This window comes from Ovis canadensis, chromosome 14 (assembly GCF_042477335.2).
Source record: "Ovis canadensis isolate MfBH-ARS-UI-01 breed Bighorn chromosome 14, ARS-UI_OviCan_v2, whole genome shotgun sequence".
NCBI classification, from domain to species: domain Eukaryota; kingdom Metazoa; phylum Chordata; class Mammalia; order Artiodactyla; family Bovidae; genus Ovis; species Ovis canadensis.
This window is the reverse complement of record NC_091258.1, coordinates 26,187,554-26,258,200: the sequence shown is the minus strand read 5'-3', so window position 1 is coordinate 26,258,200 and position 70,647 is coordinate 26,187,554. Positions and strand designations below refer to the sequence as shown.

General features: G+C 49.2%; 1 protein-coding gene across 1 annotated transcript; it reads left to right on the top strand.

Moving 5' to 3' along the window:
- Nucleotides 1–22,953: 22,953 nt before the first annotated feature.
- ZCCHC14 (zinc finger CCHC-type containing 14) lies at nucleotides 22,954–68,857 on the top strand. The gene is made up of 13 exons (XM_069552609.1): nucleotides 22,954–23,569; nucleotides 39,728–39,851; nucleotides 46,556–46,629; nucleotides 56,075–56,146; nucleotides 59,025–59,134; nucleotides 59,868–59,962; nucleotides 60,044–60,098; nucleotides 61,050–61,329; nucleotides 62,658–62,749; nucleotides 63,063–63,190; nucleotides 64,037–64,177; nucleotides 64,267–65,739; nucleotides 66,760–68,857. Exons 1-13 carry the CDS (start codon nucleotides 23,015–23,017, stop codon nucleotides 66,813–66,815), a joined length of 3,255 nt encoding a protein of 1,084 aa, XP_069408710.1. The 5' UTR covers nucleotides 22,954–23,014; the 3' UTR covers nucleotides 66,816–68,857.
- Nucleotides 68,858–70,647: the final 1,790 nt, after the last annotated feature.

The window sequence follows — 70,647 nt, the reverse complement described above, 5'->3', positions numbered from 1 at the left end:
GGCCCTCACAGGAAAATTTAAATTCTCCTTTCAGAGCGTGCCAAGATGTCAGATGACTACTGAATCAAATTGCTCCATCCAAATCCACCTCGGCCACACTCCATGTGTGGTAAGAAACTGGCCCGTAATTTGTAAAAAGTTCCACGTAGAAGCCTTGACTTGGTCCCAATTTTATTGGCCCAGGTCCAGTGAGGATAACACTCACGGCCACTGCTCCTGGGTGCCAGCCGCTTGTCAGGTTTCAGTATCCGTGGTCCCTGAGCCACAGAGCAGCCTGGCCAACGCGGCACACAGATAAGAGAACCAGGGGGCAGAGGGAATAAATGGCATGTCCAAGGCCAAAGTGGGAAAGACAGAAGCCGGGTTCCAAAGCCCTGGGCTTTCCCAGCTGTCCCCTCTGATGCTGCTAACTATTCATGAACCCAGATGACACGAAGAATGTTTTAGCCTGATCATCCCAGGATAAAGGCAGGGCACACCCTGTCTCCACGCTAGTGATATGCAGTGCTGTGTGAGTGTCAAGGGAATGACCAGGATGAGGAGGCTGTTGCTGAGACATCTACTTCTCCCTTATCTGTGGCAGTGGAGCAGTGATAGGTGAGACAGCAAGTCTGGGGAAGCTCCAGCCTCATTACAGTCAGCCCCTGGGACCTCCTCTCTCCTCAGCTTCCCAGGGATGCTATTGAGCAACCCAGGCAAACCCAACACCTTCCAGTCCTGGTGTGGTGCTCAGAACTAGCTAAGGGGTGGACAAGAAGGAAGAAAGCACTACAAGCTGAGGAATGCATTTCCTGCAGAAGAAGAGGTAATTAACCTGGCAGACTTGACGCTCGCACAATGTGGGACTGAGCTATGCAGTTATCTGAAGCTAGATTGTATCTTCCCAGCTATAAAATTAGTGATTATGGGGCACCAACACTCTCAAAAGCGGCCTCTAATGGAGTACAATGGCCACTGTGATTATGACGGTAAAAGGGCAATAGCAGCTCTGTAATAACATAAGCCCCTCCCTCTCCAGCCTCGCCACCGCGTGTAAAGCAGCAGGGTGCTCCAGTGGAGAGAGATTTCAGGTCCGACAGATCTGTGTTAGAAACCTGGCATAAGGCATATCGGATGCGACCTCCTGCAAGTTATATGACCACTGTGAGCCTCAGTGGCCTCGTTTGCAAACAGAATCCTGATATTACTCTGGCTTCCACACTCTGTTCCACAGCCATGGGCTTCAGGAGAGGCTGGCTCCAGCCTCAGAAGGTGCATCCTTATTGGTCAACAATGACTCTACGACTAAAGATGACTCTATTCTTCTCGTCTGAAGTTAGTTTAAGCATGGGCACGTGCTACAACCTGAACTAAGGGGCTTCAGTCAAAGTTGTTTTGTTTTGTTTTTCTTCACCCTTAAAATTGTTATACATGGAAAAATCATCTTTCTTCTTCTTCTGGATGCTAAATGTGATTCCTGGAGCAGTTGCAGCCACTTGTGAGCATGAGGAGAGCCAGACTAAGGTCAGGGCTGACATTCTGAGGAGGGCAGAATGTACAGACATAAGGGTGAGTCTTCAATGGTACACTTGGGCCAATACACTCACCAACTCTAGAGTCTTCACACCTCAGGACTTTCTGACAGTGAATTTCTTTTTTTTCTTAAGCCTTTTTCAGTTGGATTTTCTGGTATACATAGTCAAGAGCATCCTATCTATTGCAGAGTCATGCTGAGGATTAAATATATATGGTGCCCACTATCATGCTTGGAAGCTTGTGTTGCCTTGTGATGTGATGATATAAGAAGCAAGTGTAACAAACCTCCGTGATTCCAAGGGCTGTCTTCATTCCTGTGTGTACATGATGTTCCCCAGCTAGAGACAGAACCTTCCTGAGAGACAGCGCCTTGGAGTCTGTGCTCTGCTCCAACGTCTGCTTCACAAGCGCTCTGCTACCAATCCGGGGTAAACAGTGAGAGCTGCCTACTGTATCAGGCCACTATGGCCCCAATAATGCTGAGAAAGACATCATCATAAATAGAAATCAATGCTGATTAAAGGTTACAAACATTCAGTTACAAGATGAATAAGTTCTGGGGATCTAATGTACAGTGTTCACCACTAGAGTTAATACCATATTGTGCCCCTGAAATTTGCTAAGAGAGTAGATTGTAAGTGTTCTCACCACAGACAAAAAAAGGTAACTATAAGACATTGATGAAACAAATTGAAGATAATAAAAACAAATGGAAAAATATACAGTACTCATGGATAGGAAGAATTAATACTGTTAAAATGACGATACTCCCCAAAACAATCTCTAGATTCAATGCAATCTCTATCCAGTTACCAACAGCATTCTTCACAGAACTACCGCAAAAAATTCTGAAACCTGTATGGAAACACATAAGACCCCAATAGGCAAAACAATCTTGAGAAAGAAGAGCGAAGCTGGAGGTGTCGCATTCCCTGACTTTAGACTACACAAAGCTACGGTAACCAAAACAGTATGAGACTGGCACAAAACCAGACACAGAGATTAATGGAATAGAGGGCTCAGAAATGAACCCACACACTTACGGTCAATTAATCTATGACAAAGGAGGCAAGAATATACAATGGGGAAAAGACAACCTCTTCAATAAATGGTGTTGGGAAAACTAGATGGCCACAAAATAATCAAATTGAACTATTTTCCCAAACTTCATACAAAAATAAACAAAATAAAGACTTCAAAGTAAGACTTGAAACCATTAAACTCCTAGAATAAAATATAGGCAATACACTCCTTGACAGAGGTCTTAGCAGTATTTTTGGAGGATCTGTCTCTTTAAGCAAGGGAAAAACAGATGATACTATATCAAACTAAAAAGCTTTCGTAACTATCAACAAAAGGAAAAGGCAGTCTACTGAATGGGAGAAGATATTTCCAAACAAGATATCTGATAAGAGGTTAATATCCAAAATACACAAAGCACTCATACAACTCAATATAAAAAAAATAATCCAGTTGAAAAATGAGCAGAGGATCCGAATAGACATTTTTCCAGAGAGACATACAGATGGCCAATAGGTACATGAAAAGATGCTCAAGATCTTGAGTCATCAGGGAAATGCAAATCTAAACCACAATGCAGTATCACTTCACACCCGTCAGAGTGGCGACATCGAAAAGACAATAACATGTATTGGAAAGGATGTAGAAAAAGGGAACCCTCGCACACTGTTGGTGGGAATGTAAATTGATGCACCACTATGGAAACAACACAGAGCTTCCTTTAAAAATGAAAAAATAGAATTACCATATGATCCAGCAATCCTACTCCTGGGTATTTTTCTGAAGAACACAAAAACACAAATTTGAAAATATACATGCACCCTTAAGTCCATACAGCCAAGACACTAAAGCACCTAACTCTTCATTGATGGATGAATGAACAAATAAAATATGATATACATCAGTTCAGCTCAGCTCAGTCGCTCAGTCATGTCCAACTCTTTGCGGCCCCATGAATCACAGCACTCCAGGCCTCCCTGTCCATCACCGACTCCTGGAGTTCACTCAGACTCACGTCCATCGAGTCCGTGACGCCATCCAGCCATCTCATTCTCTGTCGTCCCCTTCTCCTCCTGCCCCCAATCCCTCCCAGCATCAGAGTCTTTTCCAATGAGTCAACTCTTCGCATGAGGTGGCCAAAGTACTGCAGTTTCAGCTTTAGCATCATTCCTTCCAAAGAAATCCCAGGGCTGATTTCCTTCAGAATGGACTGGTTGGATCTCCTTGCAGTCCAAGGCACTCTCAAGGTCTTCTCCAACACCACAGTTCAAACGCACCAATTCTTTGGTGCTCAGTTTTCTTTATAGTCCAACTCTCACATCCATACATGACCACTGGAAAAACCATAGCCTTGACTAGAGGGACCTTTGTTGGCAAAGTAATGTCTCTGCTATTCAATATGCTATCTAGGTTGGTCATAACTTTTCTTCCAAGGAGTAAGCGTCTTTTAATTTCATGGCTTCAGTCACCATCTGCAGTGATTTTGGAGCCCCAAAAAATAAAGTCTGACAGTGTTTCCACTGTTACCCCATCTATTTCCCATGAAGTGATGGGACCAGATGCCATGATCTTCGTTTTCTGAATGTTGAGCTTTAAGCCAACTTTTTCACTCTCCTCTTTCACTTTCATCAAGAGGTGTTTTAGTTCCTCTTCACTTTCTGCCATAAGGGTGGTATCATCTGCATATCTGAGGTTATTGATATTTCTCCCAGCAATCTTGATTCCAGCTTGTGCTTCTTCCAGCCCAGCATTTCTCATGATGTACTCTGCATATAAGTTAAATAAGCAGGGTGACAATATACAGCCTTGATGTACTCCTTTTCCTATTTGGAACCAGTCTGTTGTTCCATGTTCAGTTCTGTTGCTTCCTGACCTGCATATAGATTTCTCAAGAGGCAGGTCAGGTGGTCTGGTATTTTCATCTCTTTCAGAATTTTCCACAGTTTATTGTAATCCACACAGTCAAAGGCTTTGGCATAGTCAATAAAGCAGAAATAGATGTTTTTCTGGAACTCTCTTGCTTTTTCCATGATCCAGCGGATGTTGGCAATTTGATCTCTAGTTCCTCTGCCTTTTCTAAAACCAGCTTGGACATCTGGAAGTTCACGGTTCACATATTACTGAAGCCTGGCTTGGAGAATTTTGAGCATTACTTCAGTAGCATGTGAGATGAATGCAATTGTGCAGTAGTTTGAGCATTCTTTGGCATTGCCTTTCTTTGGGATTGAAATGAAAACTGACCTTTTCCCATCCTGTGGCCACTGCTGAGTTTTCCAAATTTGCTGGCATATTGAGTGCAGCACTTTCACAGCATCGTCTTTCAGGATTTGAAAGAGCTCAACTGGAATTCCATCACCTCCACAAGCTTTGTTCATAGTGATTTTTTCTAAGGCCCACTTGACTTCACATTCCAGGATGTCTGGCTCTAGATGAGTGATCACACCATCGTGATTATCTGGGTCATGAAGATCTTTTTTGTACAGTTCTTCTGTGTTTTCTTGCCACCTCTTCTTAATATCTTCTGCTTCTGTTAGGTCCAGACCATTTCTGTCCTTTATCAAGCCCATCTTTACATGAAATGTTCTCTTGGTATCTCTAATTTTCTTGAAGAGATCTCTAGTCTTTCCTATTCTGTTGTTTTCCTCTATTTCTTTGCATTGATCACTGAGGAAGGCTTTCTTCTCTCTTCTTGCTATTCTTTGGAACTCTGCATTCAGATGCTTATATCTTTCCTTTTCTCCTTTGCTTTTCACTTCTCTTCTTTTCACAGCTATTTGTAAGGCCTCCCCAGACAGCCATTTTGCTTTTTTGCATTTCTTTTCCATGGGGATGGTCTTGATCCCTGTCTCCTGTACAATGTCACAAACCTCAGTCCATAGTTCATCAGGCATTCTATCCATCAGATCTGGTCCTTTAAATCTATTTCTCACTTCCACTGTATCATCATAAGGGATTTGATTTAGGTCATACTTGAATGGTCGAGTGGTTTTCCCTACTTTCTTCAACTGAAGTTTGAATTTGGCCATAAGGAGTTCATGATCTGAGCCACAGTCAGCTCCTGGTCTTGTTTTTGTTGACTGTATAGAGCTTCTCCACCTTTGGCTGCAAAGAATATAATCAATCTGATTTCAGTGTTGACCATCTGGTGATGTCCATGTGTAGAGTCTTCTCTTGTGTTGTTGGAAGAGGTATTTAGCTATGACCAGTGCATTTTCTTAGCAAAACTCTATTAGTCTTTGCCCTGCTGCATTCTGTATTCCAAGGCCAAATTTGCCTGTTACTCCAGGTGTTTATTGACTTCCTACTTTTGCATTCCAGTCCCCTATAATGAAAAGGACATCTTTTTGGGGTGTTAGTTCTAAAAGGTCTTGTAGGTCTTCATAGAACCATTCAACTTCAGCTTCTTCAGCATTACTTGTTGGGGCATAGACTTGGATTACTGTGATACTGAATGGTTTGCCTTGGAAATGAACAGAGATCATTTTGTTGTTTTTGAGACTGCATCCAAGTACTGCATATACATATTCAAGGACCATTACTCAGCCATAATAAAGAATGAAATCTTGCCACTTGTGACAATACTGATGGACCTGGAGGGCAGCATGCTAAGTGAAATAAGTCAGGCTATCAAAGACAAATATCATATGATTTCACTTATATGTAGAATCTAAAAACTAAAACAAACGAACAAGCATAACAAAACAGAAATAGACAGTTGCCAGAGGGAATGGGGGTGGGAGGAATGAGTGAAATAGGTGAAAAGAGTCGAGGGGAGGGGCAGACTTCCAGTTACAAAATACATACATCATGGGGATAAAATGTAGAGCATGGGGAATACAGCCAATAATATTGTAGTAACTTTGTATGGTGGCTGAGGATAACTAGACTTATCCTGGGGGGCCATTTTGTTACATATAAAAGTATCAAATCACCATATTGTGCCCCTGGAACAAACATAGTGTTGTAGGTCAATTATACTTCAACTAATAAAAAAAGAAGGTAACCTATGTGAATTGATGGAAATGTTAATTAGCTGTTAATTGGTAATCACAATTAAGTGTATAAAGTCATCAGGTTGCATACCTGAAACATATTCAATTTTATTTGCTAATTATACCTCAATAAAGGTAGAGGAAACTGACACATGCTACCACATGGATGAACCTTGTGAATATCATGCTACCTTAAAGCGGTCAGTGGCAAAGGCTGCATTTTGTACAATTGTGTCTCTATGCAACATCCAGAAGGGGAAAATCCATAGAGATGGAAAGCAGATCAGTGGTTGCCAGGGCTGAGGCTGTTCTGGATGACTGAGGAGGGGCCATAACAGGTACAAGGTTTCTTTTGGGGTGATTAGAACTTCTAAACTTGTAGTGACGGTTGATGCATGTTGTACTCTTTTAATTCACTAAAAATATTGAATTGTATCTACTTCCACTTTATTGACTATGCCAAAGCCTTTGACTGTGTGGATCACAACAAACTGTGGAAAATTCTTAAACAGATGGGAATACCAGACCACCTGACCTGCCTCCTGAGAAATCTGTATGCAGGTCAAGAAGCAACAGTTAGTACTGGACTTGGAACAGACTGGTTCCAAATTGGGAAAGGAGTATGTCAAGGGTGTATATTGTCACCCTGTTTATTTAACTTATATGCAGGGTACATCATGAGAAATGCTGGACTGGATGAAGCACAAGCTGGAATCAAGATTGCCAGGAAAAATATCAATAACCTCAGATATGTAGATGACACAATACTTAATGGCAGAAAGCAAAGATGAACTAAAGAGCCTCTTGAAAGTGAAAGAGGAGGGTGAAAAAGTTGGCTTCAAACTCAACATTCAGAAAACGAAGATCATGGCATCTGGTCCCATCACTTCATGGGAAATAGATGGGGAAACAGTGGAAAGAGTGTCAGACTTTATTCTGGGGGCTTCAAAATCACTGCAGATGGTGACTGCGGCCATGAAATTAAAAGACACTTGCTTCTTGAGAGAAAAGCTATGACCAACCTAGATAGCATATTCAAAAGCAGAGACATTACTTCACCAACAAAGGTCCCTCTAGTCAAGGCTATGGTTTTTCCAGTGGTCATGTATGGATGTGAGTGTTGGACTGTGAAGAAAGGTGAGTGCCAAAGAATTGATGCTTTTGAACTGTGGTGTTGGAGAAGACTCTTGAGAGTCCCTTGGACTGCATGGAGATCCAACCAGTCCATTCGAAAGGAGATCAGCCCTGGGTGTTCTTTGGAAGGACTGATGCTAAAGCTGAAACTGCAGTACTTTGGCCACCTCATGTGAAGAGTTGACTCATTGGAAAAGACTTTGATGCTGGGAGGGATTGGGGGCAGGAGGAGAAGTGGACAACAGGATGAGATGGCTGGATGGCATCACTGACTCAATGGACATGAGTTTGAGTAAGCTCTGGGAGTTGGTGATGGACAGGGAGGCCTGGCAGGCTGCAGTCCAAGGTGTTACAAAGAGTCAGACACGACTGAGTGACTGAACTGAACTGAACACTGCTGGCTTCTTCCCTTCCTCCCTTTTTCCTGCATTTGGTGCAGGAGGTGATGTCTGGAGCTGTGACAGCCATACTGATACCATTAGGAAGGACCAAATCACAAACCACACAAATGCTGTCCCTGACATCAATGAGTATCATTGCTGAGGTGGCACCACCAACTTACTCATCTCTGGATTTCTTGTCCCATGAAAAAAAAACCCTAAATGTTCAACATCACCATTCTTTGCAACCAAAGGTATTTCTCATTAAAACCCAGCATCAGTTAGAAGGGTCTAGGATGCCTACTAAGTGGGCCTTCACATTCAATGAGAAAGTCACAGGCAGCATTTCAATCCAAATTTCATCAATTATTCAGTCAACAAACACGTATTGATTACGTTACATTTACTAGACACTGCAAGCAAGCAGAGCTGCCCTTGGGAGTTGCTAATTAGCAGGTTACATGGGTAAATTCATACCTGATGTCAGAACCACAGATGAATAGTGACTAGCACATATTATTGCAAACTGTTATCACATAGGTAATACAAAGAAATTTGGTCAAATGTAATTGATCAAAAACCTGAAGAGGTTGTAAATTACATCAATTATTTTCTGTACCAGCAATTACTCCCCTATTCAAGTGATGAGTGAGTTGGCTAGGTGATCCTTGGTGGCCCTTAAGGGGATTATTTTCCTATTTTCCTCATCTACTAGTTAAGAACTTAACCTGCCTAACAGCTAAATGCTCTTCCAGCTCAAGTCTTTCTCATCCTGGGATTGAGGCTATGCTATAAAGGAATATCAACAATATTTTGGAAAACATTCCACTTTTCAAGCACTTGGGTAGAACCATAACTATACATAACAAATCATAATTGGTAGACAAATATCCTAATTGGAGAAATTAGCCCAGTACCATGATCTTTACAGAAGAAAAAGATTTTGCTTGGGAGAAGTGTCACAAAAACTTATTTGGGAATTCAGAACGACCATCTCAAAATATTTAATTAGCGCCTATAAGGCGTCTGTCTAGAGCTGGAAACACAAGGCGGAAGAAAAGTACCAGACCCAGGCCCTGCTCTCAGGGAACTGGAATTCCATTAAGCCACTGGCACATATTTTGACAGTATTAACCTCCATCTGGGACATGCCAGCATGGTCTTGCCATAAACTATCCAGGTATGGTTATGATGGTTCCATCTAGAAGTTCTTGAGGAATACTATCCCTGTAGGAAAGAAAATAAGCCCATCACCAAGAATCACACATGTGACATATGGGCCAGTGGTTACAAATGTGAGCCACACGATTCCCTCTTCACAACACCTTAAGCTGAAGCCAAACACATATTAACATACAAGCATATATCCTACATATATATTGTTAAAATGCAGGGCAAAGGCCTCTGCTTGGGGAGGAAATTCTCAAAGTGATTAGGGTCACAGAGTGAGCAGGAAGTGGAGTCTGTCCTTCCTGGCGTCTGCGTGGGCAAGCGGCCACCCTGAGCCTCAGTCTCTTCTTCTGTCCAAAGAGGGCTGAGTGAGATGATGGTGCAGAGCACCTAGCTTCCAGCAGGTTAACATAGGTGCTAGCTCCAGGCTCACCTAGCGCCAGTGACCCTCCTTGCCCACAGAGCCATCATCCTGACCTGGGCTTGATTTTCAGCCTTTCCGGAGGGCACAGGGCAGTAGGATTTGGGGTCAGGAAGCATTTTTTCTTGTGTGAGCTCTGCCAGCATCTGTTCTCCTTCCCCGAGGCCTGATCGCCTCCTTGCCAGGTGAGGAGAACGATCTATTGATTTCAAAGCATGTCATAGGGTTAAATGAGGCATGAAGGTGCTTTGTCCCCTGGCATTTCTGCCCTTCCTGCTCTTGGTGCCAAAACCCTTAGCTCGGTCAGGCTTGGCAGAGGCACGGGGAGCTGCCAGTCTTGAGGCCCTGCTCTGTCACTTGCTGTCTGTCCTCCGGCAAGTGACATCCTGTGCCGTGCCCCATGCACCAAGCCAGCTCCCACAGTGCCAACAACCATGATGACGATATAGGGCTGTTCTTGTTCTCTGACGTGGGACTGGCTCAAGCCAAAGTTAGGGCGGTGAGCCCTGAGGCTCGGGAACCTATGGGGTGTCAACTGCTGGTTCAGAGCCCAGGTGAGATGGGCCAGTTTCCTTGCCCTGATCCCGAGTGCACTGCATTTCCAGTGCTTAGGATTTTGTAGAGCCCTGCGTACATCAGGACCCGGGGATGGAGATGCTCCTGGAAACGGTGGCAGCGCTATTTCTCCAGCATCTGCTAAGTGCCCGCAGTATCTCATTTGACTCTCCTGCCATCTTTCCAAGTGGCTATCTTTATCTCCATTTCTAGGGGAGTGAGGCCCTGGGAGGAGGCGGAACTGCAAGCTGGGGGTGAGGGAGCTAGGGTTGGAGCCTGCTTGGTCTGACTCACAGAGCACCTGCCTTTAACCTCTCTGGTCACCTGGAGGGAAGACACGCTTGGAAGGGCTCATGCAGGCAGAGCATGGTACCCAGGAAGTCTTCAGCGGCAGGAAGCAGAAAGCCCAAGGAGGCTGAACAAAGTGGTTTTATTTTTCTCATGGGACAAGCTGAGCAGCTGGGTGATGTCAGGTACAAGGTGACAAGATGGCAGGCTGGTTCCCCAATGCCGTGGCCCCCAACACTGTGGCCACATTGTGCTCAAGCAAGCTCAGATGGGGAGAGGAAAGAGGGGCACCTGGCACACTTGTCCTTTGATTTGAGAAGCAGAAGTGTTTTAGAAACTTCTTGGCAGAATTACTTGGGTCTCACTGGCCAGAACAGGACCTCACAGTGACTCCTGGATGTGAGGGAAGACAGGCACATAAAATGTGGTTTCCCACCTCTGTAGCCTGAGATGATGAGAGCGAGCAGGTGGGGAGGGCTTGTGAACCACCGTGAATAGGTATTTCATGGGCAGCGCTGCACATTCACCAAGCGGCCGTCCCCACCCGGGTCTTGGAGGCTGGATCAGCGTTCTGGGGCCGCCATAACCAAGAACCACAAACCACAGGGGCTTCAAACACCAGAAATGGCTTCTCTCACAGTGCGGAGTATGAGTCTGAAGTCCAGGTGTGGAGGCTCTGGGGAGTGTCCCTCCCACCTCTTTCAGAGTCGGGGGCGGGGTGCCCAGGTGTCCTTGGATTGTGGCCACATCATCCTACTCTTGGCCTCCTTCTTCACCTGGCCCCTCCCTTTATGCTTCTCTTTGTATGCGGACACAAGTCCTACTGGGTTAGGATCCACCCTAACAGCCTTGCCTCAACCTGCTTACCTCCACAAAGGCCCTGTTTCCAAACAAGGCCGGCCCCCAAGCGATGGGGGTCAGGACTTCAGCACATCTTCTGGGGGTGGGGGTGGGGTGGGGAGGGCACAATTCAGCCCAGAACAGAGACCCTGTCGGTGGGAGGGGAGGTAGGGGCCACGTCTAGGCCATTTTCCTCTAAGATCAGACCCCTGACACCTGCGGTCCTTCTTGCCTGAGCACGGCCTTTCTCAACCCTCCGCCTGCCTCACACCCCCTGCTCAAGAAGCCCTCTGGCGTTTCTCTGACTGCTCCTTCCTCTGTGAGAGGGCATTCTCTGACACGTGAGTCCTAAAACCTATTTTCAAAGCCCTGACTGCCCTGCTTGGCACTGACCTCTCCTCCCACCCACACAGGGCACTGTGGCCCAAGGATGCTCGGGGCTTTGGGTGGTCTTCCCGGGCAGAGGCTCAGCTCCTCCCTGTCCCGGGTGCCACTGCTGTGTAGCCAGGGTCGCAGGTCCCCCCTCTGGTCTCACTTCCATGATGGGATGAGGACACCTGTCCTGGGTCACAACACTGAGACCAGGGAGGGGGCGGTGAATAAGCCTTCCGCCTGAGTCATTGTCCCAACCGCCAAGGTTTACTGAACACCTGCTGGATGCCATGTGCCCTGCGCCCACCACCTCCACTCTGCGAGGAGGAGGATATCAAGATGCAGGTACGCAGAGCTGCTTATTCTTGTTTTGTTTTTTTCACTTCCAGGGGATGCAATTTTCTGGGACCTTACCCTAAAGGGGGGAATTGATTATGTGACAGTTCCTTGGTTCTAGGAAGCTATCGAACACCCAGATAGAATGTGATCGACTCACCTGGTTGCCGGGTCTTCAGGGAACACAGAGCAGCACAGGTCCACTCTCCATCAGCCTCTGGAGCCAGTGGCCCCCACACCCAGCTCATTGTGGTGTCTTTGTGTCGTGGGCAGGGACCAGTTGCTCTGGCAGATGGCGTGGGTGAACACAGGATGGAAATGTTCCAGCAGAAGAGACAGAATCACCCGACCCCTCTCTCAGCAGCCTCCCCGACCCCATCCAGAGCAGAGGCCGGCTCCTGTCTCCTGCTGCACAGCAAGTCACCATACACTTAGCAGCTTACAATAATACCCACTGACCACCTGACAGCTCCATGGGCCAGAAATCTGAATCCAGGCTTGACTGGGTTCTCTGTGCAGGTCTTACAGGCAAAAAGCCAGGTGTCCCCCAGCGGGGCTCTCATCTGTGAAGAATCAGCCTCCCGGAGGCTGTTGGTCTGATGTCCTGTGTCCTTTCTGGCCATGGGCTGGGCCACACTCAGCCCTAGAGGCCACCCACATTCTTTCCCAAGTGCCCCATCTGTCTTCAGAGCACAAACGGCGTCATGTCCCTCTGGCCCTTCTAGCGCCTCTGAGGGCCCCTGTCTACCCCTAGCCAGGGAAGACACCCTGCTTTCACAAGTTCCACCTGAATGGGTCAGGCCCATCCAGATAATCTTCGTGTCTTTTAAGATCACCAGACCTGGGACTTTAATCTGCATAATTGCCTCACAGCAGCACCTGGGCTAGTGTTTGGCTAACCAGGGACTGGGGACCCCGGGGCAGAGCCTGGGGCATCCTCAGAGAGCCCTTCCCCAGACCTCCAGGCAGGGCAAGCACCACCTTTCTCCTTCTCTAGTACAAAAGGGGACGTCCTTTGGCACAAAGGGGTTTGTATGAATTCACCTCTTACAGCGAAGGAAGAAGCATAACAGAGGCCTGGCCTGCAGGGGGAAACCCAAATATTTATAGAGAACAAGCCTGTCTTCTGTAAGGTGGCGGGGCAGGCCAGCTCTTCGTTCAGACTCGGGAGAGTTGGTCTCTCTCTAGTTTCTTTTTCCTTTTCTCAGGACATTTTAAAGTGACCAACTGTCAGTGCTTCTCAAAACTGATTTGGAGAGTGAGGTCTGATGAAGTGAAGCGAAGCGTGTCGCTCAGTTGTGTCCGTATAGTCGATGGAATTCTCCAGGCCAGAATACTGGAGTGTGTAGCCTTTCTCTTCTCCCGGGGATCTTTCCAACCCAGGGATCAAACCCAGGTCTCCCACATTGCGGGTGAATTCTTTAACAGCTGAGCCACATGGGAAGCCCAAGAATACTGGAGTGGGTAGCCTATCCTTTCTCCAGTGGATCTTCCTGACCCGGGAATCGAACTGGGGTCTCCTGCATTGCAAGTGGATTCTTTACCAACTGAACTATCAGGGAAGCCCTGAGGACTGATGAGTTTCCCAGTTTAACAGACCCTTTGTCTAGGCACAGATGGTGCCAACAGTGGCAGGAGATGTCCATGGAGGTCCCCAAGCACACAGGCTCCAGGGGCTCTGGACAGTTCTGGTTTCACCTCACCGTCCTCCCAGAACACGTGTCTACCTGGAACCTATGAGGGTGACCTTATTTGGAAATAGGATCTTTGGAGATGTAATCAAGTTAGATGAGGTTGTCCTGGATACGGGTGGACCCTGAATCCAAGGACTGGTGTCCTCATGAAAAGAGGGACGTCTGGACACAGAAATGCAGGGAAGAGGCCACGTGAAGACAGGCAGAGAGTAGAGTGGTGTGGCTGTGGGCCCAGGAAGGCAGGGACTGCTGACAGCCACAGAAGCTGGAAGGACAGCCTGCAACAGACTCCCCCTGAGACTAACCCGCTGACACCCTGACCTCAGACTTCTCGCCTGCAGAACTGTGAGAGAATAAATTTCTGTTGTTCTAAGCCACCAAGTTTGTGATCATTTGTTTCTGGCAGCCCTAAGAAGCTAATATACCCACTGTGAGGGGTGTTTTTTTGACTACCGCCTATGGGATCTTAATTCCCTGATCAGGGATCTAACCTGTGGCCCCTGCAGTAGTCGCTCAGAGTCCTAACCACTGGACCACAAGGGAAGTCCCAATGTGTAAGTGTTTTTTAAATGTAATCTCTGGTTGGCCATGGACCTTACCACTCCGTTTTTTTTTTTTTTTTTTTACCACTCCGTTTTATTATACCATCTAGCTTTGCTCATTAACTTTCTGCCTGGCTCTTGAAAGCATTTTAATTTGCAACCTGAGGTTTAATGAATACATCTAATAAAACAGAAGTCACTCATTCGTGTCCGACTCTTTGAGACACCATGGACTGTAGCCTACCAGGCTCCTCCATCCATGGGATTTTCCAGGCAAGAATACTGGAGTGGGGTGCCATTTCCTTCTCCAGGAGATCTTCCCAACCCAGGGACTGAACCCGGGTCTCTCGCACTATAGGCAGACGCTTTACAGTCTGAGCCACAAGGGAAATCCTACATCTAGTAAAACTGGGTTTCAAAAGCAAATACCTCATGTTTCACGTAAGAGTAAAGTCCCAACAGATCCAGGATCTAAAGACAACAAAATGAAACCATATCCATAGTAGATGAAAATATGGGTTAATTCCTATATAACCTGAGTGTAAGGAAATGTCTTCTAACCACAATTCCAAATCCAGATGCAATAAAAAGAAAAGATAAACACATTTAACTATATAAAAGAAACCTTTTCAGGATAAAAATACTATAAACAAAGTCAAAGGCAACTACAAATGGATAGAGAGTATTTTCAACATAAATCACAGATAAAGGGCTAATATCCCTAAACTATTTTTTTAAATTAAAAATTGACAGAAACAGAGACCCAAAACCTCATAGAAAAAAAAAAAAAAGGCAAACAACATGAACAGCCAATTCATTTATAAAAAGATACAAAAATGGCCTCCACACCGGTTCTCCAACCCTACCACAGACTCTCATCTCTCTGTTATAGCTGAGTAAATCTGTTTCTGCTCAAACTAGACAGATTGTATATTTGCAATGTAGTTGGTGAATACAGGCTATTTCCAGATCTCAACATACCTAGAAGCATAAAGACTTTCCAGCCTATAGGACATCCAAACACCACCTACACCAGGCTCTGGAGATAGTTTTAAGACTTCTCAGATGTATACCCATGCAAGCACAGTTTTATTGCAAGGAGAGGACTGCCTTCCGGGTGACTACTTTGAAAGGACAGGGAGTTACTGGGTTGGGTGAGCTCTGGTATGACTGCCGGAAAAGAAACCTTCTGTATTTTAGAGTTACATCTTGCAACCCAAACAACATGCTCCCTGCCTCTGGAATGTGATTCTCATCCACACTCAAGTCTGGGTGTGCCTTATGTCTTGAGACTTGACTGGGGAGGCACTGGAAGCTCCACAGGATGTCTGTCTTTGTCCCTGCCTGATCCTTCTCAGAAGACCACTTGGGATCTAGAAGAGGTGGGTCAGCCTTCAGCCTAGCGCAAAGTCCAGGGCAGGCAGAACTGCCTTTTGACAGTCAGCAGAACGCAGACACAACCTGAATGTCCGACAATAGGAGATTAGTTGAACAAATCACGATACATCCAAACAAGATTCTGGGCTGTCCTTGACAATCACGATTTGGAAGAGATTCCGTGGCAAGGATAGATATCTGGGGTATGCTGTTGGGTGGAAAAAAATGGATGGTAAAATGGGGAGCACAGTCCTATTTTTGAGGAATATACCATTTTTGTAAAAATAGATTTGAATGTGTATATATGAATATGAAAGTGTCTAGAAAAATATATTTTAAAATGTCAGTGTTGGTTACGACTGAGAAGCAACATTATTTGACTTTAAGTTTGTTTTTTACTAAGGTATAATCTCTTTACAAGGAACATGTATTATCTTACAATCAGACAAAATTACACAGTTTTAAATATGTAGTACAGGCTTCCCTGATAGCTCAGCTGGTGAAGAATCCGCCTGCAATGCGGGAGACCTGGGTTCGATTCCTGGGTTGGGAAGCTCCCCTGGAGAAGGGAAAGGCTACCCACTCCAGTATTCTGGCCTGGAGAATTCCACGGACTGTATAGTACACTGGGTCACAAACAGTCGGACATGACTAAGCGACTTTCATTTTCATATATGTAGTACATATACAATTATATATGTGTATAAATCCCCAATTTATTTGCTTTAAAATACGCCAGAAAGAAAATATATATATTTCTCCCACTCTAGCGGGAAATAGATGAAATAAGAACAGTGAAATGCCATCTCTGTTGGAGGTAGGCTGTAGGGATGTGGAGAATGACTACACTATACTCTTGATATTCCAGTACGTTTGAAAACTTCCATAGTAAAAAGATAAACAAAAGAAACCCAAAGCACAAAAAATCAAAGGCAGCAATGAACTGTTAGTTTTCAGAGGATATCGTTACTGTGCCATAAGAAACATAGAAATATGAGTAAGAAGCAAATATACAACAGAAGTAAAGCTGCGGAACTTACTGATGTGAATTCACTATTCACTAACTGGGTGGTCTCTTTAAGCATCAGTTTCCTTACTTGTAAAACAGGGAGATCCAGGACTTTGTGGCAGTCCAGTGGTTAAAACTCCCAAGTTCCCAACAAAGAGCACATGGGTTCAACCCCTGGTTGGTGAACTAAGATCCCTCATGCTACCCGGTGTGGCCGAAAAAGTAAATAAAATAGGGAGATCCTTATGGAATGGCCTGTAACATGAACTTGACTCTGATAGGACTGTGGCTGTCAACCCAGGGAAGCACATTAGAAGCCTGAAAGGGAGAACTACTTGCCCAGGGGAACTTGCCCAACTTCAGTGTGCCCTGGGGGGCATGTCTCATGCAGATCTGAAGGCCCCACCCCTTGGAGTCTGACTCTACACCTGGGGTCTGGCTGAGGAACCTGCATTCTAGGTGACAGCCCAGGTAACGAACTCCCCCTGGGGAAACACTGCATCTAGACCAAGGTTAAAGACACCCTGGAAAGCAGGTCTGCCCTGGAGAACATGTGGCCAAACAGAACCAGGCCGGGCGTGGCTGGGGACAACTGCCCGTTTATGACCTCAGGCGGACTTTGTTAGTCTCATGGCTAGAAAGAACTGGCATGCCACAGACACCTTTGGAATCTGTAGTTTGCAGAGATAGTGAATAATGACTTGTACCTCTGTGCTTTACTCCCTGAGGGACAGAGTCCTAGCAATTGACTTAGATCAGGATCTGGTTCCATCAGCCGCACCCACCCCACCCCACCCCCCCCCCCCTGCCCCGGCCCCCAGGGTTAAAGCTGACTGCTCTGCATCTGCAAAATGGGAACAAAGATAGCATTATGACGATTAGTCCCACCGGCTTGAAGCTACACCCAGCAAGGATCCCACAGAGGGGTTAGGGACCCACTTCTTAGGGCCGGCACTTTAGGGGTCCTTTGCTGGCTCAGTCACAGGAAGGCAGGGCCTAGGGAACATGAAAACATTTACAAGGAAACCACACACATTCTGGCCACATACCCCAGGGTAAAATAAGTGGTGGCTCCAGACACGAAGCCTGTGGGCGTGCACCTCCAGCCCTAACTGCCTAAGGCACCTTCACCTTAATCGGAGTCTCAATCTTACTTCTGTTTTCTTTTTCCTAACTGCAACCTGGCCTCCAGGCTCTTCCTCTCTCAGTTCAGTTCAGTTCATTTCAGTCGCTCAGTCGTGTCCAACTCTTTGCGACCCCATGAATCGAAGCTTGCCAGGCCTCCCTGTCCATCACCAACTCCCAGAGTTCACTCAGACTCACGTCCATCGAGTCAGTGATGCCATCCAGCCATCTCATCCTCTGTCATCCCCTTCTCCTCCTGCCCCCAATCCCTCCCAGCATCAGAGTCTTTTCCAATGAGTCAAATCTTTACATGAGGTGGCCAAAAGTACTGCAGTTTCAGCCTTAGCATCATTCCTTCCAAAGAAATCCCAGGGCTGACCTCCTTCAGAAAGGACTGGTTGGATCTCCTTGCAGTCCAAGGGACTCTCGAAAGTCTTCTCCAACACCATGGTTCAAAAGCATCAATTCTTCGGCGCTCAGCCTTCTTCACAGTTCAACTCTCACATCCATACATGACTACTGGAAAAACCATAGCCTTGACTAGACAGACCTTAGTCGGCGAAGTAATGTCTCCGCTTTTCAATATGCTATCTAGGTTGGTCATAACTTTTCTTCCAAGGAGTAAGCGTCTTTTAATTTCATGGCTGCAGTCACCATCTGCAGTGATTTGGGAGCCCAAAAAAATAAAGTCTGACACTGTTTCTCCATCTATTTCCCATGAAGTGATGGGACCGGATGCCATGATCTTCGTTTTCTGAATGTTGAGCTTTAAGCCAATTTTTTCACTCTCCTCTTTCACTTTCATCAAGAGGCTTTTTAGTTCCTCTTCACTTTCTGCCATAAGGGTGGTGTCATCTGCATATCTGAGGTTATTGATATTTCTCCCGGCAATCTTGATTCCAGCTTGTGTTTCTTCCAGTCCAGTGTTTCTCATGATGTACTCTGCATAGAAGTTAAATAAGCAGGGTGACAATATACAGCCTTGACATACTCCTTTTCCTATTTGGAACCAGTCTGTTGTTCCATGTCCATTTCTAACTGTTGCTTCCTGACCTGCATACAGACTTCTCAAGAGGCAGGTCAGGTGGTCTGGTATGCCCATCTCTCTCAGAATTTTCCACAGTTGATTGTGATCCACACAGTCAAAGGCTTTGGTATAGTCAATAAAGCAGAAATAGATGTTTTTCTGGAACTCTCTTGCTTTTTCCATGATCCAGCGGATGTTGGCAATTTGATCTCTTGTTCCTGTGCCTTTTCTAAAACCAGCTTGAACATCAGGAAGTTCACGGTTCACGTACTGCTGAAGCCTGGCTTGGAGAATTTTGAGCATTACTTTACTAGCATGTGAGATGAGTGCAATTGATCCTAAATGAGAGGAGAAGCAAGGCCCTGGTAGAGAAGCCGGGGTCGGGGAGGAGCGCTGAACTCGAAGTCCAGGTGACTAGTCTCATATCAGCCTGGTCCCTGGCTACGGCAGTAATTCATCAGTGTTGCTAACTCAGACACAAGAGGTCACCCCAGGCATGTCACTGCAAAATCGTTCGGAGAATTTGGGGTGAATGCCAATCTTTCCCTTTCTCAAAAGTAGTATTAAAACAATTTCTGCTCCATCCCAGCTCTATGGAAAATGCAGAGACATACTGTCCTATCTCTTAGGGCAGGGCCCACTGCACTGCCATCCCTGGGTCCCCGCGAGTTAGGCATGTGGCAGGAATAGCCTGAAAGAGCAAGTGAACTTGTTTCTGCTCTGCACTGTGTGGCAATCTCCCTGCTGAACACGTGGTCCACCTCCCTGTCATCTGTAGTCCCCTTGCTTTCACAGGGAAGGGTGGCCTCTCAATCTCCTTCCATGGGTCCCAAGCCTCTCCAATTTGTATGAGCTGGAGAAACACTCAAACACAGGGGAAGCCAGGCGTCACCTCCTGGAGACCAAGGGAAAGTGAGGAGCTGCTAGCAGCCCAGGGCTACAGGCTGTTTTTGGGCAGGATCCCTGGGCAGCAGGTAAAAGAGAGAAAACCTCAACCTCAGGACTGGACAGGGGGTCAGTGCCCACCCTACCCCTTCCCCAGAGGCCCTTGGGGAAGAGGACAGTGTACGGAAGGGAGCACTCCCTCGTGGACTGGTGCCCATCTGCTTCAGAGCAAGAAGTCCAGGCTGTCAGTTCCTTAGAGTAAAGGGTGGGGGCTGGGGGGCTGGGTTCCATTCTCCTTAGAAGCCCAAACCCTTAGTGGGGTCTGGTCTTGCAGGGCAGAGACTTAACTTGAGCTAGACCGAAGCTGACAAGCAAACAATACTGTAGGAGTCTCCTGGGGCTGTGGTGACAACCAACCACAAACCTGGTGGCTTAACACAACAGAAATGCATTCTCTTATGTTCTGGAGGCCAGAAGTTCAAAGTCAAGGTGTGGGCAGGGCTGTGCTCCCACTGAAGGCTTCAAGGGAGAATCCTTCCTGCCTCTTTCAGCTCCTGGTGGCTCCAGGTGACCCTTGGCTCCAAAGCTCTGCCTCTGTCTTCATAGGGCCTTTTTCTTACCCAGTCTCTGTTGTTGTTTTTTTCCCGTCTCTTATAAGGACACTGTCCTTCAGGGCTGACTCTAGTCCCCGATCTCATCTTGATTCTTAACTGAATTATATCCACGAAGACCCTCTTTCCAAATAAAGCCACATTCTGAGCTTCTGGGTGAACAGGACCTTTTGGGGGGGACATGCTTCATCTCAGTCCATACTTTGAGTAGCAAACAGCACGGGCTGAAGTGACAAGAAGGTGGCTGGGAGCTGGGAGCTGGGAGCCCTCCATCTAGTTGCTCGTGGCTCAGTTGCCCCAGTTGCCAAGGGGCTCCACTAGCATCTCCGACCTCCATGCCAGCTGGGAGGTGGGGTTCCTGATTCTTTTTACAGACGAAGAAACTGAGGCTCAAAGGGATCAAATGAATGGCCAAGGTCACATGGCCAGCTAGAGCAGGGCCTGGAATCCAGGTTGACTGGCACCAGAACTTAAGGGTTTCACAGACAGGTCAGGCTGGATTTGAGGAAGCCCTCAGCACCCATTAGGTCCCAAGATCTTTCCACTCCACGGAACTTAATTTATCAACAGAAAGCAAAGGTGAACTATTTTGGTTTTCATGTTCCTTCACTTCCTCATATTGTAGATTTGGGAATGTGGCTACTTCCCTGGAATCACCTGATAAAGTGCAGTTGGGGAGAACAAGGATTAACTCAATTACTCATAGGAATCAGTCTGTACTGGGGAAGGAAGTGGGGACTGGGCCCAGCCTTGCCCCTGGCTGCCTGTGAGGATGTGATACACTTGGGAAGCTGTGCTGACCTTCACCTGGATGCCGGCTCCTTCCCACAGCAGCCAAGAACAGCAGGAGGTTCCAGGAAAAGTTGCCCAAAGAGTGGAGGGGGTGGAAGACTGGGAAGAAGTTGTATCCCCCACCCCCTCACCCCGCAACTATGGCTCTGCAATATCCGTAACTTTGAAGTCCCAAGGCTAGAGAACGTCTTGTTAGGAGGTTTCTAGTCTCTTGGACCATGTCCTGAAGAAATGCATTCATTTACTCAATCAATCTCTATTGCTTAGTACCCGGCACCAGGCTGTTGGCTCCACAGGCGAGAAGGCAGGCTTGGCTCGCAAGCCGGCACCTCACCACCCCTCCCCTCCCCCCTAGAGCTGCTGAACGAATGCAAAAGCGGGCCAGATGGAGAGATCGACAGGAAGGGCCGGGAAGAATGACTTTCTTGCTCCCAGGGCCTAGGTTTCCTTATTGGAGATGGCAGACCGCTGCCCGCAGTTATGGCTGGGCCACCACCTTCTCCCCCGCCTGTCCCCAACCCGCAATCCGGGCCGATGGAAATGCTCCCTGACCCTGGCCGGTGTGCTTGCATCCTCTGGGCTCCCGAAGCTGAGGAAGTGACTCGTGAAAGGAGGCCGGCCTAACGACTCCATTTGGGCGAGGTTTTCTCACAAAGCTTGTTCCCGTCACATCCCAGGGCAGGCCGGCCGCCTCAGGGATGCGGGCGCCGGGCCTTTGTGAGCTCACGACCTTCTCAAGGGCCCCCGGAGGCGGCCTGTGGTCACCCTCACTTTCAGGGGAAGCACCCGGGGCTCAGAGAGGCCAAGCCACTCGCCCAAGGTCACAAAGCTTCGCAGAAGCAGAGCGGGAATGGCGATGCGGGGGGCGGGGGGGGGGGTCTCCGGAGGCCCTCTCCCAGCGGCTTTTCGAAGACACCCGCTACCTCCCTATTGTGACGCTCAGTAATAAAACAGGAAGGCCGGACGCCCGGCTTTCAACCAGGACAATGCTCCACGCAAATCTGCGCGAACAAAAGCAACCATAAATCCGCCTCGGGTTTTCGGCCCACCCGGCCCCCGCCGGCCAATTGACTCTGTCGGCCGCCGCGGGGCGGGTCAGGGAGGTTCCAACGTGATCGACAGCCCTGGGGAGGCGTGGCCGCGGCAGGGGCGCATACGATTGGGAATCCGAAACAATCGCAGGCCGAGAAGGCGCAGCGCGGACCAATCAAAGGGAGGGGCGGGCTCGGCCGCCCGGCTTTCGTGAAAGGCCGCCTCCCCGCCCACTTTCGCCTCGTCGCGGCGCCCGTCAGCTGCGAACGCGGCGCTTGGCCCGGATTCGTCCGCGGCGCTGGAAGCAGAGGCGCGAGGCCGCTGCGAGTGCCGGCACAGATCCCTCCGCCGCCCGCTCCCGAGCCCTTTCCGAGCGCCTCTCCCGAGCTGCAGCGGCCTCTGTCCCGGGTAACGGCCGTCTGCCCAGTGCGGCGGCGCGGCGGCATGGCCCGGGCGGCTCCGTCGGGGGGCGGCCCGCAGTGACAGACCCTGCGGCGCGGGGGGAAATGGGGGCGGCCGCCTCCCGGGCGACGACGACGACGACGACGAGGAGCAGCCGCCGCCGCCGCCGCGCACCGGCCGTCGCCGGGGACGGGCGCGGGCCAGGATCCCGCCCGTGAGCGGGGGGCCCGAGGCCGATCGTCGCCCCCGGCCGCCCCGGCCGCCCCGGGCCCCCCCGGCGCCCCGCGCGCGCCCGGCCGCCGGCCCCTGGCGGGGGTCTCGCCCGCGCCGCGCGCCCCCGGCCCCGGCGCGGCCCGCGGCGCCCGGCCGCCCTCGCCCTCGCCCGGCCCCGGCCGCACCCCCGCCCGCGCCCGCGCCCGCCCGCGCCCCCGGCCCCGGCCCCGGCCCCGGGCGGCGGCCCCCGGCCCCGCGTGGCGGCGCGGCGCGGGCGGCAGCATGGTGGAGAAGCGCTGCCCGCTGCAGAGGGACGGCGTGTACCGCTGGTTCTCGGAGCTGCCGTCGCCGCAGCGCGTGGAGTTCCTGTGCGGCCTGCTGGACCTGTGCATCCCGCTCGAGCTGCGCTTCCTCGGCTCGTGCCTGGAGGACCTGGCCCGCAAGGACTACCATTCGCTGCGCGACTCGGAGATCAAGGCCAACAACCCGGCCGACCTGGGCAGCCTCACCAACCTGACGGACGAGGTGGTGCGCAGCAAGCTGCTGGTGTCGCTGGCGCTGCTGGGCTCGGAGCAGCGCGAGGCGGCGGGTGTACTGTACCGCACGCTCACGCACATCGACTCCATCATCCACAACTACGGGCTGCAGCTCAACGAGGGCCGCACGGGCGATGAGTTCCTGCTGCTCTTCACCATGGCCTCCAACCACCCGGCCTTCAGCTTCCACCAGAAGCAGGTGCTGCGCCAGGAGCTCACGCAGATCCAGAGCAGCCTGAGCGGCGGCGGCGGCGGCCCCGGGGGCAAGAGCACGCTGCCCACCTGCCCGGCTTGCCACAAGGTGCGTACCTGCGCCCCAAGCCCCGACCCCAAACCCCCACCGGAACCTGACCTCACGCCTTGCTCCTCAAGCTTCCACATTACCGCAAACGCCTACCAGCGCCCGGAGCTTCCGCCCTAACCGTGTCCTCATCGACCCCCCCCCACCACCCCAGCCTCCCACTCGCACCCCAAGGGTCCGCTCCGCACTTCACTCGTGTCCCACGCCTCTCCACCCGGCACCTCCAACCCCACTCTCACTTCAACTTGCCATCCCCACCTCGCACTCCGAACCCGCACCCCAGGACCCCGCCTGACCCCGCACGCCCTTTGGGGACCCGGGGGAGGGGGCTCCGGGATTGGGAAGAGCGCCCTGACCGAAGGCCGGCCAGGCCTTCGGTCCACGTCTTCCGCTGGAAGCGCGATAAGGCCTTTGTCCCCTTAATCAGGCTCTTGGGCGACAGATAACCGCTACACAGTGTGTCCTCTTGGTTCCTCCAAATCTGGTGTTTATTATCAGAAAAGGAAGCCGCTAGTGAGGTGGGAGGTGGAGATTAGAAGGTGCTGGAAGGGTAGAAGACGTTTGCAGGGTGCCGTGTGGGGCCCGAGGCCTAAGTGCCGGTATCCCCGGAGCGGTGGGGCCAGAGTCGCCCCGAGGAGGTTAGGGTCGGCGCGGGCCGCAGGCCGCCGTGGGCACGTGTCCGTGTGTGCGTGTACGTGAGTACACACGTGAGTGTGTGCATGTATGCGTGTGTATGGAGGGCATATGTGTATTTCTGAATGTGTTCCTGTGTCTGTGTTTATATTGCGTGTAAGAATCAGGCTACCGTAAGAGAAGGAAAAACGGGTTTGGAGCCTTGAACACCGGTGAAACAGTTACTTCTCGGTGACCCGCCTTCCTTTGTAGGAACGGATCCCAGACTGATGGGGAGCCGACTAGGACTAGTTAAAAGATCTGGTGTCTTCAAATTAAACAGGAAGGGCAGAGTGGTCATTCACATAGAAATGTGAACTTTTGTCTAAATGTTTCAAAACTATGTAAACACAAAGTGTTTGGAGCTCAAACTTATTTTTAGCAGCCCCCTGGGACCCTGTGCTAGGATTGTTCTCCAAGCAAAAGGATTTATCTGTGACCATGTGTGGTGTGTGTTTTTGTATTAAAACTGATTTTCTTTGGGAAGTGGAAGATTGCAGTCACACCGATAGTCTAAGTGCTTTCCTATGGCGGCTGAGTGTTCTAAACTAAAACTTTGATTCTCTGATTTGCTGGGGGTGGTTTTCAGCTGTCTTTCACTGGTGAATTGTGGCTTTTAATGACTTCCTTTGAGACGTGGTTGTGGTACCTACATTGGTTTTTAATCTGTCTTATCTCTTTTGAGATGGGCGCTACCTCTGAGGCTGTAGTCTCCTTTTTTAAGTGTGTGTTCAAATCCCACCCTAAAAATGTTCCTGCATTCACGGCAAAGGGAGGGCAGGGTCCTGAGAAAGGTGGCTGTCCCCAGGGAGCTCAGTAGGCTTTGGGGGTTCAGTCTCCCGCGGCCAGTTTCACCAGCCAGCCCTCTGCTCCTGTTCCTAAGCGCTGCCGCTGTCCGCGGCTGTTACTCCATTCGTAGTCAGCTCTTGAAGGGGGTTCTTTAGTGTGTACAGATGCCTCGCCTTATGAAAGCAGAAGATGGTGATGATTTTAACTTTGGGGCAGTGAGCTAACGCTGGAAAAAAAACAGGCAGTGAGCTAAAGCTAGAAAAAAAAATCTTTGATAAGAGAGAGTTTTTGTCAAACCAGAACTACCCCTTGGATAAGGTTTGGGGGCTGATTCCCCTCCCCAATCCCCCCTACCTCCCCCCTCTGCTCGTCTGGCATGGGCTCAGAATTGACCGGCTGTGCGACCTTGACCAGAATCCCCTCTTCCTGGTGTTTTGGAGTAGATGGCCTTGTGGGCTTGTTTGGGGGTTCCATGACGTCCCCTGTGAGGTGCCCAGCAGATACACTGGGAGCTTCCTTTGCTGCCTTGTCGTCTTTGGCTTTCTTTAGAGGAGCACTGTGTTTTTTTTTTTTTTTTTTTTAATGATTTTGGCTGCAACACAGGGCTTGCAGGATCTTATTTCCCCTGCCAGGGATTGAACCCAGACCCCTGGCCATGAGAATGCCCAGTCCTAACCACTGGACTGCCAGGGAATTTTCTAGGAGCGCTAACTTAAGTAAGGCTTGTTGTTAGGGAGTGAAATATTTATGTTTCAGAATGTTGGTGTTTCCTAAGTTGACTTTTGAATATGTAGTTACTTGGAGTTGGCATTGTTCATCTGTGGGGAATTGGAGAGAGCTGCCTGACCCTTGATAATGAAGTTACAGTGAATAACTTTGGGGGCTCTTGCTTCCATCTTTCAGAAACAGTCATGGTGTCTAGTTTCATCTGGACAATCTAAGCTCACTCACATTCATTTAACTTTCTGTTCCTTTGCTGATGTCTAGTGTATGCCTGACATTGATGCAAAACTCAGGTGAAATCTACCACGTAAGCCTTTGTCTTCTTAGTATCTCTTCAGTCTGACATTTAGGGCAGTCCTGAAAAAGCAGCCTGGTTAAATCTCTGTTTACATTTCTTTTTTAAGATGTTGTGTTTTGTTTTGAGCTCTCTGAGTTTGGAGACTTTGTGTCTTTTAGAGATAAAGATGATGGTTGTTTTTTATTCTTTATCCTGTTTAAAGAGAGACTTGCTAGTAATTAAATTTTCTAATGCAGTGGTTATTTCCAGCTGCTTCTCCAAAGTCTCACTGTGTTATTTGAAAATTCTTCTTTCTCCAAGGACTTGTAGAGGAAGTTTAAAAGTGTGAAGGATGTAAACTAGACATTTTAACTTTCAGAAAGGAAGGTGCTCATAGAACCTGGAGGGAGAGCAGGGTGGCTGGCTTCATGGTGCTCATAGCTGACGGCACTATAGGTGTGTATTGCAAACTGGTGATGGCGGCTGGTTTGCACTTGACACTGCCTCTGTCTTTCGTTTTATTTAATTATAAAGTCAGAGTTTTGGAAAGTGTTTACATTTATCCTTTGCTATCTTTTCTCTGTATAAATGATAAGGTGCTGTGGTATGTGCTTATTTTTTTAAATAACAGCTTTATTGAGATTTAATCCCTATATTGTGAAATTCACCCCTTGAAGGTGTGTGATGCAGTGTTTTTTCGTATATTCATAGAGTTGTGCAGTCATCCCTGCTGTCTGATTCCAGAACATTTTCATCACCCCTAAAAGGAATCTGTGCCAGTTTGTATCACTTCCCATCCCCCCTCCCCTAGCCCTGAGAACTGTACTGCGTTCTGTCCGTGGGTTTGCCTGTTGTGGACACTTGATGTCAGCGGGGTTACAGTGTGTGGTCTCTGTGGCTGACTGCCTTCCCTCAGTGCACTGCTCTCAAGGGTCCCTCGGGTTGCATGGGGCCTGTGTCAGCACTTCCCTCCCTGTAGGTTGAGTGCTTTCCATCGTGTGGGTGGATATGCCCCGTTTTGTTTACCCCTCCATCAGTTGGTGGACAGGTGGATGGTTTCCGGTGCTTGTTTCTGAAGGACTCTTTTTCCTTCGTGCCTGGTAGACGCTTGTCTTAATCCCTTACACCTAACACCCACCAGTCATCTCTGGAGTGTCGCCAACATTTGGCCGTCCCGAGGGACCTGACTCTCAAGACGGGAGTCCACCTGGCGGATGGCTGTGTAGCGCGCAGCACTGCCCTGCAGGTCTGGGCTTCCCGAGGAGCTGCGCTGAGAGGTGGCAGAGGCCACTCTGCTCTTGGGGTTGATGGTCAGCTCCAGGGGCACGCTGTGAGCCCCTCCTGCCTTTGTGTCCGGAATCCTTGGGTCAGGAGCTTCACGGACCTACTGCGAGAGGGTGCGGAAACTGTTTTTAAAGTGCTTAGCGCAGGAGGGTGGCGGTTGGTGGTGGTCTTCTGGCCATGTGCCCTGGTCAAGCTCTGGAGCCCTCCGCTGTGGGATGAGCACCAGAGGCTTGGGGTCCACGCAGGTGCGGTGAATACACCTGCTAACAATCCCTCGCCCGAGGCGAGCAAGAGCTGACTTTGTCTCTGATTTTCCAAAAGTTTTTGGAAATCATTGCAGTTCTGAAGGGAGACACCGAGTAATTTGTCATGTGACCTAGAAGTGGCTTCCTCTGGTTTCTCCTTTAATCTTAAACCTGGTCTGCTGGAGCTGGGAGTCGTCTGAAACCACGAGAAGGGACTTTGCTTGGAGCCACTGTGCTTCCTGCTCAGGTTAAAGGAAGCGCTGTGCCTGGAAGGCCACTGCAGCTCTGCGGTCATGCTTGTTCCGGGCAGCCCACGTCCAAGGCCGCCTGTCAAGGCCGCTCCCAGCAAGTCTGACTTCCTTCAGTGCACTGCAGGAGGGGGTGTCCTGAGACAGATTGATTGGATTTTTTTTTTTTGGCCAGCTTTTGTAGGTCCCAAAGACTGTCCTCTTTTTATAGTGAAGTACATGGTATGGGAATTGAGCCATCTTGGTATGCAGTTTTCACTGCTTTCTTGCTGCTGGTGTGTTCATCACAGATGAAAACCCCTCGCCTCTTCTGTAGCTGTCGTCCTGCTGCTTTCCTGCTGTACCATGGCTCAGACTATGTGACACTTGGCCCTCAGGTTAAATTCAGGCCACTTACTTTGACATGAGGTAGTTTACACGTGCGTTGTTCAACTAGACAAACGTTTGTGTTCCTATTTCACATGTGTTCTGGGGTGTAGCTGTGGAAGCTGGAAGTTTCCTGTCCTGTTAGGATGTGATGAGCAATGGGGTGGCATCACTGATGCGAGTTAGAACGTAAGTGTAGATAAACATCAACATTTGCCTTGTTTCTGCAGTTTTTCATTATTTTTATTTAGTCTTTATTTTACCCATTTTCTCCTCAGTCCTGTATACTTTATTTCCCTTCTTTTGGATTGAGGACATTTTGGATGACTGTATTTTCCCAACAAATTCATGTGTGCATTTTACAGCTTCAGAGGAAGTGAGGAGAAGCGACCTGAGCTGGTCCAGCTTCTGTTTGTTGGCGGAATTGGTGACTGTTAACAAATAAAAAAGAAAATTTTTATTACATCTAGGAAAAGCAGTTTCTACTTAAGTATCCTTTTTCCTTGCCTTCGATGGGTTAAATTTTAGAAGAGATCCCTTGAATATCTTTTTTTTTTTTTGAGAAACCCCCACTAAGAATACTACTTCTCTCTAGTTTAAGCAAGAACTGTTGCTGCAGGTTCACTATTATTGAGCCTACAGATTATTGAGGACTTCCTGATTTTTTACGTTTACCCTTGACGTACATGGTTTAGAAATTGGTTTCCGCAGGAGAGTTTCTCCCTGTCTCCATAGCTGTTTTGTATGTGGCCCACTCTGTGTAGTGGCCTCTCTGTTTTACAGCTGCCCTGTAAGACTCAAACGTTATAGAAACACTTCTATCAAAGTCAGAAGCAGTTGTTGAGAAGTGATAAAATATTTGATTAGTTCTGAAGCAGCTTGTTTTGTTTTGGGTCAGGAGGCCTGGAGTCATTTCGAGTGAAGAGAAGACAGACGCAGGACAGACCCTCTTTCCAGTAATTGCCGCCCTGGCGGCTCTCACTGGTGCAGAGTGTCACGTGTAGGAGGCAAGGCTGGCGGCGGGACCGAGGACTTGCCTGTGATGGGTCAGGGCTTGGGGTGGATGTTGTGCAGGTTTGTAGAAAAATCACTAGCCCTCAAAATGTCTTCCCTGTCCCCGTCCTATCCTTAATTGCTCCTTTAAGGGGCAGAGCTTTCCTTTCTGTCCCAGGAAGCCCCTCTGCCTCCGTCCTGGTCACATCTTTCTGTTTCCTCAGGGACACTGTTGGGTCACGTGCTGCACTCTGCCACTTCCTGTCCTCCCCACCTCCCCACACCAACCTTCGACCTTTGCTGTTTTCCCGCTTGACGCATCAGCACTTTGCTGGAGGCAGCAGAACCCTTCCTTGCACGTGAACCCTCGGCCATGCACTGTGGTCTCGTTCCTCTGTGGCCAGGTCTTGCTTTCCAGGGGGCACCCATTTGTAATAGTCTGGTGTGAAGTCTTCCAAGGTTCTAATGCCTATCTAAATATATACTTATGTATTCTTTGAAAACATAGTGTATACATAATTCAGTACAAATGGATCTCTCATCCACGCCGCTCTTCATGAGTGTGACTGAGTGTGCGCGCGCACATGTGCACACACACCCCCAGTGATCGAGGACACAGCAGCCTCCTTGGAATCAGTACTACTGCTCTGGGCCTGACTGTCAGCTATTCCTCAGCCTCCTGTAACCTGGCTTCTGCCCCCAGCCTCTTCAAGGAAAACAGTTTTAATTAAAGAGTACCCAGTAATCTTTTAAATTAAGAATATTTTAATAATGAGAGGTAAAAATAAATTGAAAAGCTACAAAAGAATATTCAGTGAACCATCCCCTTCTCCTCACTCCCCTGTCCCCCATGCACTTGGGGAAGGATACACAGAACATTTCAAGCTTCTGTTCCCTTACCTGAGTGTAGATACTTTTTATTTCACATTTTTAAAACAGGTTTATTTTTACCCAGGAACCCATGCAGTTCTGTTCCCCTCTTTTGTTTCTTGTAGAACCTTCCAGAAAGACTCTGTATTTATAGATAGATGACTGGTGCCTTACCACACGCACGGGTCTGTCCGTCGCTTGTGCCTCTTGGCGTCTTTCTTGATGAACATCATGTCGCCTGCAGAGCTGCTGCCCTGGGTCTCTGTTGATGGGCTTTGTTCCCATCTCACTACTACAGACCACCCTGTCACTTCCCTGTCCTGTGCGTGCCACCTGTGTGTGGCAGACAGCACGTGTGGCCTTTTATGTGTGGTAAGCGTGTCTGCAGAGGAGAAGCCTGGACGTGGGGTTGGCTGTGGCTCACATGGTCTGTGCTCCTGTGATTACTGGCGTGTTGCCGAGTTCATTTGTGGGATCCCCACAGAATGTGAGGAGGTGAGGAATACCGCTCAGTGTGGGGGCGCATGTTCAGGTGATCCATTTTATATATTTCTGTTGAGCTCTCTATATTCTTTGCCCCCTCTCTGTTGGGTTATTGATCTTGTCTTTATTCTTTTTTAGGAGCTCTATAAGTTTCAAGGAAATTGTCCTTTTGTCTCTAATGAAAGTTTCAGGAATTTATTTTCCAGGTTTGGTTTTTTTCCCAAAAGACTCTGCCATGCAGTTTGGGCTTTTCCTTTTAATGTTGCCTTTGTCAGTCTCGCCTGGCTTCGGGGCGTTGTGTCGTAATGAGAAATGCAGTGTGCACTGTGTGTTGTACACATGACTGTACATGTGCATAGATTGTGCTCATGACTGTACATGTGCATAGATTGTGCTCATAAAAACGTAATGCATCGTACACAGCAGCCACTCCCTGTGGTGTGCTTATATGGAACTTGTGTGGTTTCTCATTTTGCATTTAACCAATCCATCTGGAATTTATTTGGTCTAAGGTACAAAGCTAGTTTTATATTTTCCAGATGACAGCCTAGCTGTCCCAGTGCCATTTGTTGAATAACGCACCCTCCCTCTCAGATTTGAAATGTGGCGTATTTCCGGGTATGTTTCAGTTCACTTCTGGACTGTCGTTTGGGTCTCACTGATGTCTCTATCCTGATGACCTGTGATTTGCCAGATTCACCCCTTATCTTTCTCATCTCATTTGTTCCCTGGGCTCTCTGCACTGTAAAATTCTCTGGGGGATGGTGTTTCGTTTTTTAAACAACTGTGGCTGCCGAGACTGCTCAGTTAAAGGGTCTGGGTGGGGCTTGGTTGGGGCTGCCTGGGAGCCCCGCCCACTTTATTCTCTGAGAGCCCTCCCCCACCCCCAGCTTCCTCCCCTTGTTTGTGCCTTGGCTTCTGTTTCTCCTGCTTTCCTCCTCTTTTGATGATGGTATTCCTCCGACTCCTCTCTGCTCTTGTTGCTTGATAATTCCTGACATTTCAGCTGTGGTCTGCCCTCTCTCTTATTCCCCCAACTCTAACCAGCTGCGACTGAGCTGTGGTCGGATGTTCCAGGGAGCTCGGGGTGTCCAGAGGCGAGGTCCTGTCTTCCATCTCTGACCGCTGAGCCGGCTCTGACCCGCCGGCCAGGATCCCGCACCGTTGGCAAGTCTGCCTGCTCTCTCATCTCCACAGTCACTGATCTCCACCGACACGGTGACACGGCAGCTGGGTTGTGTTCTGTCTGTCGGTCTGTCCCTTGCTCCCCCTGTCCCCCACCTCTCCCTGAGGATCTTGGCATGATGGTTACATATACGGGACACTTGTTTGTAAGTGGATTGGGGTAATTTATGAGGGCGTCAGGGCACAGATCACAGTAGTCTTCTGGGAATAAGCACAGCCCTAGCCATGGGCAGCTCGACTTCATCCCGAGTCAGGAAGCAAGCGAGTGACAGCCTCCTTTTAGAATTAACTGTTGTCCTTAAGTCCACAAGAGACAACTTTAGAGCTTTTCTCCCTTGTTTTGTGATTAAATTTATAAACAGAAATTTTGGTGCCATATCTCTTTTTAGAAATAACAGTGACATATTCGGGTGCTGCCCTTAAGTGGGCTCTGGTCTAGGGTCCCCGACCTGGGTCTAGTGTGTGATGGTGCCCCGCTGACTGCAGCCCTCGGGTGTCGCAGCAGTGGCCCGGGAAGCTGCCCGTAGGGCTGGTGCTCTCTGGCCTGAGCTCCTAGCGTGGCGCGCGCCATCCCAGCGTGGCCACCTGCCCTCTGCCTGGCTGTGTGTCTTCAGCTCTGTCTGTACTCAGTTCCTCGTGTTCACGCACCCCCTTTTCCCCTGAGCGCCCCCCAGATGCTCTGCTCTCAGAGTGGGCATCTGGCCCCACTGCTTGGCTCACACAGTCTATGAAGAAGCCTTCTTTGGCTCCTTCTGCCCTAGCCCTTACCATGCTGTGTTGTAATAGGTTTCTTCACATTTTCATTCCCAAACTTTGATTATTGGAGGCAGAGACTGTGTCGTCATCTTTCAGTCCCAGAGGCTAGCGGTCCCTGCCTCCTGGTAGGGGGTCTGTGTCCTGAGCAGTGGAGGGACATGCCGGGGGTTTTTGAAAGGCCACCTGAGTGGCCTCAGTGCTCGTCTTCCTCAGTGCTTTTCTTTCCCGTGGGCCTATTAGTAACAGCCAATGGCTGTTTCTCTTATGTACTGTATAGATGCAGAGTCGAGTGAATTTTAACTTCTGTATCCTGCTTTTTTATTTTTCAAAAGCTGGCGTGCAAAAGCTTCTGTTGGGAGAAACTCTCTGAATTTGATGGTTTGGCTTTATATATACCTTGACAAAACCGAGTCGATGGACAAGTACACTGAGAGCTGGGAACAGAGGGTGTATTCTTCCAGTGCTCTGATGGGCTTGTCACCTGTAAAACTACACACGTGGGTCAGGTTGTCTCAGAGAGGAGTCTGTAGCTCTGAAAGTAAGACTGTTTGATTGTATTCCTTTAATGTTTGCAAAACTGTAAATTGTGGTAAGCCTAGATATTTCAGTGTACTGTAGAATGGCAGGAAACCAAACGACTGTTACCATGCTAGTTGTTAGTTTATATTTCTGTTATACTTTAAACATTGACGTTGAATTCATCATGAGAAAGGAACATTGTAGCATCATTTCTGATTATTTAGGACTTTTACATAAGAACCTCAATAGAATTACTAGAAAGAAATTGTATCCTCAGTTTTCTTACTGATTCACAGTGAATCTAATTAGAACATGTATTATGTAGGAACTACTTCTAGAAATATTATAGTCTAGACTAGAAAAAAAAATAACTGAAAAGGAAAGAGAATTAATTTGTGGGGAAGAAAAACAGCCCCTCCTCCCATCACATTTGGGCATTTTAATAAAAATTAAAAGCTTGGGGATAATGGTAACAACCTATCTGTATGACAGTTAATTAAGTGAATGAGATACTTTGATGTGGGTTGCTGGGGCCATGTGGGGGAGTATGTGGTGAAAATAGCCTACAGTGGATGCCCCATCTGTCCTGGGCTGTGACTCCACTGGACGCAGCACTCCCCGGGCCCCTGCTTCCCCCGGGGAGGACCGAGCTTCTCCTATCACCAGCTTCCTGACCTCTGTTCTGGTGTGCTAACTTTGCAGATGGGAATTTTCTGAAAAGGCTTGTTTGTGTGGGTCTTTTCCTTGACTAGTTACGAAGCTCAGGAGCCATGTGCTGTTAATACTTGTGTTGGGGAGGCTGAGTTACCAATTGCAGTGATTTTTTTTCCTTTCAGAATAGGTGTCAGCTCACAGGGCTCCTACCGAGACACATCCCCAGGGCCTGCTTCACTGGTGCTTCTGAGCCTTTGATATGTCCTCGTCCTCTTTTCCAGCTGGGGGTCTGGCTCACCCCCAGCATCTGTGGGCGCCTGTTCTGCCCGTTGCGGATGCCCCAGTGTTCTGGGCTGATTCTGTGTCGTGGCTCGCGCCCCAGGGCATCGTGCAGCACCCCCGGGAACGCGTGCTGTTCTGTGAGGCTTGTGTCAGGTGCAGCCCGCTTCACTTACTATGACTAAACACTGAGCCAGGTTCTTAAAGAATACCCCAATATTGATGCGTCCTTCTGGCCAGGATGTGCACGATACCGGTGTTGTGCATTCTGTGCCCTTCTCGTTGGAAGGGCTGAGGGTGAAAATAGCCTGTGGCGGATACCCTGTCTGTGTCTTTGGCTGTGATGTTCTGGAAAGAAACTACTGGAATGGATCTTGCATGCCGAGGGGAGCAGCTTCCACCAGGACACCGGTCACGTGACTTACGTTTTTCCTGAAGGGGAGGGCTATCTTCCTGAATGTATTTTGCATTTCAAACAGAGTCGCTTTCAGAGTTTATAGAGATGGGGGTTTGTTCCCACCTGGCTGTGCCTTTTGAACTTGTGCATTTAATAACATTTCTCTGTGACCCCTTGCATCACTGTGTTCTTCACCGCTAACATTGTGCCTTTCTCTTCAAACCTCTGTTTTGAGTACTCCCCAGCCCCACCTTAAATTTCCTGCCTATCAGCTGCTCAGTTCCAGGAGAATACACCTGAGCTGTTAGGTCGTTTAAAACAAAGCTCTGAGTGAGAGTTGGTAGTGCGCTCAGATGAAGCCTGCTCTGCACCTCGGCCACGTCGCCAGCCTGGACCGTGGTGGCTTGCTGCGAGGTGACAGGCTCCAGGCGCTCCCCCACTGCCCTCCCTTCCTGCCAGGCTCTGGTTTAATCGTAGGCTGTGGGGTGGCCTGGAGCCGAAGTTGTGAGCTTTTTGGGGCACACGGTGGGGCTGGGTGCGCCGTGGGCCTGTACCTCCCAGGGCTGCTTGTGAAGAACTTGGCTCCAGAGTTGCTTTGCTAGAACTCGTCTAGTTACGTACTTGGTACCTCGTGCTGAGATTTTTGAGCGGTAATCATTTTTTTTCTCCCATCTTTTCTCTCTTTTTAATGAGCAGAGCTCTAGGGTAAGGAATATTAAAAGGAATGTTTTTATGTGGAAAACGGTTTTTGGTTAGCTCTGGCTTTCACTTGTCCTAAGTCAGCAAATAGCTTTCACTATTAAACTATCTATTTTCTTGTTCTGGTTTTTTAGAGACACGTAATCACTGCTTTAGTAAAATGCTTACAAATCACTTTTCGTTCTGATTTTATGTGGTTTTTTCCCATTGACTTACAAGTATCAACATTCAGCACGTTGTTCTTCCCACTATAGAGGCGGCACTTGGAGAACAAGTTGGAAATCAGGGACTCTGTCTGTAGACGCTGGAGTTGCGGGTCTGTTCCTGCTCCTGGAAGCCCCTCCTGCAGGTGTTTGCTTGGCTGGCTCCTCTCCCGCCAGGCTGCAGCTCCACCGGCCTGCCCGCAGTGGCGGGGTTTCCTGTTGGGGCTTCTCAGCACCTCTGACAGCTCCGTGACAGCGCCAGCCGGCCAGGAGACACGGCAGCCGCTGAGATGAGCAGCTGCCGTGTTTTAGAAGTTCTGTTTGACCTTTTCATGTTGTTTGCATCTTGTAGAAAGGTGCTCTCATTTACATTTGGTATCTTTAGCTTTTTTCCTAATCCTGATAGTGATTATTCCTTTCTAAAACATTAGAAAACAAAAAATATATTTTAATCACTCAGATAAAAAGTAGTATTAAAATTATGGCATATTTTCTTCTTTTTCCAATGCCTATAATGTATGTGTCTATACAATTTATATGTTACACATTCACATATCTAAATGTGAGTGTTCCCCGTGCCTTTCATTTTCCGAAGTTGTTTTTTAAAGGCTGCATAATATTTAATCGTATGGATGTACATTTATGTATTTAGATATTAATCTTGATGGATTTTTTTTCCCCCTTTTTGGCTGCACTGCATGGCTTGTGGGATCTCAGTTCCCTGACCAGAGATCAAACCTGTGCCCTCAGTGGTGAAAGCTTGGAGTCCCAACCACTACACCACCAGGGACTTGCCTGTTTTTCTTCTTTTGAACCTTAGATGAACCTTTTTGCACACAAACCCTTGTATCGCTGGTTATCCTCTTAGGACAGATTCCTCCTAGCGCATGAGTGGGCCCAGGGGTCTAGAGGCAGTGAAGTTTGTTAGAGACACGGCTGCGGCGATTTGCACTTGCTGGCTGGGGGCGAGGTTGCTCCCCTGTGACATCACGAGCACCAACTCATGGGGCCTTTGCCTGTGGTCCAGATAATCAGGTCACCGTCCGTGCTGTTGCAGGGTGGCGCTCGCTCTTCATAGAAGAGCTGCCTGTGGGTGGAGTGTCTATTTAGAGGAGAAGGCAGCCCCCAGGTTCCCAAGACCGGGGATGCAGGACCCGGAGTCCTGCCTGGACTGTGTACCTGGGCGAGGTCAGCGACGCAGCTTCGCATGCTCCGCTCGGGGCGCGGTCGAGCAGCCGCCGGGGGAGCCTCTCTGTGGGGCCCCGTGGGTGTGCGTCCCCTCAGGTGTCCCCGCCGTGTCGCGTGTCCGCACGTGAGCCTGTGCAGTTGCCTTCCTGGCTGGCCTGCATGTGCCCTGGTTGTCGCAGCAACTGCTTTCCTGAGTCCTGACTGTCTTTCCAGCACGCCACTTCAAGTGCTTTCCATTTAATTCTCACAAAAACCCTGCGAGGTGGGTGCAGTGGAGGAAGCTGAGCGTGTGCCGGAAAGAGGTCTTGGCCTTGGTGGCTTGGTCGGCGGGGCCACGGCTGCAGAGCCCGAGCTGTGTATGAGGCAGGGTCGAGGGGGCCCTGGCTGAGGGTGCAGCCAGGACAGAGGCCTCCAGTGTATCCTGACCGTCTTCCTGCCCTGGAGGCCCAGTGGATGGAGCAGAGGGCCGTGGGAGATGTCAGGAGCCAGACCCCGTGGGTCGTAGGAGGGGTGGCTGGGAAGGTGGAAAAGGAGCTGACTGGCCCAGAGGGTGTCAGTCGGCGGGCACTGGCAGGAAGCGGGACTGTGAGCCTAATGGAAAACATCCGTCAGGGCTGTGCTGGGCTGGCGGCTGGACCGCGTCTTCCCAGAGCCTCCCGGCAGCAGCAGAAGAGACCCCGGCACCAAGCAGGGCTCCGTTCTGAGCCCGTCAGGCTGCTGACGGCTCTGCTTGTGAGCGTGAGTCAGACAGCGCTTGGTTGAACAGTGTGGGTCACATGGGGCAAATTAGCTTCACCAAAAATAACCCCAAAAACAGCAATTCTGGGAAGCACAAGTGAAGACAGCTTTCAATGTAAACAAAGGACCAGAGAGAAGATAGAGGCTGGGTTGAAAGAAGTGAACGTTTGGAAAACTAGGAAGACATGCTTTAAAAGTGCCAAGGAAAACAAATGTGTTTTTTTCTTGTTTCTGTTTTCGTTTTCTTTCCTGTATTTCTGTAGGATGCAGTGCATCCCTCCTGCTGGGTAACTCCAGAGTTCCATGTGCTGGCAGGGCTGAGAACCAGAGTCATTTCTGTGCCACTGCCCCCGCCTGGATGAGTTCTCTGCTTCAGTGTTCACCAGAGGGGCTGAGGGCACTGCGGTCCATTTTTGCAGCCCCTCCCCAAAGGCTGTTAGTCTGGAGCGTGGCGTCCGTTTCGGCCGGTTGGGCTGTTGCAGGCTGGGCAGGGGTGTGTGTGTGTGTCTGCTCCACACAGAGAGGTTCCTCACGGGCCAGCAGGGCCTGCGCTTCCGTTAGCTGTTGCTGAGACCCTCAGTCTCCCTCACCTTAGGACCAGGACTGAGAATTACCCACCACGGCAGCTGAGAGAACGTGGGGGTTCCTGGGGGTCAGGCCAGATGTGGGAAGTCGGCTGCCATTGTGTTTAGGGTATTGGAAATGTCAGCCTCCCAAAATACTGTTTGTTATTTAAAATCTTGCTCTTTGAGTAACTTTGTTGTGGCTCAGTTGCTAAGTCATGTCTGACTCTTTGCAACCCCATGGACTGCAGCACACCAGACTCCACTATCCCTTGGAGTTTGCTCAAATTCATATCCATTGTATTATACTTGTCAGTGCTTTTACCTTATTTAATAAAGAAGTTCACTTCTGGAATATTCTGATCATTGGATGATAAAAGAAAACTTTGCTCCACCTAAAGGAAATAATGCAAATTAAACTACAAATACAAGTAATTGGAAAATATAACTGTCTTTCAGCGTTTCTGTAAATGTTACCAAATGAATGGACTTTTTTGGCAGAGTGCTGGAGGGGGAGGGTTTTCTTCCTTGAGTTCCGTAAACTTGCAGGTTAGCCAGACCTGCAGACTTACTGAACTTGTGTGGGTCCTCGAATGTGGGGAGGGGACACCTGCACAGCTGGGACCTTCCTGGGCCGGAGACTGGCCGCTGGGAGCAGGCGAGGTCATGCCTGCCGCGGCCTCCCTGAGCTCTGTCTGTGGGGGGCTGGGTGTCCCGTCTCCCGAGGTGGCTGGTGCGTTCTGCCCTCCCCCACCTGCCCCAGGCCCGCCACCTCTGCCGGGTGCCCCAGCCAGGCCTGCACAGAGCAGGGTCTGTGCCGCCGCCTACCCGATAGCCAGGTAACGAGGTGAACTGAGGACAGGGGCAGCCAGAGAGCTTCCTGTGTGCATCTCGCGTCCGCTTCGGGTCAGGGTTGGGACCAGAAGTCATGCCCCTTTTCCCCAAACCTTCTCTTTGGCTGTGTGTGTAGCACTGTGTTTCTCCATCTTTTAAAACTTGCTGCTTTCGGTAAACTTTAAAATCGTAACTTTTCTGTGTTGTCCTTATAAATTGTGAGTAGGAAGATACTAAAGCATTGGTCATTTTTATTCCTCTAAATCCTAAAAGTAATAAATACATTTGGCTATAAAAATTTTCAAATACTGGTCGTCATTAGGGGAAAAAAGTAAAGGTGCTGCCCCTCCCTCACCCGCTCCCAAGGACCCCCCTCCCCATCCTTCCTCGCCCCTCCTCTCCCCTCCTCTCCCCTCTCCTCCTCAGCTCACTGTAGAGTCCGAAGTGGACTTGGGGCTGGGGGGGGGGGTGGTCCTGGCTGTCTGTAAACCTGACGAGGGAGCCGGGGATGGAGCAGCCCTCCTGGCTCCTGTCGGGAACTTGGTGTAGGCTGAACCCCCAAGGCCAGCATAAAGTGGGGGGCTGCGGGCAGTGGTCCTTTTCTTCCTGGGTCTCTGTCAGTAGCTGTTCAAGGTGTTTTCAGTGTTCCACTGTTAGAGTGAGCGTGTCCCCCCGACACACACTCATCGTTCTCACTTGTGAGTACTTTGTATGACAAACAACCAGAGATGGGATTGTAACGTATTTCTAGAATATCTTTTTTAAAAATGCACCTCCAAATAGATCCAGGTCTATCCTGTTCTCTCCTGTTTTTATTAGAGCGTTTTATTAGTTTTTTCAAGATTTATAGGACAGTGTTAACAGTGAAACTGTGATTTGAGGAACTGAAAAATCAGGTTATGCCTCAGATAGGATTTGTGACGGCTTAGTTAACAGCTTCTACCCAGCGAACTGCTGGCCCAAGTCATGAGTCCGCATGTCTGCTCAACCGGGATGGCTTTACATTTCACTGGTGAGTGGTGAATTGCTCAAGGTTTTGTCTTCCGCCTGAAGTGCTCACACTAGCGATGACTGTTTTACAGAAATATTGGAAGCTACAGTAAACATCAGTGACTTTCAAATAAAAATGAAAATCCTTACACATGAACTAAATTTAGGAAGAAAATAAGATGATGGCGACTTTGTCCCCACAGGTCACGCCCAGGCCAGAGCCCCCCGTCAGCAGTGTGAGCAACAGCTTGGAGAACGCCCTGCACACATCCACACATTCCACTGAGGGGTCGCTGCCCAAGAGGCCTGGAGGGAAACTGTCCAGAGGTGAGCCGGGGCTGCGGGGAGGATGGGGTGTGGGGAGGAGCTGAGGGTCGTGGCGTTTGGCTGGATGCTTCCAGGTGCTTTGAAAACGCCAGTCTTAGATGTATAACTTTTTCTGAATTCTGCAAGTTCTGCACGGATGTGTCTGGACTGTGGAAGTCTCGCGTCTTGATGTTTATCAAGGGGAAGTCAGTGGCCGTTGTCGTGCTGCGCCCCGCGCGGGGGATCCTGCCTTAGAGCAGCGCTTTGTGCAGTGACGCGCTGTTGTCTCCGCACTGACGCGGTCGCCGCCAGCCCCCCGTGGGGCCCATGGGACTGAGGGCCTGAACTTGTAGTCTTATTTCATGACGTTGCAGTTGCGCTGGCTCAGCGTGGACAAGGCAGCTCTCCCTCCCACAGGGGGAGACTGGTCTCCCTGGTTCTCAGCCGTCTGGCTTCGTGCGGCCACAGTGGACTGTCATGCTGGTGGCCCCCTGGCCAGTGGTGTGGGCCCTTGGGGGGCTCACAGGGACAGGATGGGGCGCAGCCCGCGGGGCCCCCAGCTGCTCTCGCCTTCCGGTTTGGAGCTGGGAGAATGCCGGCGGTGCCGAGTCCTCACACCTGTGGCTGCGGGCCTGGACGGCTGCCCTCAGTATGCATTTCTCCTGTCGGCACAGTTATCAAGATCCTTCATTCCTGTGTTTTAATGTAAGTGCTGGTTGAACAGCAGTGTCTGTCTCTTGCCGGCATGCCTGGTGCAGAAAGGCAGGACTGTGGTAGGACCGGACCTGACTGCTCTCAGACATCATGACCCTTAGAAGATGCAGTGAGCCAGACCTTGCTGATTATCCGCAGTGGTCTCCATTCAGTGGTCACAGGTAACCGTAGTTCCTCTACCGTGAAACTGGCCTAGCAGGTAACTGGCCTTTGGTTTATTGGTCGTGCTTTCCCCAGTACCGTTACTGCTCTCGGAAAGTCTGAAGCCACTGTCAGCGTTACTAGTTTTCTTTTCTGTACCCCACTTCAGTTTTGGATTGTCTGTGCTTTTTAAAAGTCTTCAGAGACACAGTTCAACTTACAAAGAGGTCAGACTTTTGTGTTTCTTCAGATTACAGCTCAGGGGACAGCGGTAAGGACGGTCTGAAGCACTGACTAGTCTTAGAACGTGGTCCTAGCTTGTTACATACTTTAACCCACCCGATCTTCCTAAGACCCTGTGGGACTCAGGTATAACAACCTGGTTCATTGTAACCGCAGTCCCCATTTCAGACAGGAGAACTGAGTTGTGATTAAGCAGCGTTCCTAAGATAAGCTGGGATTCCAACCCTGAGATCCCAACACTTGGTTAAACAGAAGAGACTAGGAAAGGAAAGCCTTGCATGCATTAGGCGAAAGCTGTACCTTTTCTCTCTACTGTTGACTGAAGGTTTCAGGTTCAGCTTTCCTCTGGAAGCCGCCTGGCAGCCCACAGGAGCCCGCCGGTGATGCCGCAGCCCCACGGAGCAAGCTGGCACTCTTTCTGTTCAGGGATTAAATAACGGTGCCCAAGGTCATGCAGCTGGAGTGTCACAGTTTACACAGCTAGAGGCTGCGGAGCCCCTGGTCTCCCCCTGCCCTGAAGCATGGGTCCTGGGCCAGCCCGCCTGCCCTGGCCTCCTGTCCCCCATCTCCGCCACCGTTTTAATTTCCTCCCAACACAGGTGCTGTCAGCCCTGGGCCTGGACTGCGTGTGGCTCTGCTCAGCGGGCCCTTCCCTTCCCTTTTAAAGTCTTGCCGCACAGTGCTGCTGTGGACTTGAGTCCGCCGGTCATGGCCGCTGCGGGGCCTCGTGCGTACGGAGGCTGAACAAATGCTGGCCTTACAACAAGCGTGAACAAGTGGGTTTCTCGGGGCCTTAAGTTCAAGCGCTGTATTGCTAACCATCCAAGTGGAATATGCACTCATTTCCTAATTTTCTACTTTAGATGTATCTTTTATCAGCTTTATGTTTTTTGGATCATGTTCAACTTTTGTTTATATCTTTCTGGAGAACTAGCAAATCAAATAATGCAGGGGAGCTAGATGATAAAATCAAAGAAAAGTAAATTTATAGAGTTTTTAAATTCATATAACGTGACCTAAAAAGATGTAGAAAAGAGGATCAGTTTAATCAGCATAGTAGTGAATGCTTAAATTTTAACAACAGTTAAAAGAAGCAGTGTTTTAAAAAATTATTTCCATTAACGCAGACAGCTAAATGCTAGATGAAAGTGAGAAAGTAAATTGATATTTAGGAACATTATTTAGCTCAGACTCTTAAGAATACAGCTTTTAAATTCTTAGATGAAAATTAGATTTCAGTAATAAAACTGTAAAGCTGGAGGCATCTTAAATATTATTCTGGTTCAGTTTCTTTAATTATGAGGACACTGAGTTCTGTTGTATGGAGCTTGAGAGAAGGTGTTGTGCTAGAAAATGATTATTTTTCATATTTTCTCTCACTCATCAATAAAACCCTTTTTACTATGCTTTCTTTTAGCTTTGGTTTAGTTTTGGGTTTGGCATAAAATTGGTTTCTTGTTATTGAGTGTACCAAATTAAGCTATTTAACAAAGATACATTGAAATCAAGTAAAACACATAATTAGCAGGAAACTGACGACAACTAGGTTTTTTCCAGAAGTCTTTAGGGTAGAAAGGGAAGTGTTTCAGAGGAGAGCCTCCTTCTCGGGGCATGTTAAAGCCATTATCTCAGGGTGTCCTGTTCTCTCGTGCGACGTGGCCATCAGCTCTGGGAGGTCACGTGACAGCGCTTGGCAGTGAAGGCGGCCCTTAGGCTGTGGGTCTCCCAGGCAGTCCCAGGCTGGGGTCGGGAGTGTGTTCCTGGGCCCGGCGGTGTGGCCGCTGGAGGGGGTGTGAGCCCGCCGGACCCCGCTTGGGCCTTCCAGGGCACCTGCCTGCACTCTTACCGCGGTGCATTTTATGGTCTTATCCACACAGCTCGGCCTCCCTCCTTTGTTAATGACAGCAGTGCTCCGGTTATTTAATTAGGCATGGATCCAATTATAAAAATGGGAGTTGAGTGCAATTACACGTCTTGCTGAAGGCCATGTGCTCTGACTCGTAAGATTTGAGGAGAACCGCTGATGTACAACTTTAATAAGAAAAGAAGAAAATTTGAGCCCAGGAAATGCTGAAAGGAAGCAGCACACTGTCATGTGCTGTTTCTCCACGTGGGAGCAGGCTGGTGGCCTCAAGCTGGAGTCCCGCTGCATGCCCCGCCCGAACCCCTTCACGGTCTGGGCCCCGGGGAGGCACGCTCGTCCTGGGTGCTCTTCCCGCCCAGCCTTGGGTCTTGGGGGTCTTCCCAGTCAGCGCTAATCCTGTCTTGGGCTGTGTTCTCTTCCTCAGGTGATGGTTTGATATCCAGCCCCTTAAACTGACAAGTTTTTTGCTTATACGTTTCAGAAAGGAGTAGGGCTTCACGTGTGACATGACCCAGTCTGCAGGCTCACAAGGGTGGCAGGAGGGAAGGGGGCCCTTGTCTACCAGTGGGCTTTCAGTGGGCCGTCAGCAAACGTGTGTGCACACAGGTAAACACTCTAAAACCACGGAGCCACACTGCAGAGATGTGACAGGAAAACTAGCCATAACTCCACCATCAGACGCAGTTAACCCTGTCAGGTCTGATCACTTGCTTTCAGTTTCTCCTTACATTTTAAGCTACAGTCATGTCATACATGCAGTTTATAATGTTTCAGGTAAGAGGATAAGCACTTGTTCATGTTGGTATTGTCATAGACATGGTCTTTAGTAGCTCCGGAGCTGGGAGTGTCTTATAGACATGGTCTTTAGTAGCTCCGGAGCTGGGAGTGTCTTATAGACATGGTCTTTAGTAGCCCCGGAGCTGGGAATGTCTTACACATCTTTGAAGCCCGGCTGAACACCCCCCAGCCCGGCCCTCGTGTTGGCCACCGTCACCGCTCTCGCCTGCTGCAGAGACTCCACCTGACCCCACCACTGCCCCCACCGGGTGTCCTCCCACCCTCAGGGCCCCGTGTGGCCACAGGTGTCGCTTCCAGGGTGGGCGGCACCAGGAGAAGACAGCAGGTCTTGTCCGTGTGTTTGGTCCAGAGGCGTCCTGGTGGCACCGGGGCTGGTGATGCAGAACAGAGTGCAGCGTCTGGTGGGCTAGGGGCTCCAAAGGGGTCTCGCTAACATCTCAGACCTCTGCTCCGAAATGCCTCTTTGATCTGAAAACAGCTGAGTAACATTCATCTGCTTTTCACATTTTCCTGTCCAGATATGAGTCACTTCCCGCCTTCAGTCGGCTAGGGTTTTCCTTTCTGCCTTTTTTCATAAACCCTAATGTTCAGCCCTGGAACTTGTAGGTACTGTGGCCCAGGAAAACGCCAGACAGGTTTCCCTGTGCTCGTTGACTTTGTATATTCTATTGTCTAAAGAAGTGGAGGGTCTGGATTAGAGTGAGGTCACTGTGGGTAAGTTTTTAAAAATAGTGACTGGGAGAGTGTAAGAGCTGTTTATTTGCTGACAGTCTGCCTGGGGAAGTCAGACAGGAACAGTGGGCAGTTTCACTGAGCGAGGCCGGGCAGCGCATAACTGCTAAACGTAGTGTTTTCTTTGTTTTGCCAGAAAGGAAACAAGCGTTCTTGTTTTTTTTAAAGAGTAATTCCTTCCTGTGAGATGCTATTTTAAGTTTAAAATACTCTGAACCAAACGGGTTCTAGTGTCTCCCACGATCCCTATCAACCCTGATACAACTTTATAAATTTATAGAGGCTCAAAAATTCAGGCAGCGGTTTGTGAAGGCAAGGACTCTGGTCAGTGCCGGCCGCCTTGTGCCCAGCCATGGAGTACGGCCCAGCACACAGTAGGCGCTTCATAAGATGAGGTGGTGAATGAACAAGTTGTTGGATCGGCATGTTGTTTTCTGTAAAGATCCAGATGGTTGGTGTTTCTGGATTGGGGAGGAGATGTGAGGAGTCTGGCACCACTGCTGGGCTTTGCTGCCGGCGGGTGGAGAGCGCCTTTGGCGATGCGTCAGCCCACAGTGTGGCTCTGCACCCTGGAGACTGTCACACCAATGGCCGAGGGCCGCCTGCGGCCCACCCGCCCCTGACTTTATGGCGCCACCCAGTAGAACTCCCTGTGATGGACCAGGGTTCTGGGTCCGCTCAGCATGGCAGCTACTGGCCATGAGTGGCTGCCAAGTGCTTAAAATGTGGTTAGTGCAACTGAGAAATGAGGTTTTTAATTTTATTCAATTGTAATTAATACCAAGGTAAGTGGTCCCATGGGGTCAGTGGCTGCAGTAGTGGGAGGCACAGGGTTAGAACCTTTCTGAAGCCTGGTGCTCAGAGTTGCTCGTTCTCTGGGCGCTTAGACGTATTATGGGAGGAGAGAGTTCTGTGGCCAAAAAAAAAAAATTGGGGAAATGTGGTTAATAAAAGTAGATTTACTTGTCACAGGACTTCTCAGAGCCTTTAATATGATCACGTACATGGGCAGTCTACGAAAAGGAGTTTCTTAGATTTTCCCTCCAAACTTTTGACCACGAAGCTTTCTGGGGGTTGGCCCTGAACGTCTTACAGAGTGGTGTTTGCTGGAGGAAACTTAGGATGTGTGGCCAACCAGGAGATGGGGCGTCTGCAAAAAGTGTAACATGATAGTTTTGTGAGTTACACTGAGTGTGTCAGGTTAGACAGGTGTTGAGTATCTGCAGACATGCCCATAGTTCACAGCCAAGTGACCTGCAGGAATACGGGTGAAAAATCAGGAAGGTGTGTATGCTGTTCACACAAGAAAGCCTCCCTCATTCGCTGCGGTCTTCCCGGAAGAGCTGGATTGTCTGACTGCTGTGCCTGCCAGAAGTTCATAAGCTTGAAGAAGCAAGCAGTTAAAGAGTATTTGAGATGCATTCGTGTTTGAATCAGAAACAGGAGTGTGGTTTGGGGGTTTGGAAACTAGATCATGTTTATTAAGTGCTGTTTTATTTTCAAAAATATTTGTGCTCGAATATTTGCATCTTACAAACTTAATTTGTATCTTAAAACTTCAGTGCTTACAAGCTTAATTGTATCATTTTCTTTCTGAGGAGAGAAAAAAAGCACCCGTGCGAGTGAAAGGGGAGGCATGGGGAGGGGACCGCTTTGGGGCTGTCTGATGTGACTGTCTTCTCCTGTCCTGTCCACCCGTGCAGCCGTGGCCCCTGCTCTGTAGGGGCGGTGCTAGGGGTCTAGAGCACCTGCTCCACAACTGCAGTCCTCGCGCCTGCAGCCTGGCCCCGCCCCAGAAGGAGACCGAAGACGCCAACGAAGGCTCTGGGCAGCTGCGTGTCTAAACAACCAGAGTGGGAGATGTTGATCTTTAGTCTTTTAGGGATGAGAACAGAGCATAACCAACCTTCAGTTACAGTTATCATCCATGCCCTCTAGCAGGCAAATAAACGTGTGTTCTTTTCAAGCACCGTTCCCTTTTTTTTTTAATTTGTTTTTATATCTTCCCTGTATTTTCCGTCTCACGATCAACTTTGCCCTCATTCTGAGCTCGGCCTCCAGCTTCCCTCGTTCCTGACGAGCTCCCCGTGGAGGAGACGGTGCCGGGTGCTGGGAGCTTTCCTGTGAAGGCCACTAACATATCGATCGATGCAAACTAATCATATATACTTCAAGCTTTTATTTCATTTTTATAATTTTGTTTGTTGTTTCTTTGTTTTGTTTACTTTTGCAGTGACTGTTGAAAAGATAGACCTGAAGGGATTATCACACAAAAAAAATGAAAGAAATGTTGAATGTTCCTTTGAGGTAAGATACAAAGTTTTTTTCCCCTTTTCTCCTCTAAGGGATAGGACGGGAATATTTACCACGAAGCAATACTTTTATTTAACTAAATAAAAGACGGGTCTTTTTGCAAAGCTCTGTGCCAATGCTGTGGGAGATAGAAGTGGGGGCTGGGCCTTGCAAGCGGCCGGTCCCTAAGATGCGCTTGTTGGGGCTGCTTGCTCTCCATCGAGGGGAGGGTGTGGGCTCAGGTGCAGCCTGAGCTCGCAGTCCAGTTGTGTCCCTGTTAGCTGTGTGACCAAGGACAGTGCTGAACCTGTGTGTGTCCCAGCACCTCCATCCAGTCAGAGGCTGGAGTCCAGGGGAGTCAGTGCCTGCAGAGATGAGCCGTGTCCCTCTGCACCTCCCGGATGACAGAAACTCCTTGGTGGGTTTGGGGGGTATGTGCTCTGGACTGACACACTCGGCTCCTGGTAGTTGGTCCCCTAATTTGGCTACAGTGGAGAATTGTGAAAATTGAGGCGTACTGTTTGTCAGGCCCTTTGAACCCCACTCATAGCCAGTCTGCTCAAACTGGGTTTGGATTCAGCCCCCATCCTCAGCCTCTCTGTTAAGCAGCGAGCTTGGGCAGGGTGGGCCCTCGGCCTCTCCCCAGACTAGGGGCTTGTGACCAGGATGGGGGCAGCAGGCTGGCAGACGGGGACACCCTGAGTCTTCTGGAGGTCCAGCGGACAATTCCAGAAGGCTCCTTGGAGGCCTGTCTCAGCTCTGAGCTTACTGTCCCATGTGGTTATTGCTGAGTTTAGGAAGTTTCTACCCAGATGCATAAGCTGAATGAAGTGTTTTAGTGTTTAAAGAAAAGCTTTGGTTATCTGAAAGCTTACTTCTCCCGATGAGCACACTGATAAGCACACTCTTGTGTTTAGGACAGTGATAAGCCTTCACCAGCTAGCAGTTCAGCTAGTTTTTTTTTCTGTGGGGGCCCGGGGTTATTAACCTAGATAGTGTATTCAAAAGCAGAGACATTACTTTGCCGACTAAGGTCCGTCCAGTCAAGGCTATGGTTTTTCCTGTGGTCATGTATGGATGTGAGAGTTGGACTGTGAAGAAGGCTGAGCACCGAAGAATTGATGCTTTTGAAATGTGGTGTTGGAGGAGACTCTTGAGAGTCCCTTGTACTGCAAGGAGATCCAACCAGTCCATTCTGAAGGAGATCAACCCTGGGATTTCTTTGGAAGGAATGATGCTAAAGCTGAAACTGCAGTACTTTGGCCACCTCATGTGAAGAGTTGACTCATTGGAAAAGACTGTGATGCTGGGAGGGATTAGGGGCAGGAGGCGAAGGGGACGACCGAGGATGAGATGGCTGGATGGCATCACGGACTTGATGGACGTGAGTCTGAGTGAACTCCGGGAGATGGTGATGAACAGGGAGGCCTGGCGTGCTGCGATTCATGGGGTCACAAAGAGTCGGACACGACTGAGCGACTGAACTGAACTGGGGTTACTAACTTGATGTGCCCTTAGGGATTTACAGCCCAAACTGTATTTGTTGGATGGTAATTTGAGATACTAAGGAAAGATAAAGATGAACATTTAAAAACACACAACTCTCTTATTTATGAAGCACGCTGCTCGTTCGTGCAGCTTCAGTCGTGTGCATGCTCTGGGCAGTGAGCTGCCCTCTCCTGCTTGTGACTAAGTTAAGTGGCTGCCTGTGGGATGTGAGTGTGTAACAAGCATGAGCTTTGGTTTGGGCATCCCATTGCGCTAGAAAGATGAGGTGCCTTATGGTTGCCTAGTTTCCAGGGTTTAACCGCGGTCTCTGGCTGGCTGTGGTCAGAGCTGCAGTTCTGTAGAGGGGAAGGACCATGGACCCTGTGGGAACATCTCTGCACACACCTGTAAACTTACAGATCTCTGTCATCTCACACACCCGTCTACAAAAGCAAGTCCCAGGAGCATTTTTCTGTTCTAGCAATCAACACGATGAAGCTAAAATTTGCATGGAGAAAATTCCCTGGTAGTCCAGTGGTTAGGACTTGGCACGTTCAGTGCCATGGTCCGCGCTCAGTCCCTGGTTGAAGAGCTAAGATGCTGCATGCTGTGTGGTGCAGCCTGCGTAAATAAGTGAATGATAAATAGCATGTATATGGAAAAAACTACAGAGCAGTCAAAACAGGTTTGAAATTGTTGAGAAGGGGAGGGGCCGCCCCTGGGGCCAGAGGCGTGCTCACATGTACACGGTCGGTTGATTGTTTGGAGGACTTTGGGAGAATATCATTGGTGTTTTTAAAGATGAAACATTTTTAAAATTTTCTAAGCGACTTTCTTTTTTACACTTCTGATGAGACGGGTATCACATACCATAAAATTCATCCATTTTAAGTGTTCGGTGTTGAGACCTCCCTGGTCATCCAGTGGCTAAGACAGCTGTGCTCCCAATACAGGGGACCAGGGTTTGATCCCTGGTCAGGGAAGTAGATCACAACTAAGGCCCAGTGCAGCCAAATAAATTTAAAAAAAAAAAAAAAAGGTTCAGTGTTTTTACAATTTATTCAGAATTTAGTAACCATTACCACAATTTAATTTTAGTATTTATATCACCCCAAGAAGCCCCATGCCTGTTAGCAGTCATTGCCCTCTCCTTCCAAGTCCCAGGCAGTACTAATCCGCTTTCTGTCTCTGGGTTTGCCTGTGCTGTGTCTCTCTCACGAGTGCAGTCATACATATGTGATCTCTTGTGATTGGTTTCTTTCATGCAAATGATGTTTCTGTGGCTCATCTGTGTTGTATCATGTATTGGTACTTCCCTTCTGATGGCTGAGTGAGTCTGAACTGTGTGGATGGACACATTCTGTTTGCCCACTCAGCAGCTGGCTGGTACACTTCTGGGTTGTTCCCACTTTTTGCCTCTTACGGATAATGCTGCTGTGAACATTTGTGTACAGGTTTCCGTGTGGACAAATGCTTTCGTTTCTCTGGGATATACACCTAGGACTGGAATTACCGGGCCTTTTGGCTTACAGATATTTTCTTTCGCTGTGTGGGAATTTACTTCATGTTCATGATGCTGTCCTTTGACACACAGACGTTTTGACTCTTGATGAAGTCCAGTGTACCTACTTTTTTTCATTACTCGTGCTTTTTGTATTTAAGAACTCTTTGTCTAAGCCAAGGCAATAAGGAGTCATTCTTGAGTTTTCTGATAAGAGTTTTATTGTTGTGGAATTCCCTGGCAGTCAGTGGTTAAGTCTCCACGTTCCCAAAGCAGGGGGCATGGGTATGACCCCTGGTTGGGGAGCCTAAGGTGCTGCATGCTGCTCAGCGTAGCCAAAAAAAGCAAACAAGGGAACTGTGGCCCTCAGAAGGACAAAGGCTGCTCGGGCGCCATCACTCAGGCTTAAGGTCCCTCCTTGCCCCCGAGTGCTCCGTATGTGTTCTGGGACAGGCAGCGCTCTGATGAGCCAGAGCAGCTCAGGCTCCCACTGCCTGTGGCTCTGCTCGGGGTTGCCCTGGGCTGGGCTTGGGGTCGGCAGTGGTGACTGCTCCATCTTGTGGGCCAGGCCTCCTCCGCTTTGGGCTAAGGCCCTGGATGCCACACCACCCTGGTCAGTGATTATTCACAAAGGTATAAAGGCAGTTCAGTGAAAATAAAGGTTAGTCTTTTCAACAAACGGTTCTGGAGCAGACAACCACATGCAAAGAAAAAAGAATCTTGATCAAACCTCACCTCTGGTATAGACGTTAACTCAGAACTAATTTTGGACCTAAGCATAAAGCATAAACTGTAGAACTTGTAGAAGAAAGCACAGAAAAAAGGTTTGTGACTTAGTCAGGCAAGTGGTTCTTAGGTGGGTACCAAAACACGACCCATAGAAGACAGGATGGGCGGATTAGGCTTCATCAGCATTGAAAACTTGCTCTTTGAAAGGCTCTGTGGAGAAAATTGAAAGACGAGCCACAGAATAGGAGAAACCTATTTGTAAATTACGTGTATGTTAGAGGATTTGCATTCAGACTATAAAAAGAACTCAATGATGAGAAAATAAGCCAATAAAAAATGCACAGACGTTTTACCAAGAAAGATGTGTGGATGGCAGAGAGCACATGTGAACAGATGTGCAGCGTCCTTAGCCGTTAGGAAGAGACCAGTTAAAACCACCACGAGTTAAGGCTGCCTGCCCATCAGAATGGCTGAGATCCACAGGACTGACCACACCAACTGCTGGCGGGTATGTAGAAGGACTGTCCTGGGAGCATAAGACGGTGAAACTACCTGGGGAGACTGTTCAGCAGTTTTTTAAAAAGTTAAACATACTCCTAAAATATGACTCATCGGCCCCACTTCTAGGTCAGTACCCAAAGGAAATGAAAGTATGTGTTCATACAAAGGTTTGTCCACGAATGTCTATAACAGCTTTATTTGTAAGGCCCCAAATAGCCATCATTGGGAGACTGGGCGTACACCGTGTACTGTGACCACACAGTGGGCTGTTGGGCATGGAGGAGCGGTTGCTGATGCAGTATGGACAGAGAGAACTCAACAATTGCGCTTGTGAAAGAAGCCAGGGAAGAAAGCATGCTCCTTCTGGGTTTATTTAGATAAATTTAGAAAACGCGAAATAATCTGCAGTGACAGAAAGCAGGTCAGTAGCTTGCTGGGGAGGGGTGATGGCTATGTCCGTTATATTGACCAGAAGGATGGTTTCATGGGTGTATCTGCTCTGCTCAGTCGCTTCAGTCGTGTCCGACTATGTGCGACCCCATAGATGGCAGCCCAGCAGGCTCCCCTGTCCCTGAGATTCTCCAGGCAAGAACACTGGAGTGGGTTGCCATTTCCTTCTCCAATGCATGAAAGTGAAAAGTGAAAGTGAAGTCGCTCAGTCCTGTCCGACTATGTGCGACCCCATGGACTGCAGCCTACCAGGCTCCTCCGTGCATGGGATTCTCCAGGCAAGAGTACCGGAGTGGGTGCCATCATGGGTGTATACGTACGTGTAAACCGACCAGAGTGTACATTTAAAATATGTGCATCTCAGTGTCAGTTATACTGCAATAAAACACTTTTAAAAGTTACCTGAGGATTAATTTTTGTCCACAAAGCCCTAGATAGGATAGTAATTAGGATAAATTGTCCTTTAAATAGGTTGTCTTTTGAACTTGGAAATGAATATCTATTGTACCATGGCCAGAACAGTAAAAACCTTTATTGGGAGTGTCTGCCGTACCACGGTGAGGGGTGCCCTCTGTTGCTTACAGTGTAGGAAGACTCAGGAAGCAGTTTTTTCTGGAAGCTTTCACTTATTAAGGGGAAAGTCAGCGACACTTCCCGTGCCCCCTCCCCCCCTCATTTTCTCAGCCTTATTTATCTCTAGTTTTAATTTTTATGTGTCATTGTTATCCAGGATGCAAATGAAAGGTTATTTTTTTTTTATAGGAAGATGTAAGTAACAAATAGACTACAAGTAGGAGTTCGAGTTTCCTGTTCTTTTTTCTCCATGGAGTTGGTTTTGTTTTTGCTGAAGTTGTAATTGCTGGTTACTAGTTACCGTGGAAATCAAATCCAGGAAGCAGATGACAGACTCTTTTAAAATACAAACTGATTTTGTATCCATGTAGAAATGTCCACATGTTACCCGCTTCCCCACACTCACTGTCGAATAACTTAAACTTTTTAAAAAGTATATTTTTCTTTACTTATTATGCATGAAGGACAGGGTGGGAAAAAACCCCAGAAGACGACCCAAATGCTTGAAATGCCTAGCAGACGGGAGAGTGGTGTTGACTTAAGAGGGGCTGCAGAGCAGCAGCGCTGAGAGCCCCGCTCTTCTCACGCCGGCTCTGGGGAGCCCAACTGCTGTTGTGCTGCTGACTCTGCGGCCCCACGGACTGTAGCCCAGCAGGCTCCTCTGTCCTTGGGGTTCCCAGGCAAGATACTGGAGTGGGCTGACCGTATATTTATTTTAGTGCTGCGTCTTCTTGTGAAAGCTGGCTTTTCCATCTTGAAACAGTCTTCACTGCCCTGGATGCTCCCTCGTTGCTAGCTGAGGGTCAGTCTTGACAGCTGTTTCTTGCTCAGTTTCTGCTCCCATCAGCTCCACGTGTGCAGAGGCCCCAGCGCACGTGCTTGCGGCGCCAGCGGGCACCCTGCGCCTCAGTGCTTGTGTGGCAGCCGGGCCGTGTGGCGGGCGCTGAGTGCTTTTCCTTGCCAGTGTTCTGCTCTTCCTGGGGCTAATTGTCTCTCTCTGTTTGTTGCTTGGGAACAAGTACTTGGAAAACACCTTTGCCCCTAAAGTTTTCCCTGGTTGTGTTCAAATGGGTCCGACATTCCGTTGGTTTCCCCTCTGGAGCTGTGGCCCTTCTCCCACCTGGACTCAGGCTGGCACTGTCTCGTTAAGGCCCCTGTGTCTTCACCTTGGGGTCCCCTCTTCCCTTCCAGCTCTGGTTCCCTGCTCTTGGCTCGCAGATCATCTCTCGTTGCAGGTCAGTTCTGGTTCTTGTAGCTTCTTAGAGAAGGTCCTGTGGAGGCACAGTTCCCACCTTTCACGTTTGGCGGTGTCTTTATCCATCTGCCCTGACACGTGATGGGAATACAACTCTAGACCAGCCGCCATGTTTCCTTAGGAGCTTGGAAGCACTTCTTATTTCCTGTCTCGCAGTATTACTGTTGAGAAGCATGGCTCTGTTCTACAGTTTCCAGAAGTTTTAGGACCTTTTCTTGGTTCCAGTCACTTGCACATTTCTCAGAGCCAGACTTGGGTGTAGGTTTCCATCCTCTGTGCTGGGACGCATCAGCCCTTTTTATTTAAGCCCGTTAACTTGGGGACCTTTTCTTGGATCATTCTTTTGATTTCCTCTGCCCCATTTTTCTCAGTTTCATTTCGGAACTCCTGCTGTTGGCATGTTGGACCTTAAGACTGGCCCTCTGTTTTATTTCTTTTTGCCTCTATTTTCTTTCCCTTTGACTTTTTTTATTTACTCTGTGGAAGAGTCCTTCATCTTCTGTATCTTGAATTGAATTTTTCACCTCTGCTGTCCTGTTTTAAACTTCGAAGAACTCTTTTTCCCTGACAGTTCTTTTCTCATAGCATCCTGTTCTTGGCGATGCTTTCTCCTTGTAGTTCACAGCAAATCTTGGTGGTAGTTTTAGCATTAAAAACCAGTTCCCAAAGCACGTGGTCCGTGCTGCTTCCAGGCTGCCTTGCCCTTGGTGACTGTTCTGCCTGTCCTTGTGTTTGGCTTCAGAGCTCCTCAGAGGCCTGCTGGCATGTCTAGTGGTTCTGGGCACATGAGGGCTGTGACCTGAGTAGCAGAGCCTCTTCCTAAGCTGCTGCCCCTGTACCAGAGGGTGCTGGGAGCAAGACAGACAGTCAGAGGAGTCAGACTCTTGAGTGTGAAGAAATGCTTACCTGTTCTGTGCATACCGTGCTTTTTTGTGCATGTTTAAGATACACTGAAGTCCATCTCTTTAGGTCTCAGTGGCTCTTTGAGTGAGTGCAGGTGATAGGAAACGACTGTGGCAGCATTTGATTGGCAGTGTTTTTTCTTGCTGGTACAGGAGCCGTGGGTTAGCTTATGACTGATGCTATCCTGGACTTGCTGGGTCATGTGTCTCTAGCTTGTGGCAAGATGCCAGGCTGCTCTCCTGGCCCACACCCCTCTGGGGGCTGGCCGGCCTCTCTTCTGGCTCAGGGCTGGGTCAGGTCAGCCTGCAATTCCTGCAGAGGTGTGTTGCTGAAGTCAGCTGGTTTCCAGTCCTTGCTTTGTATCTGCCCTGGGTGGAAACATCAACTCCTTTTGGAAGTCAAAGAAGATTATATCAGGAGCAGGCAACACAGAATAGTTGTGCCTCTTTAAATGTAAGATCGTCAGGGAAGCAGATTGTCTGTTTCAATGTAAAATGGTGTGTTTGTGCTGTGCTCACCATTTGGGTGTTGGACTTGGTGCTTTGAGTTGAGTTAGGGTGTGTTCATGCCGCGTGACGTGCAGCATGTTCTGCTTTGAAGACCACAGTGCCAACAGTGCCTGGGTCACGCATCTAAAGCTAGAGAGCCCTCACCTTTGATCGTGGCTGCTGCTGCTGTTTCAGGTGGGGAGCAGCTCACTACCCCCAGTCTTGTTTTTAGTGTTGTTAAAAGATTTAATTATTTTAAACAGAAAAAATGGTGTAGGTATTTTCATTTTAGTGTAGGTAGATTTTGGATGGCGCACAGCACATTCGTTAAAAAATGCTAGCACTTGTGATGAATTCTGGGAGGCGTCGATAATTCAGAGATAAAGGAGAAAGGTTCCTTGCCTTGATCGATTTGTATTTTGTTGGGGCTTGAAAAACATACGTTAGTAATTGTTCTGTGCTATGACAGCTCCAGACTAGAAAGGGACTCGTGCAAATTTCAACAGGGAGGAGAGATGCCAGCCTTGAGTTCAGGCCTGGGAGACCATCAGCAAACATGCAAGAGGCCGGCGGGTGGCGGGCGCTTGAGAGTTGCTTGATTATCTCCAGGCTCTAGTTTCTCTACGTCAGTGTGCATGTAATACTTCCCTGTGGGTGATGAAGACTCTCAGTCATTTTATTTCCTGGCTTGAAATCCTCCAGTGCTTCTGGACTTCCGGGTGAACGGCATGGTTTCATGGTTTAACCTTTCTTGTTCTGGGCCCTGCTTCCCTCCCGTCCCACCCTCTTCCCTCTGTCCTGTCTCGCTCCTTCTGAGTTCAGCTCACGCCTTTCTCAGCGCAGGAGAGCCTCTAATAGGTGTCACCTGTGCTGACATAGGTGGAAAATACCACAGGCAGTGCTGGGAAGCCAGCCCCCTGCCCCAGGGAACTCACAGTCTATTTGGGAAGATGGACATTTGTGGTCGTGAACTAAAACTGCCTGCTGTCACAGGTACAGGGAGGAAGGACAAACACAACCAGGCTCCATAGAGCTTCTGGAAAGGCCTTTCTGACGTTCCCTGCTGCGTTCTTCCCCCGCCCCCTGCCGTGGAAGCTGTTCCCTGCTCTCCCGGTCCTGACTGCCCTGACTTGTGTCAGACTCCTGAGGGCCAGCGGCACGGCCGCAGCCCTGAGCGTGAGCACTCACTGGACGGGCTCACTTCTCATAGTGTCTTGACTCCATGTAGACAGACGGGGGTCCCCACGTGGGGGGCTGTGCACACAAGCACAAGCAGTCGGGGTCGTCACGGACTTTATGACGCTTTAAGGGGCAACCTTAGACTCCACACATGAGTGACTTAGTGATGTTTGAATAATTGTGCAAAACAGGAAGTTAAGCTTTAATGGACTAGAGTTACGTGAACACCTTTTCTATAACATGCCAAGGGGTATAGAAACGCACGAGGCTTTTATATATATAAAGTCTCATCTCACTACCGCCATATACTGGCTGTGAATCCCTGGAAGAACGTGCTGTGAATTGAGTATGTGGAGTCTGTTTTTAAGGTTTGTTTATTTATTTGTTTTTAAGGTCTTGTGGTCTGATTCTTCAATCACATCAGTAACCAAATCTTCCTCTGAAGTGACTGAATTTATTTCAAAGGTAAGGTGATTTAAGGGCTCTTATAAGAATTACAGGGTCCCATTCATCACGGTCAGAAGGCAGCCTGACGTCCATGGACGCTGCCTTGAGCCAGGGCAGTGAGTGCAGGGTGGCATTCCCGCTGGTGGGGCATGTGGTCCACACTCCTGCCCGTTGTTGAGAACTGGCCGGGGCAGAAAGATGTGAGTTCGCGGGTGCCAAGGGCTGTTTGGCTGATGGTGGTTTGTTGCTCTCCAGCCACGGCTGAGGGAGGGGAGGGGCTACACGGGCAGCAGTGGGCAGAGACTTCACCCGCTTCCACCTTGATGTGTTTACATACTGAATCTTCCTGTTTGTTTTTATTTTTTCAAATATTTTAAAAAATTGAAAGGCGGATGATGTACATCCTGCTTGTTTTTAAATTGATTCAACAAATACCATTTCACTCAACACCAAGCTGCTCTTTACCACCGTACACTCTTGTGCATCCGCACACGCCTGCATGTTTAAAGTCGCCCAGCCTGGCCTGTGCCAGGTGGTGAACCACTGTCTTAGCCACAGTTGGGCATCTGAAGTGGCCACCTGTGCCAAGTGGAGCCAGCACGGCTGCAGTGTCTCCAGAGTGCAGCTGGCAGTTTGATTATCAATTCAGTTCAGTTCAGTCGCTCAGTCGCTCGCTGACTCTTTGCGACCCCATGGACTGCAGCACGCCAGGCCTCCCTGTCCATCACCAACTCCCAGAGTCCACCCAAACCCAGGTCCATTGAGTCGGTGATGCCATCCAACCATCTCATCCCCTGTCGTCCCTTTCTCTTTCTGCCCTCAATATTTCCCAGCATCAGGGTCTTTTCAAATGAGTCAACTCTTCGCATGAGGTGCCCAAAGTATTGGAGTTTCAGCTTCAGCATCAGTCCTTCCAAAGAACACCCAGGGCTGATCTCCTTTAGGATGGACTGGTTGCATCTCCTTGCAGTCCAAGGGACTCTCAAGAGTCTTCTCCAACACCACAGTTCAAAAGCATTAATTCTTCGGCACTCATCTTTCTTTATAGTCCAACTCTCTCATCCATACATGGCCAGTGGAAAAACCATAGCCTTGACTAGACGGACCTTTGTTGACAAAGTAATGTCTCTGCTTTTTAATATGCTGTCTACTTTGATTATAAGATCAAGGGAAACATCCCATGGGAGAAAATCGAGTTGAAAAGCTTGGACAGAAGGTGCTCGATCGCGCCTTTGTTTCGGCCTGCCCTGCCCTGAAGAGCGCCACAGGCCTTCTTTCTCGGGCTGTGGGTCCTGCCCCGGGCTCTCCTGCTCCTCTGCACCATGTAGACCACTGAGTTTCCTCTTCTCCGGGCCTCCCTACTTGTTTTGTGGAAAAGTGCTTCTCTGGGCTCCACTCAGGCTGGCAGACCTTGCCACTCTTGTCTGGGTATTTGCAGCAGCTGACACTCCCCTGGCTTTGGCTCCTTCGCCCTTCCTGGGCTTCTGCCTCACTGTCTGGTCCGTCCCTTCCTTCAGTATTTCTTCTGCTCCACTCTCTCTGCTCCTGGGCCTTGAGTTACGTGTACTTGAACCTGTCTTCAAGTTGAGGGATGTTTCTCCTCAGCTCTCTCCAGGTTGCCGATGAGCCGAATTCTTCATCTCTGGTACCATGATTTTAGGGGTTCTTGTTCATTTTCAGTTGTCTGATAGCTCTGACATCTGGGTTATTTCTGAGTCTGGTTCTAATGATTATCTTGACAATAGACTCCCACCTCTTTTTTATCTTATAATTTTTGATTGAATGTTAGACATCATGTCTAGAAACTAGGCTGGAAATGGAATCCATCAAACCATTAGTGTGGCTTTGGGTTAGTCTTGTCAGGAGCAGAGCTGGGTTTGGGTTCCTCCAGCAAGACCTGCTGGTCCCTGGAGTCTCGAGAGGAGTGTGGCGGTGTCTTGCCTCACCTGTGGGAAGGAGTGGGTCTGCCTGCCCCATTGATTCCACTCCCAGGGAGGGTGCTGTTACTTGTTGCTGGGGATAGATTTGTGGTGGGGATGGGGGCTCCCCATCCTGGTGCAGCCTGAGGTCCAGGCACAGGGTTGGGCCCTTTCTCATCATTGCCACCCTTCCCTCCCCAGCAGCTGACCTGGTCCACTCTGTGCTCATGCAGGCCCCTCCACTCAGGAGGGCTTCCTGCCCTTCCTTGGCGCTAGAAGGATTTTGTTTTTACCTTCCCTGAGAAATGACCAGTGTCAGGAGGACTTCCTCTTCTTCCTCTTCTCCCAGAGGCAGGAAGGTGTTCTGCCTCATCCCCAGAAACTTGGGGGTGTGCTTGAGCTCTGAGAGCAGACACTGTCTCATCCCTCCCCCAGTGGCCTGTGGGCTTTCTGCTTTGGATGGAGAGCAGGCTCCGGGGGAGGTATGGGGTTTCCCGCCTGGCCCCCGGGACAGCCGTTGCACGCTGTGCCCCCTGCAGAGGCTCCCTGCGGCCTGCCACCCACGGAAGAGAGCTCGGAAGTGAGGGGACTGTCTCCCTGTCCCGTGCCTGGGCTCCTGGCCGGCTGCTGTCTGACCCTCACTCCGCCTGTGGGACGTGTTCATCCCTGCCCATCTCCTCTGCCCACTCGAACGGCAGCCACCTCTTCCTCGTGCTCTGCCGCGGCTGGACGGCTCACGTGCTCTGTCTCCTGGGAGGGCAGGTCCCTCTTGGGGTTGGGCCGATGCGGTGGCTTTGCCAGCCAGCTCCCTGTGCTGTGGTGGGCTGTGGCTTCCTGCGTCCCGGTGGGTGCAGAAGCCCAGACTCACCCCGGCAGACGCCGCCTCCTCGCACCTGCCCGGTGTTTCTCGCACTGAGCAACCCTGGTTTTGTAAAGGAGATTGTGCCAGACTCCCTGTGCCTTTCCGTCTCTTTCAGTTGTCTCAGCTGCATCCTGAAGAAAATTTGGAGAAATTCATTCCTTGCTTAGCTGGCCCAGATTCCTTTTATGTAGAGCGAAACCATATGGATCTGGAAGCGGACCTGAGGTAATGCTCCCCCCACACCCCTGCAAGGCCACGGAGAGCAGCCCCTGCAGCAGCACCGTGTGACTGGTGGACCGACGGCCCTCGGTGGTGTGGGTGGGGCTGGGCTGCCTGGTCACGGAGGGGCTGCTCAGGTGACATGTGGTCTGGGTGGTTCTGGTCTCCTTCAGTTACAGAGAATTTGAAGGATCTTAACAGCCTAGGCATGCTTTTGAGGATATGCAATTGAAAGAATTCCAAAGTATATGGCACCACATACTGTAATTTTGACAGTCTTACGAAATAAAATCTGGTTATTCTTTCTCTTCTGTAGTAGAAAGGATGAAACGAAGACCTATAAAAGGTCTCCTGGGCCCAGAGTCTCTGGACACTGAGGGTGTCCTGCATGCTGTCCTGTACACATTTACGGAGGGGGCCCTGCTGCCAGGGCCCGGGGACTGGGCCCGCCGTCCGAGTGCCCCCCGGCAGCTGAGACCACAGGCCCTGTGCTGTGGGCCTCGAGAGGCTCTGTTCATACAGTGTAATACAGTGTGAATGCGGGAAGGGGCTCCAGGAAACACGCGAATCCTGCCGAGAACTGAACTGAATACAGCAGGAAGATTAGAGGTTAAGGTGCTTCTGTTTAGTTTTTCTCTGATACAAATGCCTCTTAATGGAAAACTAAAATTTCTCTCCCAGTTACTTCTTGGTAATAATACATTTTAATGCTGATAAAACCACTCTGTTTCTTTTTTAGGTATTTGGCTTCGTTACCTTCTCATGTGTTAAAAAATGACCATGTTAAGAAATTTTTCAGCACTTCTTCTCCCACCCAACAGCTTCAAAGTCCAAGTGAGTTTGTAAAATGTAATTCAGTAAAAGTAGAAATACTTTCATGGTCTGTGAATGAATTGTTTTCATTTTAACTTGTAGGTCCTGGCAACCCTTCCCTTTCTAAAGTCGGTACCATGATGGGCGTGTCTGGAAGGTGAGACTTCTCCCATGCAGCCAGCACATTTCTCGTCAGCCTTGCTACAGAGCTTGCTTCTCACTGGGTGTCAGCAGTTGTTTCTGGAGTTAAGGCATTCTTGATCTTAGTCTTGACTAGTAATATTGGATAAGAATTGGATAGAGAGAATCTACTTTTTGATTTCTCAAAAAATAGAAAAAAAGGGGTTCTCTGAGCTACTGGAATTAGAATTCCCAAAGACCCTTATTGCAAATGCCAGTTTCTGGGCCCTGTACATTCTAGGACACCAGAATTTCTGAGAATCTTCATTTTTACAAGCTCTCAGGCAGTGGTTAAGCCCATGAAGGGCCAGAGTTGCTGCTCTAGGGGTTTTCTGCCAGCTGGGGCCCTAAAATGGGCTGACCTCACATGTGGTGGGTGTGCACGCACATGCACACACACATGCATGCGTGCACACACACATACACACACACACACACTCGGTCCCACTGACGCTATTCAGGCAAGGAGATCTTTGGTGTCCCGCTTTTCTGGTTCACCCCCACCTGGAGTGTGTGAGCACATGGTAAATCTGTGGGTCTGCAGTTTAGTGTGGAAGGGGCTGGGACAGAGAGAGATGCTTTTGCTCCTTCCAGCTTTCTGGAATTTACTTAAAAAAAATGTGTGGAGTTGATTTTAGTGTATGATTGTTGGTATCATCCTGTGATAGAAGCAACAGAAAAAAACTAGGCAGCTCAACCGGAAGTCTGGTGGTGACACACAAACATATGTACATGTGCTCAGCACCGTGTCTAGACAGGCGCGTGCACACGGCCATGTCCAGATGGTCACCTGGTCCGTGGTGTGGTGGCAGAGGCCGCAACTTGAATGCTAGTGGTGGAGTCGGCCGCAGATGCAGTCCAGATCGAGGAGCTGGTCTTGAGTGGAGGCCGTGGAGTTTTGAAAACCACCTGTCTGCTGTCCTTGCAGGCCTGTGTGCGGAGTGGCTGGCATCCCGTCCTCTCAGGGCAGCGCCCAGCACCATGTGCAGCACGCAGCCAGCGCGGCCGCCTTGCCCCACTGCTCGCACTCGGGGGGTGCAGGCTCGGCGCTGGCCTATCGGACCCCGATGGACAGCTCGCCTGCCATCCTGATGCCGTCCAGCCTGCAGGCCCCGCAGACCCAGGAGCAAAACGGGATTTTAGACTGGCTTCGGAAACTGCGTTTGCACAAGTATTACCCTGTCTTCAAACAGCTCACGATGGAGAAGGTATGTTGGTTACTGGCAGGCAGACAGAATGCCCTTGTTGTCTTGGGTAACCTTTCTTTCTTCAGACCTCGTTCCCAGAGGAACCGAGCTGGGTTTGGGCAGTGTGTATGTTGTGGGGGTCATGCCACCTGGTCCTTAACACTGCCAGATGCGTGCTCCCCAGGTCCCACGAGCTCGCTGGAAGGGGCCGTGGATTTGAATTTGAAGCTGCCTGCAGCTGGAAACAAAAACTGGAACATAAATTGCTTGTGAACAAACAGCTTTTTAAAGGTAGTTTGGGGTCTTCCCAAGTAGATGCTTGCTGTATGTGATGTGAAGAGTGTTGTGCCTCCAGCCACCCTGCAGGGGGTAGAAGTAGTGGATTCTGGTGCTTGCATCCCCCTTACTTAGACGGCCCTCAGTGCAGGCCTTTTTAAAGGACCCCACATACTTTGACCCAGGTAAATGCAAGTTTCAATGTCTCTGGTTAGACCTGTATGGGATGTTTTAACTCTGAGCGCCCTCTGCTGGATAAAGTGCTGTGGTAGCTTTGATCTCTAAACATTTCCTTTGTCCAAAAACCTGCAATTGAAGAACTAGAAATCAAGCTTTTACTGCTAATAAAAAACACATTTTAAGTATATTTTCAGTACTCTCAGTTTAGGATTCATAAGTCTTAAAAACAACAGATTTTACTATCCTTGCTCATGATCAGTTTAAAAAGTTATAGTCTGATGTATGTAGTTGAAAAGGCTAAAATCACAGATCATATTATGGACTGGCACGAGAACCAAGTAGGATGTTTTTCTTAGTGTAAGGGCAGTGGGTTAGGTTCCCATTCAGTTTGGATGGCACCTGCTTTTCTGGATCACTTGATACCCAACAGATTTGCTGGTGTCCCGTGACTCCAAGAAACAAAAGCCGCTAAAGAGGACGATGCTCCTGTCTGTGGGAGTTGGGTCCCTGGAGTGGGAGACACTTCCATGAACTGCATCCCAGTAGCAGTTGAGACCGCAGGACACTGTCCCAGTCAGCTGACTGCACAGTACGCACCTTCCAGGGGCCCCACCTTCACCCAGCTGTGGTCCAGACACCTGTGCTAAAGGCTCAGGAGACACAGCTCGTGACCCTCAGATGCAAAGTGGGTGTCTTATATTTTGGACTTTGGACACCCAGTCAATTAGCAAGTAAAAGTTATAGCGTTTCCCTGTCTTTTATTATCTGGTTAAGTTTTATGGGTTTACGTATCTGAGAGGTTGAATATGTTTATTAAGTTAAACTCCAAGTTTTTTGTTTTCAGAATCCTAATTAATTCTCAGTAACTTTGTAATTTGTTTCTTCTGTGGAAGTTTCTGAGCCTCACGGAAGAAGATCTAAATAAATTTGAATCCCTCACCATGGGAGCAAAGAAAAAACTCAAGACTCAACTGGAGCTGGAGAAGTGAGTGTGAGATTGTTTATGAAATGTGTTCATTTTAGTTTCTAACATGAGGAACAGATACTAGGAATTGTTACTACTGGTGGCTTATCAAACCTTAATTAGTACTCTTAAAACTCTACAAATGTGGCTTTGGTTTGCTAGGAACGACCCTTTAGAGTGAATCTGACAAGTCAGTTATCTTCTACCCTGGGGATTATTTGATGGAAATCACCCTTCTGTGGAATATGTATACTTAAGTAGCATCTGTGAAGCATTGAGAGTTTGTTCAGCAGACCTGAACACTCGGTTGTTGGTGTGCTTTCCTGTCACACAGGGAGAAGTCAGAGAAACGGTGCCTGAACCCCTCGGCCCCTCCCCCAGTCAGCAGCAGCGGAGTGGCCCGCGTGCCCCCCACCAGCCACGTGGGGCCCGTGCAGACGGTGCGAGGCAGCCACGCTGCAGGTGGGTGGGGCCGGGTGCGCCTGGACCCGGGACCCTTCTGGGGACAATCAGACCTCAGGTCACACCACTTTTCCATTTTCATCTCCTAGTACTTAAAGAGTTACTTTTCATCGTTTTAGCCCCTATAGTTTCTGCAGTAGACAAGTAGAAGGGACCTTAGGTTTTCAGCTGAAGACAGGTGACTTGCCTGAAGTTGTTTGGGCAAAAGGTTTAGACCCAGAAACTGCTCTGGTGAGAGGGAAAGAACAGGAAATGTGAAAATAGATGCCAGTCTCTCCCCTCCACGTGGGTGCAGAGAGGTGGCCCTAGGCTGCTGCCCTGCAGGTCCACCCTGAAGTCCTTGATGCCAGACCACCAGCCCTCTGCCCTCCCCCTGCCTTCCTCTCTTCAGGGGCAGGGGTGGAGGACCATGGCAGCGGCCCTTCTGCTGCTTTCCTTATGCACTAGAAACATCAAGAGTGACAGGAACCAGGAAGGAAAAACTGTCAGTGCATCTTTTCGCTACTTGTTTGACCGAAAAGGTCTTGTGTCCCTGGGCCTCAGAACACAGAGGTCTCTGTGTTGGTGGAGGGCTGCTTTTGCAGCACCTGGTGGTTGGGGGTCCTTCTCCTGGTCTGTGGTGTGTGCTTGGGGAGTCGAGTGCACAGTCCCATGTGCGTCTGCCGTGTGGGAGCTTCAACCCCGTGCACATAGGGCCAGGGCAGGACCTGCCTCCTCGGGTCTGATGTGAAGACAGACGTGACAGGCATGCCTGTGGGCGGGAGAGGAGGGCACAGGCAGCGTTGTGTCCTGTGGCTCGAGGACCTCGGTGCCTCCTTTGGACTGTCACCTGTCCCTTCTCCACAGCGCTGCGGGTGGAGGTGGAGCAGGCCCCTCACCAGACGGCCCGGGAAGGCAGCTCCTCCGAGTGCTCCAGCTCCTCGCCCAGCCCGATGGGCGTGCAGGCCCGGGAAGAGAGCTCAGACAGCGCAGAAGAGAACGACAGACGTAAGGATGCCCGCCCTTCCTGCGTGGCTCGCGAGGCGCTGCCCCCGCCCGGCCCAGGCAGGCTGTGCTGATGCTGTTTCCACCTCTAGGTGTGGAGATCCACTTGGAGGGCCCTGACAAGGAGAAGCCTGTGATGCTGCTGAACCACTTCACTTCAAGTTCCGCCCGGCCCACGGCGCAGGTCCTCCCCGTGCAGAACGAGGCAGGCTCCACCCCGTCGGGCCACCACTCGCTGCCCCCACAGATGATGACGGCGGCCTCGCACATCGCACCCATCAGGATGCTGAACTCTGTGCACAAGGCGGAAAGGGGGGGCACGGACATGAAGCTCCTCTCGTCCTCTGTGCACTCGCTGCTGTCACTCGAGGAGCGCAGTAAAGTCTCTGGACCAAGAAGCAGCATCAAAGTGGACAAGAGCTTTGGCAATACCATGATGGACGTGCTCCCCTCGTCCACCCCCCATCAGCCCATGCAGGTCCTTTCCGGACTCGCCGAGAGCAGCTCCGTGTCGCCCACTGTCTCCTTTGGTCCCCGCACCAAAGTCGTCCATGCGTCCGCACTGGACAGGGTGATGAAGCCGGCACAGCAGCCGGCCCTGGTGGTGGAAGCCAGCACTGCTGCCGCGGGGACGTCCAGCACCGTCTTCCACGTGGCTCGGCCGCCCATCAAGCTCCTGGTGTCTTCATCTGTCCCTGCGGATTCTGCCATCTCTGGGCAAACCTCCTGTTCTAACAATGTGCAAATAAGTGTGCCCCCTGCAATAATAAACCCCCGGACTGCTCTGTACACAGCCAACACCAAAGCTGCCTTCTCTGCGATGAGCAGTGTGCCCGTGGGCCCCCTGCAGGGCAGCTTCTGTGCGAACAGCAACACTGCCGCCTCCAGTAGCCACCCGTCCCCATCCTTCGCAAACATGGCCACCGTGCCCAGCTGCCCAGCCCCCAGCTCCAGCCCCGCGCTCTCCTCGGTCCCCGAAAGCAGCTTCTACAGCAGCAGTGGTGGCGGCGGCGGCGGTGGTGGCAGCTCCCCTGGGAACCTCCCCGCCTCGGCCCAGAACCACCACCACCACCACCACCATCAGCAACAGCCGGTGCCCCAGCAGCCGGCACCCGCCCCGCCGCCCGGCTGTGTCGTGTGCACGTCGTGCGGCTGCAGCGGGAGCTGCGGCTCGAGCGGCCTGACCGTCAGCTACGCCAGCTACTTCCAGCACCCGTTCTCTGGGCCCTCAGTCTTCCCCTTCCCGTTCCTGCCCTTCAGCCCCGTGTGCGGCAGCGGCTACATGGGTGCCCAGCAGTATGGCGGCGGCGCCTTCCCGGTCGTGCACTCGCCCTACGGCGGTGGTGTGGGCCCCGAGCCCGTGCTGGGCGGCCAGTCCGCCTTCACCGTCCCGCCTGTGCAGAACTTCATGGGGGCGGCGGGCGTCTACCAGGCCCAGGGCTTGGTGGGCAGTAGCAATGGTTCCAGTCACAAAAAGAGCGGGAACCTCTCGTGTTACAACTGTGGGGCCACCGGTCACCGCGCTCAGGACTGCAAGCAGCCGTCCATGGACTTCAATCGGCAAGGTAAAGGCTCTCGAGGTGGAGAGATCCAGACAGGAGTGTCCTTTTTATGAAAATAATAATCAACTTCCTTTTTTCTAAAGCAAGCAAGAAGTGATTTTCAAGTGCTCTCTGAAAAGGCACCAAACTCTTGACGGGCTGTGCAGCCCCCAAGGGCAGCTTTGGCCCAGAGACTGTCTTTATGATTTCTGCCTGCTCCTCACTCCAGTGTGGCTCGCTGGCCGTGGCCCGACGGCTCCGCGGTCTGTTCTTTTGTGCCACGTGACTGGGGAGCAAGCGTGGGTGATTCAGAGCCATCCCCAGTGTTCACTGAGGACCGAGGGCGTGGCGTGTGAGCGCAGGCGCTGCCGATGGGGCTCTGTCCCCGCGTGTGTCCCGGGCCCCGAGTGGCGTGGCTGTGGCCGCCGTGTGGCTCGTGGTGTCCTCGCTCCCTGTGCTGTGTCTTCCTCCCCCTTTCCTGCTTCCACTCGCTATTTTTTTGTCTCCTTTAGTCAGGTGTGTGTCTGCTGTCGTTACCACACCAGGTTTGTTCTTGCTGTTTTTCTGGGCATGGGGAAAGCTGGACAGTCAGCCACTTGCTTTCTGGAGACTTTTGAGGGGAGCTGCACAGACAGCCTGGAGTCGGGTCTGGTGGCAGGTGGGGTGCTTGTGGGCTGTGGCCACTCCCGTTGACAGAGATGGTGCTGCGTCTCCTGAGGCAGCGAGCCCAGAGCCCTCTGTGGGGTTGGGCCTCCCTGGCCCTGCCCCAAGGAAGGGGCCGATTCTTGCTGTCTGAGCTCCCAAAATTTGAGGGAAAGGACTGGGAACTCTGCAGTCTCTGCACCGTTTGTCTGATTTGATAAACTTTACAAATGAGTTTGGGGGTGCAGCAGGGGAATTGGGAAGTGGTTAGAAGAGGTGGTTTAGATTTCCAGCACCCAAATCTTGACCAGTGACTCCGGAAATAACTTTGGACAGATCATGGCAGTAATTCTATGGTGATTCAAATTTGATCTCTTTTTTTTTTTTTTCCCCCTTCTCTAGGTACTTTTAGGTTGAAATATGCCCCTCCAGCAGAAAGTCTGGACTCCACAGATTGATATTTTTCTCTGGCAACAGAACACTATTAAGCCATGGAGACCTAAGGAAAATTAAATACAAAACTGAGAAGTCTAGTTGCTGTTGAGCTTAATATTTTTAATCCAAAGGTGCTTTACTTTACTAGACTGGATAGAAAACCTAGCGTAGGAATGCATCAAACTCAGTTTTATTGCCAAAATCCTAGACGGGAGCTTGATGTCAGGACTGGCCTAGTGGGTATCTCCACTGTGGGTGAAAACTGGCCACCTCCACCCTTGGTCGCAATGCAGAGACCTGCCGTCTCCTGAAGAGCATTGCCGTAATTGGTCCTTCTAGGCTCACACGTAATTCCAGGGCAGCTACGTGAGGTTGGAATCGAGAACTGAAGGTCGGAGTTCTCCAAGTGGAGTTCTACCAGTCGGACTCTTGACACCCCTGGTGAGGGAAAATGTCGCCTTTGTTTTGTTGTTTGTTCTGTTTCGTTCTTACAGTGGTTAGGCACTAATCTCTGGGCTTTTTAAGGATTGCACTACAGAAGAATGTAAACTGATGTCAATCTCTGCAGTTCTGGGAGACAGACTCCCTGAGACCAGTCAGTGCAAGACACTCAGAGAATCCGTCTTTAGAGTCGGCACCAGCAGGCTACATGACTTAGTACACAACAGAGATTTTAGTATTCCTTCCCTCCTTAAAAGCACTTGTAGCAGTTTCAGGTTTTTATTTTTATTTTTTCCTGCAAATACATTTAAACTACATTATTAAGTAGAAATAGTTACTTGCCAACAACTTAATTTCTAAAAGGGTCCAAGTCCCAGAGAATCCCTAGCTGTCAAAGCTTTGAGGACACCTTCCTTCCCAGCCCTTCAGAGCTTTGAGTCCTGTCGTCTTCCCCATGAAGGAACCCTGGCAGACGCGATAGCAGCATGGCCTCGTGAGCGGCACTGACGGGAGGCTGCGTATCCTTAGCCAAGTTTGCAAGTTATTTTATCTCCCATGGACTTCCCAAGGACCCCAAGGCTCACTGCTAACGGATTCACACTTGAGACAGACCTTTCAACAATAATACAGTCCTACAATCTCTGAGCAAACGACTGAAATTTTCTCCTGTCAACTTCTTTTGTATTAGGCTCTGTATCAATAGTTAATTCCATTAAAAAATTACCGGAAAACTACGATAGAAAGTGGTTAAGACTCTGAAAGAGACTACACCGACAGGACAGAGCTACAAGATCTGCAGAAGTCTAGTTGTATCAGGTGGGAAATAAAGCCCACCACGCAGCTCTCAGTTTACCCCACTGCAATGAGAGCTTTTGTTGTGAAAGTTAGGGACTCGAAGCTTCATGGCTAAAGGGAATTTTGTGCTTCAATAATACTGTTTTAAATGCTACAGCCTTCAATGTTAAAATACTGATTGGTAAGGCCTTGCCCAGGGATTTTCCAGTTGAATATTTAAAAGAGAAGAAAATAATAATACTCAGACCATTCTTAAAATGGGACAATCAGCCTCATGCAGAATTGGTATAAATCAAGAGTACCCTAGAATTTGAGGCATTGTGTTGTAAGGCTTCAAATTTTTGAGATCAGTTTCCTGGCTTCTTGGAAACTAAAGCAGAAAGTTGTTACTTTTTTTAATGAAAGGCTTTTAGTAGAGTTTTTTAGAGTTTTATTTTAGTAGAGTTTTATTTCTATGCAATGCAGAATTGACAGACCTCTGTATTCTCTCTCTTCTTGGCACACAGTATTACCTACAGTTTTGAAGTAATGATGATGCTTACAACAGCTTTTTGGGGGAATGTTACATTGATCTCTTAAATTATAAACACTACAAAATGTCAAAATTGTGAGAACTGACACAACTTTGCCTTAAAGAGTACTAGACTGGAACTTGTCATATTATTATGTTTAAGGAAGACTTGGAGTGTTCATTGATGTTTACGATTTTAATATTTCTGAAGGCCGTTACAGTGGCCTGGATATGTGCTGAAAGCCAAACTTTTAAAATTTTTGGTTTTTTTTTAAACAAAGAACTATTTTAAATAAATCCTATTTCAACACAGTGAAATTGTTGAAAACTGTCTCATAACAAAAGAGAGAAATCATATTTAGGTTTTTTTTTTTTTAGTCGTCAGTATTGGGGAATGAAAGTGTCTGTTGTACCCTTATAACTGTTTTGATAAATATTAGAGGTTAGCGTCAAATACAACAAAAAATCAGAACAAACTTCAACTTGAAGTATGACATTCAAATTGAGAAATAGGTTCAGACATTGTGTGGCTGTGTTCCAGTCATCAGAAGTCTCAGAGAAACTTCTAGCTGTCTTTGAAAATGCATGTGTGGCCACTCAGAGTTGCTAATGGTAAAACGTGAACACGGGACACACAGGCACAAAGCATTCAGTTGCCAAACCGTGAGACCTCTTCTTGAGTGAGTGAGTCCCATACTTGAACTTGGGAATATTTGCTAGCAGTATTGTCTCTGATGAAATTTCTCTCCAGAAGCAACCACAGTCTGTGAGCCTAAAAGAGCATTTGGCATTTCCTCAGAGGATGTCCTCATCAGCTAGAAACACAGGTCAGACTGACCCTTTCAATTAGTCATTGAAGTTGTGGGCTCAGTTTCCAAATGCTGCGGCCCCAGGTAGGTGTGGCCCCAGCCACTTTGCCCTGTGTAGTCTGTCATATTTTAAAGTTTCTATCCCCAAGAATGGGGAAAGTGGAATGTACAGATTGAAGTAGATACAACGTTGGGATAAAACACTAATCTTTTTGTTTGTTTGTTTTTTAAAGCAGAACACTCGATTTTCTACCTTATTTTCTAATTTTTATTTTATGATACTGAAAATTGGAAAGTGTATAAATGTTAAAAACTTCTAATTGCTAAAGAGCACTGAGAAAATGGGAGCTAGCACTTAGAATAATAAAGACGAAACTATTTTCTTGAAAGCAGGTATGTGATTGGATGTTTTTAAAAAAAACCAGCATCATTTATAATCTCCAAAAAATTACACGAGTTCAGCTTGTTAATATAGTAGTCAAGCAGGTTCAGTATTTTAATTTACCAATTTAGAATTCTAGGTCCTTTATCGCAAGAAGTCCCACAGTTAGTTTATACTGCACGCTGTATGGAGGTGCAGAGCGGGTAGTAACTTTGCCTAACGTTACATGGCTGTAACGTGTTCCCATCAGAGCACGGGCTGACCGAGGCTTGCATCTGTCCACTCACTCCAGTGTTGCTAGTGAGCACTTTTCTGAGCGGGAATCAGGTTGCACCCTCCTCGCTCCCTGTCATTGTCACTCTTCTTGCTTCTGTGGTGGCTTACTAGATGCCTTGCTAGTTTTACACAATGATAACTGATGGCGTTACGTGTCCAAGAGTCTTAAAGGTTGTAAGGGAAACCGTGGCCCTACTCAGCTCAACCACCCATCCAGCGGATGGGCCTGTGGACCCTGAGCGAGGTGGCCGTCCTTTCCAAAGTGCAGATGACTCCCAAAGAATGAGGCAGGTGACATTTACATCCATGGGTTCTGAAGAGGCTCAATTACTTAAAAGTCCCGAGGTTCTGAATCAAAGTGAGTTATCTTTAATCAACACTTGCAAACTATGTACTATGCTGGTTGAGGCCAAAGGTCAGTTACTACACTGTTATTGGAGGGAGGGGAGCGCCGGCCAGTCCACCCCGGTGCTGTGAGGAGCCCCTCATGCGTAAAGTTCTTAGATGCACAAAGACAGGCTTTGGTACTGAAACTGAAGACCTCGTGTACTCAAGAATCTTCACAGCTTCTATTGGACATACTTCTTTTTAGGAATGAAGGAAAATTCTCCCATTTTTGAGCCATTCTTTTATGTCAATTC

Bases quoted from the DNA above. Each gene is read 5' to 3' on its own strand.
- ZCCHC14 (XM_069552609.1), top strand. From the start codon at position 23,015: ATGGTGGAGAAGCGCTGCCCGCTGCAGAGGGACGGCGTGTACCGCTGG. The intron at 59,963-60,043 runs GTGAGTTTGTAA...TTTAACTTGTAG, and splicing joins CCAACAGCTTCAAAGTCCAA to GTCCTGGCAACCCTTCCCTT. The intron at 64,178-64,266 runs GTAAGGATGCCC...TTCCACCTCTAG, and splicing joins CGCAGAAGAGAACGACAGAC to GTGTGGAGATCCACTTGGAG.